This window comes from Protomyctophum parallelum (genome assembly GCF_964188405.1).
Source record: "Protomyctophum parallelum genome assembly, chromosome: 16".
In the NCBI taxonomy this organism is placed as follows: Eukaryota; Metazoa; Chordata; class Actinopteri; order Myctophiformes; family Myctophidae; genus Protomyctophum; species Protomyctophum parallelum.
Genome location: NC_139711.1, coordinates 39,836,596 through 39,908,684, shown reverse-complemented (window position 1 = coordinate 39,908,684; position 72,089 = coordinate 39,836,596). Strand labels below are relative to the sequence as shown.

The 72,089-nt window shown below is 41.5% G+C and overlaps 4 protein-coding genes across 4 annotated transcripts; 3 read left to right on the top strand and 1 right to left on the bottom strand.

The window, feature by feature from the left end:
* Positions 1–28,816: 28,816 nt before the first annotated feature.
* Positions 28,817–40,111, bottom strand: sil1 (SIL1 nucleotide exchange factor). Its single transcript, XM_083785470.1, has 12 exons — positions 39,923–40,111; positions 38,644–38,768; positions 38,130–38,268; positions 37,237–37,342; positions 37,043–37,148; positions 36,047–36,133; positions 35,740–35,835; positions 35,244–35,365; positions 34,474–34,570; positions 33,487–33,651; positions 30,494–30,658; positions 28,817–29,025 (listed from the first exon to the last, which is right to left on the bottom strand). The coding sequence occupies exons 2-12, from the start codon at positions 38,743–38,745 to the stop codon at positions 28,822–28,824; spliced, it is 1,389 nt and encodes a 462-aa protein (XP_083641596.1). The 5' UTR covers positions 38,746–38,768; positions 39,923–40,111; the 3' UTR covers positions 28,817–28,821.
* A 284-nt stretch (positions 40,112–40,395) lies between these two features.
* LOC310873590 (dolichyl-diphosphooligosaccharide--protein glycosyltransferase subunit MAGT1-like) lies at positions 40,396–55,120 on the top strand. The gene is made up of 10 exons (XM_083786094.1): positions 40,396–40,525; positions 45,186–45,355; positions 46,807–46,924; positions 47,417–47,557; positions 48,204–48,344; positions 49,562–49,651; positions 50,196–50,259; positions 51,126–51,200; positions 51,434–51,524; positions 51,911–55,120. Exons 1-10 carry the CDS (start codon positions 40,436–40,438, stop codon positions 51,924–51,926), a joined length of 996 nt encoding a protein of 331 aa, XP_083642220.1. The 5' UTR covers positions 40,396–40,435; the 3' UTR covers positions 51,927–55,120.
* Positions 55,121–57,685: 2,565 nt separating this feature from the next.
* LOC310873788 (chemerin-like receptor 1) lies at positions 57,686–58,681 on the top strand (the record flags this gene model as incomplete). The annotated part of the gene is made up of 1 exon (XM_083786340.1): positions 57,686–58,681. One exon carries the CDS (start codon positions 57,686–57,688, stop codon positions 58,679–58,681), a length of 996 nt encoding a protein of 331 aa, XP_083642466.1.
* Positions 58,682–62,835: 4,154 nt separating this feature from the next.
* On the top strand, positions 62,836–63,831 carry LOC310873787 (chemerin-like receptor 1; the record flags this gene model as incomplete). Its single annotated transcript, XM_083786339.1, has 1 exon — positions 62,836–63,831. One exon carries the CDS (start codon positions 62,836–62,838, stop codon positions 63,829–63,831), a length of 996 nt encoding a protein of 331 aa, XP_083642465.1.
* Positions 63,832–72,089: the final 8,258 nt, after the last annotated feature.

Sequence of the window (72,089 nt, the reverse complement as noted above, 5' to 3'; positions counted from 1 at the left end):
TTCAACCATCTGTGCACGTCGACGTCGAAAGCACACACCTGGCCGGCTCGAGTGTCATAGTGTCCGCCCCAGATGTAGATGATGTTCCCTACCAGCACAGCCGTGCTGCCTAGGTACAAGGGAAAGAAGGGAATGTCATGGATGACGCTGCAAGTGCCTTGGGTCTCCACCGGAGACAGCTCACTCCAGCTCGAGGACACCGTGTCGAAGATGTACACATCAATGACCTCGTCGAAGTTTTCATGGACTCCGAAGCAGTAGAGCCGCTGTCCCACGGCCACCGCGGCTAGACCGCATCTCTCTGGTCCTCCCAGACGCGTCCAGCACAGCATCCCTCACAGCGGATCTTATGTCGAACCGGAAACTTTTAGGACTGCTATACCGTGATATTCTGTCGGCAGAAGATGTGTCCTGTTTGGTACATGGAAAATATAGACAGATTTGTTGCGTTCCTCAAAACAGGCTGCAAGCTGCATGTCTCTTTATTCACAGAATCTTATTTTAATTTACTTTCTTTTTCTCACATCAACCGTTTACAAAATACATCTGCATGTGCTCCAAAACTCACATTGTTAATACTGCTACTTTAATCAGTCTGTCTTATCAGTTCATTTTTTTAATAAAGAACACATAACTGAATTAATCAAAATATCACAACTCGATTCAATAAACATTTGTACAATCACACAAAACCCTGTGCTAAACTGTCGTGTTAAAGGGACAGTTCACAATTTAACTTAATTTGTATGAAATACCATTAATATAGTGGTTGCAACTGTATTAATTGATTGTCCGAGTCCCGTGGTCGGAGTTCTGCTCTGGTTTTGGTGAATATTAAGTAGTTCCGGTTATTTTGTGGGGGGCATTAAAAGTAAATTAATCCACAAAACTTGAGTCATTTCTAAGATAATAGTGACATTTCGTTCAACTTAGTAGTGATATGGACACAATCACACACACAAAAAACATAGTTCTGTGTGATAGAGGGGTAAAAAAAAAAATGAACGAAAGTTGCTACTACATGGTAGAAATAGGTCAACAATAGCTACAATTAAATTACATTCGTTTTGTGAGTGTAGTGTTGTAGATTCACATATAAGTATTGAAACACACCGGACACAGGGCTGCCTTGTCGACGAGGATGGGATCCTGAATCAACTCAGTCACCACATATCATATCAAGTCATGTAATCACCACATATGACCCACCTGTGTATAACATCCTGGTACCCTATGCAATACAAGTGGCTGGACACTAATTTGAGTTAATTTAGAACAGCCACCACGGGACTCGGGCAATCAACCACTATATTATTGGCAAGTATTTCATACAGCTGCCTAAATTAAAAAAATCGGAACTAACTGAACTATAGTCTAGTCAAAGAGCTTGCGTTTTCACAGAAAATAAACAAGGCCATTTTAGAATCAGTCATACATTCAATGCAAACTACAAGTCTCAAACTAAACCAAAATCCAAAACAACATTTCTGTATATTCTTAGACCAAACAAAAGAAGAAAGGTTATGAGTCCTTTGAAATAAGTTGTGATGCTTTTGTACATGTTACTTATGTTACTTACTAACCTGTTTTGTAGAGGGAAAATATACACAGGACTTCTTCAAAGCAGGCGCTGCTGCAAGCTGGTATCTGAAGGACGGAAGCCTCCGTGGTCCAAAAGCACACAAGACACAACCTTTTATGCCCACCCAATAGGCGAAACTCCCCCTGGTGGCTTGACTAAGTAACTACTATTACTACTTTTTTAACACAAAACACATCTGGAATTCTGGATTTGGCCTCTCTCAATGCAAATAAAATAAATAACAAAAACAACAATTGTGCACATATGTTACAGATTGATATAGAATAGAGATGCAAGACTACGTCACTCCAAATGATTAAGCGGGAGACTCGTGTTTATATTGTGCAAATTCAGGTGTGTTTCCAAATAATCCCTTGTGTGCCAGTACAATGGGGATTTATTAATACAATATTGTGCCACAGGCTACAAATAAAACATGTACAATAAATAGTATTTTAGCAATTTTTTTAGGCTTAAGTGTTACTTTCAATAGCTAATTCTGATTTAAGCTTGTCCATTGAACTTTAGGCCCTCTTAGGCAATTTAAATTATGCAGGTTTAGTCTAGTCTTTTTAGTCAACTAAAAATGAACACTGCCATAAAAGACTCAAAACTAAAATATAATTGCCCACTCTTCTTCAACAAAGATGGCAAAAGCAAACATTATTTGTTCTGTACTTATACAATAGTATGGTACAAAACACTGAAGTCCTTCAACCAGAAACTTAACCTCAGTTAAACTATGTCTAAACCTAACCTTATTCCTAACCTTAACCTCAGTAAAACTATGTCTAAACGCTAAACCTAACCTTAACCTCAGTCAAACTATGTCTAAACATGACCTTATTCCTAACCTTAACCTCAGTAAAACGATGTCTAAACCTAACCTTATTCCTAACCTTAACCTCAGTAAAACCTCACTAGTTACTTTGTAGATTTGGATTATTAATACAAAACATACATTAACCAATTCAGCCCTATTGACATTTTGGCCATTTGAAAATAGTTTGTAGATCAGCTATTTTCAAAAGATTCTTATACATTTGAAAACTTTAAATGAGAGATTCTGCCTCAAGAGTACTTTTAAGGACATTTTTATGCCAATCGAGTTCTACATTGCAGTATTGATACTTTTCCTTAAGTAACCGCTTTGAGTACTTTTCCCACCACTGCGTGTTACCACCTGGGTTATGGAGTGAGTGAAATAGGCTCTGTCTCTTTATCCCCTCTGTCTTTTACTCTCCCTCTCCTTACAATCTCACCCCGTGACCCTCCTCTCTCTGTCTCTACCTCTCCACTCCTCTAATCTCACCCTGTGACCCTCCTCTCTCTGTCTCTACCTCTCCACTCCTCAACCTGCCTTCTTGCCCAATTCCTTCCTCTTCTCTCTCCTCTGTGTGTTCCTCTGGTACTGGTTTTGACAGCAGATTTAGTTTTAGTCGCAGTCTTTTGAATAAAATCACATGTTAAGTAATGTGTTGGATTTTAGACAGGAAAGGAAAGTAGATGGACCATTTATTGAAACAAATGAGATACAGTTCAACTTTGCGTTAAAGGCTCCACGGAGTCCACACTCTGGGAGATATCTCTGAATTTTGTCGAAGCAGCATGCTAAGCAAATTCAGAGAGCATTATAAAATAATAAAACCCCTCGTGGGTATACAAGAACAGGTACATATCAAGACAGTTAGAGATCAACTTGAAACATACAACTTAAATGTATTTTAATACCATGAATGCAGACTCACGTGTCCCTGTATAAACTAACGCTGTGCTTCATTTAGTCCATTGCGGAAATAGCTGCGTGCCAAACTTTCCAATCATTTGTCAACTTTCTCCTGTTCTTTTTTTCACATCCCTCGTCATGGCTACCAGTTCCAACCTGAGTTCGTGTGGGAGTTCTGACCAGTCTGCACCGTGCTGAACAACTGAACCCATACACAGCGTCTTTAGACTAGGACAGTCCAGACTCAGGTGAGTCAGGTCTAAGACGTACAGATCGTCAGTATGCGTAATGATACGATCTCCCACCATGCAACACCACTTTGTCCACTTGTTACCCGACTGGGCCGAGCATTCCCCCTTGGGTTCAACCTTCTTCCAGGAGATGGTCTTTGGATTGAACTTCCACATTTCATCTGTGAGTTGAGAGTATTTATGGCCACCAAATATGTACAGCTCCCCGTGGCGGGCGAAGGCTGCGTGAACCTTGTGAACAGGTATATAAGGAGTATAAGGCGTGCTTAGCCAGCAGTCGGTCTCTGTGTCAAACACTCTGACGGTGTTGTGGTTGAACCCCGAATAGAAGCCCCCGAATACAAACATCTTTGTCCCCATGATGGTGGCAGAGTGATACATCGAAATGGGTGGTGGAGCTCCTCCGGGGACGATCTTAGTCCAGATCATCGTGGTGGTGTCCAACTTGTGGATGTCGTTAAAACATATTATGGGGTGGTGCCGACTGGACTCTCCTCCGTGGACATACATGAACTTCCCCAGGACGCAGGCCGAGTGATCGGCCCTCATCACTGGAAAGGACCCGGAAGCCTTGCGCTTCAACCATCTGTGCACGTCGACGTCGAAAGCACACACCTGGCCGGCTCGAGTGTCATAGTGTCCGCCCCAGATGTAGATGATGTTCCCTACCAGCACAGCCGTGCTGCCTAGGTACAAGGGAAAGAAGGGAATGTCATGGATGACGCTGCAAGTGCCTTGGGTCTCCACCGGAGACAGCTCACTCCAGCTCGAGGACACCGTGTCGAAGATGTACACATCGATGACCTCGTCGTAGTTTTCATGGACTCCGAAGCAGTAGAGCCGCTGTCCCACGGCCACCGCGGCTAGACCGCATCTCTCTGGTCCTCCCAGACGCGTCCAGCACAGCATCCCTCACAGCGGATCTTATGTCGAACCGTAAACTTTTAGGACTGCTATACCGTGATATTCTGACGGCAGAAGATGTGTCCTGTTTGGTACAGGGAAAATATAGACAGATTTGTTGCGTTCCTCAAAACAGGCTGCAAGCTGCATGTCTCTTTATTCACAGAATCTTATTTTAATTTACTTTTCTTCTCACATCAACCGTTTACAAAATACATCTGCATGTGCTCCAAAACTCACATTGTTAATACTGCTACTTTAATCAGTCTCAGTCTTATCAGTTAATTTTTTTAATAAAGAACACATAACTGAATTAATCAAAATATCACAACTCAATTCAATAAACATTTGTACAATCACACAAAACCCTGTGCTAAACTGTCGTGTTAAACGGACAGTTCACAATTTTTTATCTTAATTTGTATGAAATACCATTAATGTAGTGGTTGCAAGTGTATTAATTGATTGTCCGAGTCCCGTGGTCGGAGTTCTGCTCTGGATTTGGTGAATATTAAGTAGTTCCGGTCATTTTGTGGGGGGCATTAAAAGTAAATTAATCCACAAAACTTGAGTCATTTCTAAGATAATAGTGAAATTTCGTTCAACTTAGTAGTGATATGGACACAATCACACACACAAAAAACATAGTTCTGTGTGATAGAGGGGTAAAAAAATGAACGAAAGTTGCTACTACATGGTAGAAATAGGTCAACAATAGCTACAAATTACATTAGTTTTGTGAGTTAATGTGTGGCCTCCAGTGCCCCCCAGAAAATGACCGGAACTAATTATTTCACCAAAACCAGAGCAGAACACCCACCACGGGACTCGGGCAATCAACCACTATATTATTGGCAAGTATTTCATACAGCTAAGTTCAAAAATTCGGAACTATCTGAACTAGTCTAATCAAAGAGCTTGCGTTTTCACAGAAAATAAACAAGGCCATTTTAGAATCAGTCATACATTCAATGCAAACTCCAAGTCTCAAACTAAACCAAAATCCAACATTTCTGTATATTCTTAGACCAAACAAAAGAACAAAGGTTATGAGTCCTTTGAAATAAGTTCTGATGCTTTTGTACATGTTGTTACTTACTAACCTGTTTTGAAGAGGGAAAATATACAGTACACAGGAGATTTACGTTCTGTTCTTCAAAGCAGGCGCTGCTGCAAGCTGCTGGTATCTGAAGGACGGAAGCCTCCGTGGTCCAAAAGCACAACCTTTTATGCCCACCCAATAGGCGAAACTCCCCCTGGTGGCTTGACTAAGTAACTACTATTACTACTTTTTTAACACAAAACACATCTGGAATTCTGGATTTGGCCTCTCTCAATGCAAATAAAATAAATACCAAAAACAACAATTGTGCACATATGTTACAGATTGATATAGAATAGAGATGCAAGACTACGTCACTCCAAATGATTAAGCGGGAGACTCGTGTTTATATTGTGCAAATTCAGGTGTGTTTCCAAATAATCCCTCGTGTGCCAGTACAATGGGGATTTATTAATACAAAAATATTGTGCCACAGGCTACAAATAAAACATGTACAATAAATAGTATTTTATATAGTAATTATAATAGTATTTTAGCTCACCACCGGAGCGGTGGTCACCTCACCACCGAAAATCCAGACTATGAATAGGCCTTTAGGCAATTTAAATGATTTAGGTTTAGTCTAGTCTTAGTCAACTAAAAATGAACACTGCCATAAAAGACTAAAAACTAAAATATAATTGCCCAGACTCTTCTTCAACAAAGATGGCAAAAGCAAACATTATTTGTTCTGTACTTATACATACAATAGTATGGTACAAAACACTGAAGTCCTTCAACCAGAAACTTAACCTCAGTTAAACTATGTCTAAACATGACCTTATTCCTAACCTTAACCTCTGTCAAACTATGTCTAAACCTAACCTTATTCCTAACCTTAACCTCAGTAAAACGATGAGACTAACCTAACCTTATTCCTAAATGTAACCTCAGTCAAACTAAGTCTAAAGTCTGGCGGCGAGGAATCTCCACTGGGATTGACTCACTGGGATTGACTCACATAGCTGATCTACAAGCTCAAAATGTTCAGCTTGTAGATCAGCTATTTTCAAAAGATTCTTATACATTTTAAAACTTTAATGAGACATTCTGCCTAAAGAGTACTTTCTACTTTTGGTACTTTAAGTAGCCTACATTTTGATGCCAATACTTTAGTACTTTTACTCAATTACATTATGAATTCAGGACTTTTACTTGTAATGGAGTAGTTCTACATTGCAGTATTAATACCTTTACTTAACTCTCCCTCTCTTCACAATCTCACCCCGTGACCCCCTCCTCTCTGTCTCTACCTGTCGACTCCTCTCTGCCTTCTTGCCCAATTCCTTCCTCTTCTCTGATTTGGACAGCAAATTTAGATTTAGTTTTAGTCGTAGTGTTTTGAATAAAACCACATGTTAAGTCATCTGAAATGTGTTGGACAGGAAACAAAAGTCACATTCTTCTGTTTATCATGACTCAAGATTATGCTGATGGGCCGGGGGCTCATGAGGGAATCGGAAGGTTCCTGCTTCGATCGGCTATTTTCCAAGAATAAAATGACTTGTCTTTTAGTTCTACTGGATCTCATTTTAGTCTATAGTTTTTTGTTGTTAACGGAAATGTCAGTAGGCCTAGTCTTGCAGTGCGTTTTAACAGAACGACAGCGAGCGACACTTGAATTTCATTGACTATCGCCCACTATCGCCGGGCGGCGTCGCCCGAAAGATTAATTATTTTCATTTTTTCGGCCGACGATCCTCCACCCACTTTTCGACCATTGCACTTCTGGAAAATTCGTCTGGCTGTCGCCTAAAACTGTTAGTTTTAGTCATCGTATCTTAGTATTTATTTCCTTTTCATTTAGTTTTTGTCAGTGAAAAAAGGTAGTCGACGAACATTTTTCGGCAGTTTTAGTCCATAAAATCAACACTGCAATTAAGACACTGAACCCTTTCAGTATCTGCTCCCGGTGAGCATGGGTTCGGTGCTTTGCATGGTTTCCTCCACCGTCATCAGTGTGTGGATGTAAAGCGCTTTGGACAAAGGCGCTATATTATAAATGCACCATTTACTGGCACTACGTGTGAAAGTGTTTCATAACAAGGAGAAGAATGTAAATGCTAATGGTGACACTGGGATTGGGATTGACCTTTCGTCACAAATGGTGCATGTCCATATATGGTATATTGGTATCGGGGCACACCCATGCAGAGTCTCTCCATGCTTGGCTGCCATTGCTAATAGCCCTCCACTCTTGGCTGCTGTAAACATAGAACGTTATCCAAACATTGCCTTATTAAGACACACAGTATGCACAAAGAGAGAGAGAGAGAGAGAGGACATGGACAGAGAGAAGAGGCATATAGGCTATATGTTAGAGACCAGGAGGGAGTAGAGATTGTGATACATTTTTCTTTTTTTCAACTCTGTTTGATCCTTTCTTGTAGTATGACCACTATACTGTGGAAGTCAGATCGAGACACAGAGGGAGTGTGTGTGTGTGTGTGTGTGTGTGTGTGTGTGTGTGTGTGTGTGTGTGTGTGTGTGTGTGTGTGTGTGTGTGTGTGTGTGTGTGTGTGTGTGTGTGTGTGTGTGTGTGCACGCTTTCCGCAGAAGATTTAAAATTCAAGTCCTCCCACGAGTCCCACCTGTCTGGCAGTTTATCATCGTTACAGCTCTCTTCTCTCTGTCCACACATAAATACACAGACAAGCACAGCACACATACCGCAGACATGTGCGCACAGTGCGCACACACATGCATTTACACACACGCACACCCACAGACATACACACGCACTCACACAAACACAGGCACTCACGCAGACACGCACACGGTACACCCAGACTATACTGTAGTGTACACACAAAGCATACACACATTTATTTCATAAAGTCACAGTGAGTCTAACCCTCATGAGTAGTGTTGAGAGAACAGTGCTCTTAATTTCCTCCCAGACTCTGTACTGGTGGGATATGAACTGTGGCTACATAAAAACATCATTCTAACACTCTCTGTACACTTAAAAAAACCTCCTCCTGGTATAATGATCATGTTGTTGGCGGGGGGAATCACAGCACTCCATTTTTAAGTATACATACTATTAGGCTATGTAGAAATACTCTGTTACAAGTCCGGAATTTACTTGAGTAAAAGTACAAATTAACTATTGGTATCAAAATGTAGCCTACTTAAAGTACCAAAAGTAAAAGTACTCATTATGCAGAATGTCCCGTTTCAAGTTTTCAATTGTATAAAAAAATATTTTTAAAATATCAGATCTACAAGCTCACAATGCGTCGCATTGTGTTATGATCGATGTATGATCGAACCTTATGTTTGAATGAAAAGTGAAAATAGACGATCTACAAGCTCCCAATGCCGTGTTAAGCGCTAAGCGACACGTTGGGAGCTTTTAGATCTGCTATTTTCACTAGTTTGGGTCGGACAAACATCTCATTTCTGTTTTGTGCCTCAAATCATGAACGCCTTGTGCAATTTCCGTGAAATAATTTTGCCCAATCATTCCTACAAGGCTGAGGAATACATCCCTGCCTTTTCACATCCAGCAGGTAGCTTTTAGCAAAACACATTTTGGGAACAAAATGCCTCAAACCATGAATTTGAACGTCCAATTGCCATTAAAGGCGTAAGAAGAAATGGCACCCTTTTCACATTGGCCTATTATAGTGCCACCAGGAGGCCATGATAATCTACCTGATCTGGCGGCAGTGGTGGAAACTAACAAAGTACATTTACTTAAGTAGTGGAGAGTAACTAAGTAGGCCTACATTTGCTTAAGTACAATTTTGAGGTATTTGTACTTTACTGTAGTATTTCCAATTTCCAGTACTTTTACCTCTACTCCACTACATCTCAGATCCAAATATTACATTTACTCGATTTATTTGAGAACTGGTCCAAACATAAAATGAGACTGGATCTCTTATCCACTAGTCCCTACCTAACCTTTTAGTCTAGTTTTTATTTGTTGGCAAAATTGTCATTATTTAGTGTTAGTAGCTTATAGTTTTCATTTAGTTTTAACTTAGTTTTCCTCAGTGAAAAAAAGGTAGTCGACAGACATTTCTCATCATAGTTTTAGTTGATGAAATCAACACTGCTGGAGCCAGAGCGGCAAGACGGGATGATGTATTCGGAAACCCCTGGAATGATGTGGTCAGCGCTCCGACTGACCAGAGCATTGGTTCATTTAGTCTGCTCACGTCATCTAAAGTCGAAAATCCGCCACAGAACATTGTGCAGTGGTGGAATGTAACTAAGTAAATTTACTTAAATACTGTACTTAAGTACAAATTTTGAGTTGGCCGGTGCAAGTTCCAATACTTTTACTTCTACTCCACTGTGACTACAACTCTGGAACTCTCTCCTTACTGGCCTACCGGCATGTGCACTTAAGCCTCTCCAATTGATCCAGAATGCCGCAGCACGCTTAGTCTTCAACCAGCCAAAATTCTCACATGTTTCCCCCCTTCTCCGATCCCTCCATTGGCTCCCGGTTGCTGCCCGCAACAAGAGTACAAAACTCTGATGCTGGCCTTCAAAACAAACAAAGGTATGGCAGGCACCCCCATATCTTCAAAGTCTGATCGGACCCTACAAACCCCACCCGCTCGCTCAGATCAGCCAAGTTAGGCTGGCAAAACCTTCACTAAAACAGACTGCCCATGCCTACAGACAGTACAGACACAACCCAACACTGCCCCATGCCTACAGACAGTACAGACACAGCCCAACACTGCCCCATGCCTACAGACACAACCCAACACTGCCCCATGCCTACAGACAGTACAGACACAACCCAACACTGCCCCATGCCTACAGACAGTACAGACACAGCCCAACACCGCCCCATGCCTACAGACACAACCCAACACTGCCCCATGCCTACAGACACAACCCAACACTGCCCCATGCCTACAGACACAACCCAACACTGCCCCCATGCCTACACACACAAATACTGAGTGTTGAAATGAACACTCAGTGTTTATTTACAGTATACGCAATGTTAATTTACAGTAGTTCATTCAGTTAAATTAACACTAATTTATCTGGTCGCTTTGTTTACTTTCTACCCCCCCCCCCCCCCTCTCTCTCTCTCTCTCTCTCTCTCTCTCTCTCTCTCCCACTCTGTCATAAATTTCTTTGTTTTCCAGCCCAAGAACCGGTCCATATGGGGCATTGAGGAGAGGCCTTAGTGTGTGTGTGCGTGCGTGCATGCATGCATGCATACGTGCACATGTGCTCAGGAGGGAGAGGGGGAGGGGGAGAGGGAGAGAGTGAGAGTGAGAGAGAGACGAGAAAGAGAGAGAAGGAAGATGGTAATTATTTGGAGTAACAGAGCATTACTTGACTGTTAAGACACACACACACGCGCGCGTGCAGGAATGGGGGTAATACATTCCACATGGAGTTTCAGGGGGCTGTCCTGTCGGCTGCCTGCGCAGAAAAACTCCAAATTTAGAAGAAATATGAAAATCGTCAAACGCTTCTTCTTTTTTTCTTCTTGCCCTGTCCCCTCCTCCTCTCCTCCTCTCCTCACCTCTCCTCTCCTCCCCTCCTACTCTCCTCACCTTCTCTCCTCTCCTCCTCTCCTCTCCTATCCTGCCTCCTTTGTGCCTCCATCGCCTCCTCCCCCATTTCCTCTCCTCACCCCCACATCTCTCCTCACTCCATACCCCCCTCCTCCTCCCCTTCTCTCTTCCACCCTCTCTATCTTTCATTTCTTCATCCGTCTCTCTCTCTCTCTCTCTCTCTCTCTCTCGCTCTCTCTCTCTCTCTCTCTCTCTCTCTCTCTCTCTCCCCTCCTCTTCGTCTCTCTCTCTTTTTTCCCAGACAGATTCCTACAGGTCACTGGCACGGGTCATGGGAGTCCTCTGATGACAGCCAATCACACCCCCGGCTGGCTCGGGGGGTTGTGTGTGTGTGTGTGTGTGTGTGTGTGTGTGTGTGTGTGTGTGTGTGTGTGTGTGTGTGTGTGTGGGGGGGGGGGGGGGGGGGGGGGGGGATTTCACGGTGTTATAGCCACACCCCCTACATCCATATTAGGTAAGAGAGGAATCCTCGGATTCATAGGCCAGCTGCCTCATAAGACAGAAAGAGAGAGAGAGATAGAGAGAGTGAGTGAGAGAGAGAGAGAGAGAGAGACCTGACGGCTGTCTCCCATTCGGAGGATGTCTTCTCAACCTGTGGAAACACTGTCTGCGCGCCAACCGGACTGTTAGCTGCTTGTTTAGTTCTGTGGCCTTTTAGCTGCTGTTTAGACGCTTTAAAAGCTGTTAGTGGACAATCACAATACACCAGAAAACATATGCCGTTTTATCTTCATAGAACTTCATTTCGAAACAGTGGCATAGCTCTGAGGATGCATTCTACTTGAGCCGTAATATATTGGAAATGGCTGGATAGCAGGACTGCATGCCTGAGTCACGTGGGGCCATGGGATGCCCCAGCGAAACACCAAGTCACCTGGAGAATGGAGATGACAGCCATGTGGGCCAGCAAGCGTGCCAACCAGGTAGCCAGCCATCCTGTGGGCCAGCAAGCGTGCCAACCAGGTAGCCAGCCATCCTGTGGGCCAGCGAGCATGCCAACCAGGTAGCCAGCCATCCTGTGGGCCAGCAAGCGTGCCAACCAGGTAGCCAGCCATCCTGTGGGCCAGCAAGCGTGCCAACCAGGTAGCCAGCCATCCTGTGGGCCAGCGAGCATGCCAACCAGGTAGCCAGCCATCCTGTGGGCCAGCGAGCATGCCAACCAGGTAGCCAGCCATCCTGTGGGCCAGCGAGGATGCCAACCAGGTAGCCAGCCATCCTGTGGGCCAGCGAGCGTGCCAACCAGGTAGCCAGCCATCCTGTGGGCCAGCATGCAAGCGTGCCAACCAGGTAGCCAGCCATCCTGTGGCCCGGCGAGCATGCCAACCAGGTAGCCAGCCATCCTGTGGGCCAGTGAGGATGCCAACCAGGTAGCCAGCCATCCTGTGGCCCGGCATGCAAGCGTGCCAAACCAGGTAGCCAGCCAGCCTCAGCATGCAAACTGAGGACCAGCCAGCCAGCCTGCCAGCCAGTCAGTCGGTAAGTAAATGGGCACAAGTCAGTATAACCTGTATCATTAAACCTTGTTGACCGGGGTCGCCCAGGGCTCTATGCTTGGCCCTCTCCTTTTTTTCTCCTTCATTGGGGATGGACATTAGACAAATATATAGCCCTATATTCTGATAGCAGTCATTGCTTGTTTCAGTAACGGGGGGTATCCCTGTCTCTCCGGCTCTTTAATACACAGAAAATGCATCTTCAAGTCGGGATACCCTTTTTATCCAATCAGGACCTCATATGGGATATGGATATATACAGGATCAATAAATGAAATTGCAGGCGATGACACGAACCAAATGAGCAGACCAAACTGGAATTCATGGAACGCTAAAATTGAAGCTGATAAATGGGGAATACTCTCTCAACCCACACAAACATTTATTTGTTTAAGAGCTGTAAAGAGAGCTGTTTGTTACCAAACAAACACTCTATATAACAATGATTGCGGTATTACTCATTATTATCAGAGTATATACAGCCTTAACCTGTGATGCTGAATATCCTTCGGGACAATAGAGACTTATTATTCACACAAAACCAACTTTTTTGTTTTAGCCCAAAACTATGACTTACAACTGAGTGTAAGACTGGCCCCTGATGGCTCCATCCGTGTTCTATGATGGCAGAACAACATGTATGTCTTTTCCTGAATGCTGCTCCACGTATAGACGTGTGTAGCTCATGTGTGTGTTTGTTTGTGTGCATGTGTGTGTGTGTGTGTGTGTGTGTGTGTGTGTGTGTGTGTGTGTGTGTGTGTTGTGTGCACTCGAGTCCACAGTGGATGACGTCCTGCCATGCAGTGGTGCCGAGGAGACGAGAGGGGACAGGGACACGCATACGTAAGCACACATGCAAGCACACACACACACACACACACACACACACACACACACACACACGATAGGTGCAATCGATGGGTGTTTGTTTGTTTTATTGCCTGCTTAAAGTCCTCAATATTAACGTATGCATTGGTAACTGAGAGTGTACAAATGTGTATACGCCCTCAGATTTAAATTAAACACAGACAGACAGACAGACAGACAGACAGACAGCTGGGTTTGGGGCTGAGTGGGCAACAGACAGTGACAGATGGGATGTGAGGGGGGTGACAGGGCAGAGGTCAAGGGTCAAGGCCATGTCAGAGTGACGGCGTCGCAGCGGCAGGCAGGACAACAGCGGGGTCAGTGTTAGGAGGCTAATGTCACACACAATCAGTAAAAGACTGTTTTAACTAGCCACGTAAGTCCCCTAACCTCATATCAGTCTTAACCGGCAACGTAAGTCCCCTAACCTCATATCAGTCTTAGCCGGCCATGTAAGTCCCCTAACCTCATATCAGTCTTAACCGGCAACGTAAGTCCCCTAACCTCATATCAGTCTTAGCCGGCCATGTAAGTCCCCTAACCTCATATCAGTCTTAGCCGGCCATGTAAGTCCCCTAACCTCATATCAGTCTTAGCCGGCCATGTAAGTCCCCTAACCTCATATCAGTCTTAACCGGCCATGTAAGTCCCCTAACCTCATATCAGTCTTAACCGGCCACGTAAGTCCCCTAACCTCATATCGGTCTTAGCCGGCTATGTAAGTCCCCTAACCTCATATCAGTCTTAACCGGCCATGTAAGTCCCCTAACCTCATATCAGTCTTAGCCGGCCATGTAAGTCCCCTAACCTCATATCAGTCTTAGCCGGCCATGTAAGTCCCCTAACCTCATATCAGTCTTAGCCGGCCATGTAAGTCCCCTAACCTCATATCAGTCTTAACCGGCCATGTAAGTCCCCTAACCTCATATCAGTCTTAACCGGCCACGTAAGTCCCCTAACCTCATATCGGTCTTAGCCGGCCATGTAAGTCCCCTAACCTCATATCAGTCTTAGCCGGCCATGTAAGTCCCCTAACCTCATATCAGTCTTAGCCGGCCATGTAAGTCCCCTAACCTCATATCAGTCTTAGCCGGCCATGTAAGTCCCCTAACCTCATATCAGTCTTAACCGGCCATGTAAGTCCCCTAACCTCATATCAGTCTTAACCGGCCATGTAAGTCAGTTTCACTTCATTGTTTCCTAATCACAGCCAGTAGGCTCCCAGTATACTGTACATGCAGTAGGTCGATAAGATCGTCTTGATAAGTACCCTACTGGTGATTATCAGTTGATATCATTTGAAGCGGGTGACAGGCGCAGGACGTGTCTACACCTGCATGGAGAACGGAAAGTTGCGTGGACACCTTCTCTCCAGTTGAAACTTGAAAGGACGCGGTCTGTACTTTGCTGACCGAGAGCCATAGATGATTGTCAAAGCTGCGTGGTTTATGTTCGTGGTTCTCAAACATTTTCAACTCAAGGACCCCCAAACTGATATGCACTTGGCCGTGGACTCACAAGAGAAGATTGATGTTTTATGTATTCAAACGCTATACATTTTATTTTATTGTTATTATTATTATTATTTAATCGCTGATCTACAAGCTCACAACGCTTTCCCATTGCGACCCATTGTGAGCTTGTGGATCCACTATTTTCGAATAGCCTAATTTACGAAATTGTAAGTCGTTCTACCACTCGCTCAAGAGGGAATCCCTGAGTGTATAGTATGTATGCGCTTCAGGCAGTACTACTTGTCAATCAGTGGGTGTCCTACCTGAAGCCAGAGTCTACATTTTTGTTTAATATTCATTAGTTTCAGATATAGCTTTTAGGGCAGAGAAACAGTGATTGTTTGTCATAAATCGACTGCAAGTTAATTTCTAATGTCTGTTGGAGCTAACTGTGGCAGTACGTTGTGGGGAGGTGCACGTTCTATGTATATTGTGTGGTATAATGGTTAACCGCATGTGTAAAGCAACTAATTTAGTCAAGTACTGTACTTTTACTTTAGTGAGTATTTCCAATTATTTTACTTCTATACTCTCAGAGGCAAATGTTGTACTTTTACTCCACTACAATTATTTGAAAACATTTAGTTATAGCCTACTAACTTATTACTTACTTTGTAGATTACAATTGTTATTACAAAACAACCACTTCAGCCCTATACTTCTATAGCCTGTGTTCCAGGCTGATTCGTTAAGTTCAGAGGATTTGTATTGTCTTAACTTAACTTAACTTAACGCAGTTAATCAGGCTGGAACACTTCGGCTACTACACTTCGGCCATTTGAAAATAGCCGAGCTACAAGCTCACAATGTGTCTTGCAATGCCTTCTTTAGGGCAACGTTATAGTTTATCCATGTGCAACTCTCAGAGTCAAATAAACACGTTTTGCTGTCTCTAGCGATGCTCTGTTGGCATGCAATTGTTTAAGTCATGGGTTTGTGGACGGTACAGAGGCCAGTGGAGAGGACGAGGAGATGTATATTTGTTTAGAGAAGAGGAGTCAAAAGTCTGTGGGCTGCTGTACTAGCAAGACTTTCACACAACCTCTCTGTGACCTGACACACACACACACACACACACACACACACACACACACACACACACACACACACACACACACACACACACACAGGCTCACTAACACTGCTCCCCCAGGGCCCGAGGGACCACCGTTCCCAGGGTCCCCTTCGCGTAAACGCAGAGAGAGGAGAGAGACGGAGGGGAGGTCTCAGTTCCCATGTCATATATAGAACACACACACACACACACACACACACACACACACACACACACACACACACAGACAGCTGGCTTTTTCTGGGAGGCTAATCTAGCGCGTCTTCGGTTTTTGCTCAGTAGACGTGTGCACACTGCCCGCACGATTCCGAATGAACCCTAGTATTCTTGAGTTGAGATGCATTGTGAGCTTGTAGATCGGCTATTTTCAGTGAAGATAATTGGTGTTGAGGGGGAAAAACATACACGCACACTCATGCATTCCTTCTCCTAGTTCCCAATATGATGTCACTTCCTGCGTTTGAAACAGTGTTTCACACTAAGGACTAAGGATCAATATTAAGGTCTTTCCACAACCTTTAGTTATTATAGCGTACATGTGCTTCATTCACATCTCAGGTGCGTGTGTGCGTGCGTGCGTGCGTTATGAGTCTTTCTGATCATTGTTGTAGTGTAGTCTTTTCTGGTAATGTGTAGTTCTTGTATGTTGGAAATGTGTAGTTTTTGTTGATTATGTGTAGTTTTTGTTGTAATGAGAGCTGAGTTGACAGATTCACATTCAGATTGAGATTTACACATCGTTGTCACACTTCACAGTGTAGGAGTGAAACAGTTACTCTTCAAACTAATCGAGTTAATCGATTATTTAAAGAAAACATCAATGGAAACAATCAATAGTTTCAGCCCTACAAAATCCTTATTATAAAAGCTTCCATCATATGTCAACAGCAGTGTTGATTTAATGCTGCTGGACACATACATACTACTGTATTGTAGTTTCATCATGATCAGTTCCATCATCTCTTAAAAACCTTAATAAACATTAAATGGCATATTTTAGTTGACTAAATCTACAGTTGATTTTGTCAACTAAAATGTGTTTTGGCGGGCCTTGATGGTGTCGTGATGGCTGATTTTGCACTTGGTTGCATGCTGAAAATAGCCTGTAGATCTGCTGTTTTCAGAGCGCAACCAAACATAAAATGTTTATAACATTTTAGTCTAGTTTGTATTTGTTGACGAAATTGTCAATATATTTAGTCTTCATTTTAGTCATCATAGCTTATTATCGTCGATGAAAAAAGCCAGTCGACAAACATTTTTCGTCATAGTTTTAGTCAACAAAATCAACGTTGTATCATTGCTGTCGGGCAGTAACCGGTTTCCACCCTACAGAGACGATATTGACAGGGTGGTAACTAGCTGCAATTTGTCATTGTCAGCCCATACATCCAACAGAAAAGTCCTGTCTGATTGTATTAAATGACGTCAAACTCACCAACATTGCAGCTGTACGAAAAGCTTGAATGTTCCTCTTTCTATCTGCAAAGTGTTTGTTTCATCCACCGTAGACATGTTATGAGCTACTTTCTGTCAAGAAATCCCTTGTCAGAGTTTGGAAGCGCTCGCTTTCAGTAAAGCAACGTCCTGCTGCCTCCTGCATTATGTGCAAATTCAAAATTTCGAAAGAGGATATTTTATGCTTTTCGTACAGCAATGTCGGTGAGTTTGACTTTGTTTAATACAATCAGATAGGACTTTTCTGTTTGGATGAATTAGCAAATTGCGGCTATAGTTGCCACCCTGCCATAAACTCATGCGGCTTGTTGTTGGTAATCAGTAATAAATTGCAATAAGAGAAGGAGAGGTTGAAAGAAAGAACGAGAGTTTCTTGTGTGTCACTGACGGAGATAGGAAAGACAAAGCCTCCCTTGACCATATTAGGAAATGTTTGGCTCTCCAGGAGAGATGGCTCGACTGTTATCGTTGCCTGTCTAAACGCACGCACGCACGCACACACACACACACACACAAACACACACACACACACACACACACACACACACACACACACACACACACACACACACACACACACACACACACACACACACACACCTCTCCCCCACCTTCCAACCCCCCCCCCCCCCCCCCCCCCCCCCCCCCCCCCCCCCTCTCTCTCTCTCTCTCTCTCCATACATGCCACAGTGTGCTATTCCTGAACTTCATCTAAAGATCTTTGAGCAGGTGCTTGCACTGAAGTGATCTGCACCTCTCTACAGTGTAGCGCTCATTAGAAAGTTACAAACCTATCATTTCAATGTAGGCTAAACGTTTTCATAATTCATCTAGCTATCTATCTCAAAGCCATAATAATTATGAAATGTGTTTCCTTTTTTTTTGTATTTGTCAGTGGCGTGCACAGACATTTAGAGGGGCAGGTGCTCAAGTGAAAAAAAAGGGCACCTTGTGCAGCGCATTTTGGGGCGGAAACCCATTTTGGTGCTTTAGCTATTGAAAAATAGCAGATCTACAAGCTTGTAGGTCTGCTATTTTTCTTTAATCGAAGAACCACTGACATAGAAACATAGCTTTAGATTGTGGGGGCCTAAATAATATAGTAGAAGCGTTTTTTTTTTTTTTTCAAGATTTGATCAATGTCACCGCATGGTCCACACACTACAAATTAAGAAAATAAAATAAGAAAACCTTTATTTATTTATTTTAAGAGAAAAATTGCCAAAAGGGCAGGGGGTGCTCTAGCACCCCGTAGTGTCTATCTGTGCACGCCACTGGTATTTGTACTGTGTCAAGGATCATGTGACCGTTCCCCACACAGTTACATTTTGATATTATTATCAATTATCAGTGAGAATTGTACTGCCTATAGTAGGCTACAAAGCTAGTTTGTGTAAATGCTGAATGCTTTACAATACCTTTTACATTTTCAGGCATTTCTTATAGCATTTAGCAGTGGCGTGTTGGGGTCAACTTTCATCCACGTATGGAAAACGTAGGCTACTTTATACATTTATTGAGAGAGACATTAATGCTAACATCCTCCAACTGTCAAACATTAGTCTAGCTGTCAGAGCAACAACTGCTGCCTTTCTGTCTCCATTGGAAGTTCAAAGTACACACATGGCCTGGATTCCTATATACAGTAGTTGCCTGTCTAAGACAAGTAGGCCTACTCTCTCTCTAACTCTCTCCCCCCCCCCCTTTTTATAATTTATTTAACATCTGTATGCCTGGTGGAAGATGAAGGCTCCTGCTGCTCATGCGTGTGAAAGTGAAGACCTATACTGGTGTGTTTAGTTTGCTGTCAGGATGTTTTGGCTATTAGCACACACACATCCTGGGAGAGGTCAGCCGTATTTGTGAATCCTCCGCCACCCCCATTGGTCAGAAACCTCCCCATGGGTCATGCTCCCATTGGTCAGAAACCTCCCCATGGGTCATGCTCCCATTGGTCAGAAACCTCCCCATGGGTCATGCTCCCATTGGTCAGAAACCTCCCCATGGGTCATGCTACCATTGGTCAGAAACCTCCCCATGGGTCATCCTCCACAGCCCACGCAGGACTTTCCCCAGCTAGCATGGAAGAACATGATGCGAGCATACGGTGGTGGGAAAAGTACTCAAAGTTTTTACTTAAGTAAAAGTATCAATATTTCAATAATATAGTAGGCTACTGCTCTGTTACAAGTACAAGTCCGGAATTCCACAAAAGTGGCATCAAAATGTACTTAAAGTAGTAAAAGTATATTACATCATTATATTATATCATTATGCTTTGTAATAATAATCTACAAATAACTAGTCACTAAAGTTTTCAAATAATTGTAGTAGTCCAGGAGTAAAAGTACTATATTTGCCTCTGAAACTAAAAATGCATCACTGTGGACGTATCCTCAGTGATGTATCCTCCTACGGTCATCAGGGTTTCGGGTCTCGCAACATCATACCCCTCACTCAGGTGACCCAGCCGGGGGTGATCAAGTCCCGACTTACATCCCAGTAGCTACCCTCGATCAATCCCATGAGGGAAAGACCAGGGCCACACAATCCGTTGCTCCGGAACTATACTCTGCCGGAACTTGTGCAATCTTTATTTTTTTAGAAGAATTTTGAAAGTGTGAGCTCAGATGGATTGTAAAGGATGGGCAGAGAATTAGCATTGTGCTTCAGCCCTTTATCGGTCATTGAGTTTGTATTGCCTGTGAGTCGGTTGGATATGTACATTTATGATGGTGATTTTCTTGTTGCAAGTCCAATAAATAATCCATTAATTCAGAACTACTTATTTGGAGCTGGGCATTTGTAGAATTAGCCTCATGCACACATGGGCTAATAGTGCTTTGGCTTTTTTCTTCAGGTTTAGTTCATCTATCTGGACAAATCCTTGCATGCTCTAAGTGTTCAATTGACCCTGAGGATTTTACTGTGTAAGTGTGGTTTAAGAGAGAAAGACATCTTAAGGCTTATGGTTCTTAAATCATTTTTATCCCTTCTCTGTCTCTCTCTCTCTCTCTCTCTCTCTCTCTCTCTCTCTCTCTCTCTCTCTCTCTCTCTCTCTCTCTCTCTCTCTCTCTCTCTCTCCTTTGCCTTTTATGTCTCTCTGTCGCTGCTTTGACTAGAAAAGGGAATGTATGTATACTTGGCTGGCCAGAAGTATCCCAGTTGAAGGAGACAGAGAGAGCAGGGGGAGGGTTTGTATGTGTATCAGCACTGCAGCTTGCAGTGACTAACTATCTTTCAGAAAGATCGCAGAGCTGAGACAGGGAATGTTTATACAAAGCAGCTTATTTTCCATGATCCCCAACATAAAAAAAAAAGAAAAACCTGGCTGATGCCTTATATGGAGAGTCTGAGACGGGCTCCAAGAACCCAGACCTTCAGGATTCCTGGTTAAGGAGCCTGAGATACTCACTCACACACTCTCTCTCTCTCTCTCTCTCTCTCTCTCTCTCGCTCTCAATTGGCATTGTTGGCATGACATGTGTTGCCAATAACTTGCCAAAAGCACAATTGCAAATATGAGACAATGTTAGAAGAATTGAAATGAATAATAATAATAATAATAACAACATTAGTTAATTCATAATATACATTCTTTATTAATATCTCATATCAGTCTTAACCGGCCACGTAAGTCACCTAACCTCATATCAGTCTTAACCGGCCACGTAAGTCCCCTAACCTGAGTCTTAACCGGCCACATAAGTCCCCTAACCTCATATCGGTCTTAACTGGTCACATAAGTCCCCTAACCTGAGTCTTAACCGGCCACGTAAGTCCCCTAACCTCATATCAGTCTTAACCGGCCACGTAAGTCCCCTAACCTCATATCAGTCTTAACCGGTCACGTAAGTCCCCTAACCTCATATCAGTCTTAACCGGTCACGTAAGTCCCCTAACCTCATATCAGTCTTAACCGGTCACGTAAGTCCCCTAACCTCATATCAGTCTTAACCGGCCACGTAAGTCTCCTAACCTCATATCAGTCTTAACCGGTCACGTAAGTCCCCTAACCTCATATCAGTCTTATTTAACCAGCCACGTAAGTCCCCTAACCTCATATCAGTCTTAACCGGCCACGTAAGTCCCCTAACCTCATATCAGTCTTAACCGGCCACGTAAGTCCCCTAACCTGAGTCTTAACCGGCCACGTAAGTCCCCTAACCTCATATCAGTCTTAACCGGCCACGTAAGTCCCCTAACCTCATATCAGTCTTAACCGGCCACGTAAGGCCCCTTACCTCATATCAGTCTTAACCGGCCACGTAAGTCCCCTAATCTCATATGAGTCTTAACTGGCCATGTAAGTCCCCTAACCTCATATAAGTCTTAACTGGCCACGTAAGTCCCCTAACCTCATATCAGTCTTAACTGGCCACGTAAGTCCCCTAACCTCATATCAGTCTTAACCGGCCATGTAAGTCCCCTAACCTCATATCAGTCTTAACCGGCCACGTAAGTCAGTTTCACTCCTGTGTTTCCTAATGGCTGGCAGCCAGTAGGCTCCAGTATACGTGCAGTAGGTCGATTGCATGGTGAGAGAGAGAGGTGATTCCACTGTCGGGTGAAACCTTATACAAAATAATAAATACATTTATTCCGATAGATCCGGTGTAGTTATTATTGAGTCACAAGCTCTTAATGCATTGCATTGGTTAAATATGTAAAAGCACATTGTGAGTCTTGTGACGGAACGACTAATACTATATATATATATATATATGTCATGTATGTGTTCCCAGAGAGAGAGAGAGAGAGAGAGAGAGAGAGAGAGAGCCCCATGAGGGCCCCTGGGCCGGTGATTATTTTGCAGCCCCCATTGCGCGCGTGCGCACAAAAGTTTCGTTTCGTTTTTTTTTCATCTTTTTGACCTAAATGTAACAAAATCAATGGCCATTTTCAGGGCCTCAAACCCAGTACCGCGTGGTCCATTTTCCCTGAAGGGCCCCTGGCCAATTTGGCCCTGGTGTGCACATGTGGGTGTAGGAGGAGGAGGAGGAGAGGGAGTGAGAGACAGACGGACAGGAAGTTCACATTATTTAGGTCTACTGGGGTCAAGTCATTTCCTGTTTTCCCTCCCCACCAAATGCCCCAATGTTTACAGCCCCTACATTCCTGTAACACACACACACACACACACACACACACACACACACACACACACACACACACACACACACACACACACACACACACACACACACACACACACACACACACACACGCACACACACGCCTACTTTAGTATTTCCATTTCTCAATACATAATGTTAATTCTTCTCTTCTACAATAGTTTGCCAGCTTTCGAAACTTGTTACTTGTAGGCCTACAAAACATACATTAAGTGATAGATTATGTCATTTTAGGTTTGAACATAAAAAGCATAATTGTATACGAGCAGTCAGAGATAGCTCGAGCTTGCAGATCTGCTAATTTTTTTTATTGTGAAACTTTGTGCAAGTTTCTGAATATATTTAAAGCGAACATTTTAAGCTAAAATCTTTGTTTCTGAAGGTCCCTGGGGATGGCAGATCAGTGGCCAAATACATTATAATTTTGGGAGGTCCTTGACATGAAGGAGGATTGTTAGGATTTAGGAATCGGCCTCAGGTCTTCATGGCAAAAAAACAAAAGTAATTCAGTTTGTTTAATTTTGCTTTAATTGTATTGCAGGTTTGCGGTGCTGCCGAGCCATGATTGATGATCAGCAGGTACGTATGTTTGTTCACATAGGTGCTGGGCTGCCGTCATACGAGTGTGACTGTGTGTATGGTTCTGGTCCATGGCCCATGGTGCAGTGCTGCATCTCTGGTCAGATGGTAGTCTGAGATGAAGCACTGTAGCTCGGGACGGGGGACATCAGCACTCAGCAGCAGGTTCTACGTTGTACTGCGAGTTTGGTCATTTTATCGTCTACTCAGGCATAATGTGACCCCAGACCGTTTTAAAGTTGATCGATTCAGTATTTAGATATTTGATATTCATTTTAGGCTGCCCTGGCTGTGGCTGCACCCTTCCTATACAAACCCAGTGCAGCCTTCCTATACATTACAAACCCATTGTAAATGCAGAGTTGTCGCCCACGATATCGCTAATGCTATCAATGGATCGGTCGCTAGTGCTAATATGGTTTATGCTGCGTAAATGGTGCGCTGTGACTGGCCAGTCGCTGTGATTGACAGCCTACACCTAAACCTAACCCTAACCTTAACCTCAGTAAAACTACACCTAAACCTAACCCTAACCTTAACCTCAGTAAAACTATACCTAAACCTAACCTCAGTAGAACTATACCTAAACCTAACCCTAACCCTAACCTCAGTAAAACTATACCTAAACCTAACCCTAACCTTAACCTCAGTAAAACTATACCTAAACCTAACCCTAACCCTAACCTCAGTAAAACTATACCTAAACCTAACCCTAACCTTAACCTCAGTAAAACTATACCTAAACCTAACCCTAACCTCAGTAAAACTATACCTAAACCTAACCCTAACCTTAACCTCAGTAAAACTATACCTAAACCTAACCTCAGTAAACTATACGTAAACCTAACCTTAGTAAAACTAACGCAGTGGCTGGGGGGCGTTTCCAATAACCCGAACCCGCAGCATAAACCATATTAGCGTCGCTAGTATACGGCAGTGACATAGCAGAACATTAGCAGAACATGTATGACTAACACTTCCGGTTCAAACGTGACAACAAGAGCTCTTCTTATCTGCTTATTTCGTCCATATCTCTGACACTGGCCACCTACCGCCCCGTATGGTAACCGGCGTTCAAGGTGATAAGCCTGAGTAGACGATGATATTTTTTTTAAGTGAAATATAAATACATCCTATCTCTTCTCCCCTCCTTTCGTCTCCTCTCCTCTGCTCTTCCATACATCCTATCTCCTCTCCTCTCCCCTCCTCTCATCTCCTATCCTCTGCTCTTCCCTACATCCTATCTCCTCTCCTCTCATCTCCTATCCTCTGCTCTTCCCTATACATCCTATCTCTTCTCCAACTCTCCTCTGCTCTCCTCTGCCCTTCCCTACATCCTCTCTTCTCCTCTCCTCTTCTCTTCCCTAATCCTCTCCTCTCCTCTCCTCTCCTCTCCTCTCCTCTCCTCTCCTCTCCTCTCCTCTCCTCTCCTCTCCTCTCCTCTCCTCTCCTCTCCTCTCCTCTCCTCTCCTCTCCTCTCCTCTCCTCTCCTCTCCTCTCCTCTCCTCTCCTCTCTATCCTATGCCTCCTCACTCCTCCTCTCTCCTCCTCTCTCCCGGGGTCCAGTTTTCCCAGGAATCCCTTAACCAATCACAAAGGGGGATTCCTGGAAATACTGTTCTTGGGGGCGGGGCTTAACAGCTACTTCAAGACTCCATTATGTTGTTGAGTTTTCTGTATGCACAACTATACATGTTATGTGAAGGTATCACAGGGGGTGAGATAAAGAGACCCTCCCCCCCTCCAATTCATTCATTTTATATTGCCATTTTATTTTCTAAGCAAAACGTTGTAGCTGGGACATTGGTTTGAGAACCACATGGGCACAATACCTATATGTCATTAACAGGACACTTATGTCATAGAGTCGCTTAAATTACAACACGTCCCAATACTGGTACTCTATAATGTGAAATATGTTTTTAATCTCATTTTCATGTCTGTTGTCTATCTATTATCCACATATACACATTCGACATACGCCAATGTGACCCATTGCCAAATGGGTCAGCGACCACGACTGTGACTCAGACATAACACATAGTAGCCGAAACGGCTGTTGTGGGCTTTATAGATATTATATTTTAATAGTAAAATTATATGTAATAGTAAATATGTTTAATGGATTACAATTGTGACTTTGGTGAATTGAGTACAGGACCCCAATGGAATCAATATGGACTTTTTATACCCCCTTTCTTGGATAAATCCTTTTAGCATACCTTGTATTGTAGGCTATACTGTACTTCCCTAAGCTTGTCCATGCAAACTGTTAAAGTATTCAATCAATCAATCAATCATGTCTCTTTGAATGTGCCTCGTTTCAATAACTGATTTTAAGTGTTATTTATTTGTTGCTGTTGTTTGATCCGTTTTTATTTTATTTGAATTATGTTGACTGTTAAACTAAGTATGAATGAATAAAATCAAAGGAGAGATCCAACTTTACATGTTTTATGTATTTATGTTTTTAAAGTGCAACTAGAATTAAACTCTATATAAAAAAAACTTGAGTCTCTTTTCCTCATTATTTTATTATTACGTTATGTGATTAAAGGGCAAGACCACTTTGGGTTGTGTACCTTGACATAATGTAACTAATGTTACATAATGTAACTGCAGGCAGTGATTAGAAATTGATCTTTCAAAATATGCTCCTCATTGATGTGTATGCTGAAACAGCTCTCAACTCTGAAAGTCACTCTTTTAGCACATAATAAATAAACACAAACAAAGTTGTTTTTTTCTTTGTAAGTATTAAAAAACATGTGTTTGTGCTAAAAACGTGACTTTGAGAGGCTGAGAGCTGTTCAACAAAGTGGTCTTGCCCTTTAACTTACATATAAAGCCAACGTGCATTGGTCTCACACACACACACACACACACACGCACGCACACACACACACACACACACACACACACACACACACACACACACACACACACACACACACACACACACACACACACACACACACACACACACACACACACACACACACGGCCACACGCACACACACACACACACGGCCACACGCACACACACACACACACACACACACACACACACACACACACGCACGCACACACACACACACACACACACACACACACACACACACACACACACACACACACACACACACACACACACACACACACACACACACACACACACACACACACACACGGCCACACGGCACACGGCCACACGCCCTATCCTAGATGCTCTTGCAGAGCCCCGCTCCAGAATGTAAAGTTGTAGATTAATTTTTTGTCAGTGAGTCAGTCATTTAAAACCAATACATTCCTTCTGGTGGTTTGATTGCTGAAACATGATTTGAGACTAGTTTGTGGGAGGGGCTAGCTGGCTAAAACGTGCATGCAATGCATGATGGGTACATGAATCTAATTCCAAAAATAAACGTTTACTAGTCAAAATGTACCATAATTTCTCCCAAATCTCATCAAGTTATGTTTCAATGATGTCGCATATTGAAATTAACACAGTATATCTTTTTGGATAAACGTTATATTTTATAGTAACTAACCATCGATGAGACTGGTATGTGTGTGCATGGCTACTCCACGTCGCCCGTGTACAACTCATACTTACCTGGCAGGGGAGACACCATGATCATGAAGGTGGTTCACCCAGGTTGAGGCTTGGCCATTGCACTCCGGCCGAGCTGATATACTTGCGAATTCCTCAAATGTGGGAATCTCGACTGCATAATTTGTGGTAGTGGGGGACTGCGTTCGCGCTCTCCCCTGATTAACTGTTAAAAGGAAAAACCAAAGTATATACTCTGTGTGCCTTGATGTTGTGGCAGAATAACAGGTAATAATTATATCAATGACTTTTACTTCACCACGATGATGATATTGATAATGTTCGTACGCATTGGTTGATGTTGCAGATGTCATTTTTACGCTCTCTGGAGTTAAATTATTGTTAAAGACCTGTATTACGTAATTTACCAAGAAGTCTACAGATAATTAGAGAATGTAGAAACATTGTTATTTTGATCAACATTTGCCTGTAATGCATGGCATTGTGGACTGACTGGACAGAGTCTTATCCAACAATAACAAAACATTCTTTAGTTTTGGATCTGCGAGACAAATCTCATCAAATGGTGGTCCGTGGCTCAAATGCAGAATAAATATTTAAATGGTCCTTAAAATCACTGGCTGGCCTACAGTATTTTATATACGTTTGACGGAACGCTGCGCCCTCTTGTGGAGAATGGCTTGAACTGCAGTTATCTTTGGACAGCAAACATGTTTAGCTCAACATGACACTTTGTATTGTCTTGGTGTAATGCTATTGTTTTCTGTACTACGTGTTGTTGTGGGTGCATGACATGTTGAATAGACCTGTGATGATGAATATCCTTCGGGACAATAAAGAGTATTATCATTAATGGTCGCAAGGAGTTGCATTGGTGTGGACTGGCCTTAACTATATTGGCGAGATATCTTCAATAGTTGCTCTGTTAGAAATTGATAATGCCAAATACAAATAATCTACGCATTTACTTTTTACAGTGACAGTCAAAGTCACACTTTTATCACATAAACATATGAAAACAAAACAAAACTAAAAACATACATTTGTTGTTGATACCAGTATTTGAAGATCCAGATCCGTGTCTCTAGTTAATTTGGCCTACGGCTTTTTCTTCCTCCAGTAAAATGTAGAGGAAGTTATTTTATTTTAAGAAAATGTCATAGCAGGTTGAGAATAATAATAACTGCCAGAATCTACTTAGTTTTCATTTCTTTCTTTGCTAAAAGGTGTGATTGATAGCCGTTTCACCGTGCAATCCAAGTCAATGTAGAGATGATCAATTTCTAATCAACAGGGAAACTCTATTGAAGATATCTCACCAATATCTGGAGTTAACTCAAGGCAAGGTAACTATTAATTTGAACCATAGTGGTCATTTTGCTTTAACCCATTCTGAACGGGCACCCATTTTGGTGTCAGCATCATGTTATGCTTTAGCTATTGAAAAATAGCAGATCTACAAGCTCATATCGCGCCACCGAGTGGCGCGATACGAGCTTGTAGGTCTGCTATTTTTGAAAAATCGAAGAGCGACTGACATTTCTAGAATCTGATCTCGGGTCAGAATTGGTTAATCAGACCAGTGTGTGTCCAGTGGAAACCTCGTATGAATCTGATCTCAGGTCAGAATGGGTTAAACCTGATGTATAGTTCAAGAACATAGATCTACAGGCAGACAACATGTCACACAATGCAACACATTGTGATTTTGTAGATGTGCCATTTCAGGTGCGTGGACATTTATGAATCAAAGTGGCAATTTCTTTCATCGTGCAGCCCTACTCAGCACGCAGAATTGAGTCTGAGAACATTTCCAGCAGGTCCAACATTTTGTGCAGAACTTTAATGTGTCATTGGTACTTGGTAGTGACACCAGTTAACCTCAACCAGATCAACAACATCAAATGTTCACAACCCACGTCCTCGAGGGTGAGTCGATTCATTTCCACGATGGTTTTGATGAGAATCATATATAGGCACATAGCAGTCAGTCAGGCATGTTTAAAGCCACTTTAATTTGAATTCCAGTGTGTCGAGCAGATCGAGTATCTCGCCAAAGTAGCCGTTCTCTTCTCCCAGATTCCTCTCCGTGTGGACCAGCTCCTGGTACTGGCCCCTCAGGACGCCCAGCGTGAACGACAGAGTTCCGTCGGAGCGATACCGAGACAAACACACCGGAGCCATCGCCAACAATGTCCGCAAAGTCTGCAATAGGACAGACAGGGCATACAATGAATCCACTAAGACCAGAGACCGATTCAAAGTCTGCAATAGGACAGGGCATATACAATGAATCCACTAAGACCGGAGACCGATTCTACAAGTGTCTTTTAAAAGGTTTTCTGAAAAAACACATGTTGCTATATCGGTATTTCATGTCCGCCGACCCCCATCTCAAAATATTTCGTTCCAAGGACCCCCCCAGAAGCAAAGATTTGAGTTACAAATGTTCGTTTAAAAATATATATACTGTATATTCAAAGATTTGCTCAATTCTTTCACACACACACATTCCCCTCGATTATCCAATGAATAAAAAAAAGTAATGATAGATAGAACTAGAACTGCACTCTGTCGAGTGCATACTTGCTTGTTGCACACTAGTAGGCCATAAATGGCCAACTAGTGCGCAAGCAGAGCGCGCAAGTCCTTTCGACCGCTGTAAACTGTCAAATCTCAGTATCTCTGTGAAGGAACGTTTGAAATGATTAATGTTTAGATGTAACTATTTGCTACCTACCTACTTTATGCATATAAACACCTAGTATTATTAAGTATGGTTCAAGTTTCTATCTATATAAGAAATACTGTTTTATCGTTGTAGATATATTCTGGATCCCTTTTTAGTTTTTCAGAGACAAATAAATCATTGATATGTGTTGATATCCCCCAGCTGTTCCGCCATTTGATGCTTACGCAGAAAAACATCAAATCTGTGCCTGGTTTGCTGGGACCAAATGACCACAAATGACCATATTTCTTACGTCATCATTAAGAGCTAGTCATACACATACACACCACGTACTCTGGTCCCAGCAGATCAGGCACAATTTGCTATTTTATTTTTACTGATTATGTATATAGTATACGTATGACTAGCTCTAAATGATGACGTAAGAAATATATATAGTATATATATAGTATATAGGCATATACTATATACGTATACATATATACTCTATACTGTATAAAGTGTGTAGTTGTAAGTTGATTAGCGGTATACTGTGGTTACTTTGCGCCAAAAACCGTGACAGCTGTTCCGCCATTTGATGCTTACGCAGAAAAACATCAAATCTGTGCCTGTGTTGCTGGACCAAATGACCACAAATGACCATATTTCTTACGTCATCATTAAGAGCTAGTCATACACATACACACCACGTACTCTGGTCCCAGCAGATCAGGCACAATTTGCTATTTTATTTTTTACTGATTATGTATATAGTATACGTATGACTAGCTCTAAATGATGACGTAAGAGATATGGTCATTTGTGGTCATTTGGTCCAGCAACACAGGCACAGATTTGATGTTTTTCTGCGTAAGCATCGAATGGCGGAACAGCTGTCACGACGAAGGAGACCGGGCGAAAACATTACTTGCGCGCTCTGCTTGCGCAAGTAATAACCACCAAGACAATATAATAGCATCCATATATTTATTTCGCACGCACCTTCTCTCTCCAGTCGTGCTCAGAGGAGTCCAGCAGCTCTGGCACCAGAGTGCACCATCCTCCCTCTAGAAGCTGAGGCTGCAGGGGCACCCTGGAGTACTGACGCAGGCGCTCCTCGTGGGCCTCGTCCGGGATGGGCTCCATGCCGGGCTGCAGAACCACCTCCTGCATGGAAAGGACGGTACAACGGTTCATTACTACTCCATCTATTTAAGTTCAAATCTGGAGTAAAATCTTTTTAAGTGAAAAAAATTAAGGTTTTATGAGCCAATGAACATTGCAGTTTTATGAAAATTCTTCTTCTGCTCCTAAATACATACATGCAGTATCACATGTTTATGGAACTTTACAGCATGGTAGAGGGTCATGCCATATAGCACTGAAACCAGTCTCACTCCAATTGGCCAAAGGGGGGGCGCTAGCAATAGTTTGAAAATAACAGGCATAACTCGTGTCTCATTTGGCCAAAAGCCATGGCACTTGTTTCCACATGTACCTTGACTCATCTGTGACTTTGACCAGTAAGCTCTGCCATCAGATTTTCCACCATTTTGGGCAGTTTGAAAAATGCAAACAAAAATGCACTAACACTGGGTGACCTAAAGTGGCACTGTTGAGCTGCCTAAAAGGGCTAATTGCTTGGTCCCGTCTTTTTTGTTATTAAACCCCTCTGACGTGTCACATCTTTGAGGGGCACTAGCCGCTCCTATGCCCAGCTTTCTGGGTTTGTGTGAACACAAACATTGGCTTGTGACTTGATTGGCTGATCACGGAATGTGATGTACTGTATGATGATAAGAGTGCCCCTCACTTCACACATGTGTGATTATTCTTTTAATGCTAATTTTGGTCATGAGTGGTATGGCCGATTTGATACTGTAGCCTAGGGGATATTTCTCATGTTTTTTTAACATGCTTAAAATACATCTTGCAGGAAGAGAGAGATTTAAAACTTGAAACCAACTAGGGGACTAACTAATAGGTCATTTGAACAGTGATGCCTGCCAGTCACAATGTGGGAGAGGGTCTCAATTTTGTGGGATGCCTGAAAGGTTTTGGAAATGAGGGAAGGGGACGTCTGGTCACCCTACGCCCTGCGGTCTTCAGGGCAGCGTCTTTGGATGGGTGGAAGGTCGTCATTTTGGGGGTCATGGCGATGGCGGATGCGCTCTAGCTCCGTCATTACATCCGCTTCTCGCCTCAGGAAGCACACCAGGTGGTGGAAGGAGACGCAGGGCTCGCCTGTGTCTTGGAGCTTCAGGTTGTGCTCAGCCCATAGTTTCTGCGTCCAGCGGGGTAGCTTCAGGAGGATGTCACGGGTGACCGGGTTGAAGGTTACGCATACGGACCGGTCGCGTCCCAGTTCTTCCAGCTTGGCGTCGAGATTGTCGACGGCCTGCGCGAGGATGTGGCAGTCCTCGCCCGTTCGCACTGGCGGCAGGCCGATTACTTTGCCGGTAAGTGCTGCGATAACGACAGCGGGGCTGTTATAGCGGTCTTGGAGCCTCCTCATCGCCTTTCTGTACCCACCTCTCGGGTCTGGGTCCCAAAGGCAGTACTGTATGACGTTCCTGGCCTCTCCCGCCGTGTAGTGGTTGAGGTATTGCGTCCTTTCGGAGTCTGTTACCATGGTCTCGTCCCCAAAGTGGCTTTCGAAGATCCGCACAAAACAGGGGAAGTACAGAAGATCCGTCCCGTCGAAGGTCTCCAACACGATAGGGCGTCGCGAACGGGCTATCGCAGAGAGGCCATCGGCGATTGCTTTGAGGAATGCTTGATGGGTGTTCCGATGACCGACCCCACCATCCTCAATGCTCGTGTCAAAGGGTACTTCGCTGGCCATGTTTCTGTTTCTGTGGGCTCTCTTCACAGCGTCTTTTCTTTAAATAGCTGGCTGGAGACCAGAGATGACCACACCTATTTTTATTAAGCTAATTGGCTTAAGCCGTTGTCTGTCAACGCAGTTCTCCCGCATCGTGGAAAACAACATCATCGATTAGCCCTATTCTAGTCCTATTTTTGGAGGGGCGCTCTTATCATCGTACATCATCATGGATCATCTCATACTGGCCAATCAGAATGCCTGTTGCCTGTGATTGGTTAGCTTTACATATGACGTAAACATTTCAAACGGGTGAAGACAACTGAAATGACAACTGAATGCATGTGATGTCCCTTATTGGCTAAGCGCCTGTGATTGGTTGGCCGATTTGCTCGTTTACATATGACGTAAGTTTTCCCTTCAATGTCAATGGCGTTTAATGTTTTGATGTTTAATTTACGTCATATTTAGTGGACATTTGACCTAATTTCTCCGTTCATTATCAATGGCAAATCTTGAGACGTGTGGGGACAAAAGCTGTTTGAAATCACACTCATGTAAAGTGAGGGGCGCTCTTATCATCATACATCATCATACATTATCATACATCACATTACGCGCTCAGCCAATACAAATCATCACATTCTGTGGTACAAACACAGCGCACACAAAGCTGTGCATTGCCCCTAAAAAATATATATATATATAACTTGTGGCCTATTGCTTCATGGGTTCGGGGCCTTAACCCATTCTGACCTGAGATCAGATTCTAAAAATGTCTTCTACATCCTGACAGTTTTCTGAAAAAGCTATGTTTCTATGTCGTTCTTCGATTAAAATAAATAAATAGCAGACCTACAAGCTCGTAGCGCGCCACTCGGTGGCCACTCGCTATGAGCTTGTAGATCTGCTATTTTTCAATAGCTAAAGCATAACATAATGCTAACACCAAAAGGGGTTCCCGCCCAAAATGGGTCTGTTTGGCGTTTTTTAAGGCATGCATATTAGACACACCAAGGGACCGACATGCGGTGCTTGCGGTTAGGGTTTGATGTAGGTTGTCGGTCTAATGACAGTCGGACCAATAGTATGTCTAAACTAAAGTGGTTTGGGCTTTAGCCTTTCACTGATGAGTTGAATGATGTAAATGCATATTTGGCTGGGTTTTTACCCTCTCACTGATCATGTCGTAGAGCAGCGTGATGATACGAACACGGAGACCTTCGCCCCCTTCGCCTCTGAACAGCTCCGATAGGACCTGCAGCCCCCCATGTGACAGGAAGTGGTTCTGAGCTTGCGGGAAGTGACGTAACAGGGACCCCACTGCAAACAGAACCTGAGTGCAGAGACAGGACATATTATTATTATTAATATATATAGCTGATCTACAAGCTTGACGATTTTCTTTTCTTTTTAAAATTATTTGTTTTAAATATAGATTAAACTAGAAAAAGTGCCCTTCTGGGCACAGGTCTCCACCAGGATAGGAATGTAGGACATTGCAGCTTGCCTTCATCTGGTGGTTGGATAAAAGGGCAACAAAAGTAAATTAGAGGTAAAAACACTTTTCGGCCAGTTATAGCGCCACCTTGAGGCTGAGTTGAAATTGTTCATGTGGCCTTTCTTCCTCGGCCTAGTGGGAATGTGCGTGCACAATTTCACGGAAATCACGCGATGTGTTCATGATTTGCAGCATTTTGTTTGAAACTGAGCTGAACTTTGGAAGCCAATCTTAACCAATCAGGATGGAGTCTGAGAAATCTGAAAGACCCGTTTCGTTGAATGGCTCTAGAGAGACTGTGTACCAATTTGCGCGATGTTTGGACAAAATCTGTAGGTGTACTGTGCAAAAACTTGTTTTGCACAAAGCGGCCTCCTGGTGGAACAGAACAGGCCGTTCTGGAAATTGTGGGGCAGAGGTTCATCGTTGGCATCCAGGGAGTGCGTGTGCAAAATTTGGCATCGACCGGGTTAATGGTGCCGGAGATTAGCTGCTCACGGACACACACACGGACGGACACACGGACGGACACAGTGCAAAACATACTCTCCCCCCATGCCTTCGGCCTGGTGGAGACAATCAATGAGTTTGATTAACTCTTGCACTCCTGCTAATAACTTTCTTTCTAATTATTTTTAACACTATGAGTGTCTGTACCTTCTTTTTAACACTATGGGGTCTTGGAGTGGCCAGCAATGTCAGCAACCTCTGGAGGGTGCCGTTCTCTGCCGCCTCCACCTGGACTACTGGGTTACTGCAGGACAAAGGAACAATATTATTGTTATGCCATGATTAGTGTCTCCAGACAACCAGAGATCTTCGCCCACTGAAGAGTGTACAAATGGAACCAATAGACCGGTAAGGGTCAAATGGAAGTTGTTGTGATTTGGCACAAAAATAATTGAATCTGTTCCGATTGCATTAAACGACGTTACACTCACTTTATGCATGTGCATACCCTTTTATCGATTATTATTTTATTTATTTTATTATTAGTGATCTTTCTATCAATTAATCAATCAATTCTATCAATTAAATTAATCGTGAAGCATGTTTCTTTTTTACACCATTTCACAACACATCACAAGGCGAAAACTTGTGTGGTTGTTGATCAGCAATTCTGCTACTTTTGCGCAACACTTGAAGTAGGTAACGAATAGGATCAAGGGATTGGTGGGTGGCAGTTGCTCAGGGCTAGAGTGGCCGGTAGAGTGGTCAGATGGGAACGTGAGGTTGCCAGTTCGATCCCAGGCTCCCCCAGAGTTAGTGTCAAAGCGTTCTTGAGCAAGACTCTGAACCCCAAATTGCTCCCGGTGTACCTTGCATTGTTCAGTGTGTGAATGGGTGAATGTAATGTACAATCTATATGAAGCGCCTTGGATAAAAAGCGCTATATTAATGCATTCATTGGCGGTGGTTCTTCCTACCTGGACAGAGCAGATCCCAGAACAAACGCAGAACCTTCTTGTAGCTGGTAGTTAGAACTGTTCAGACAATCTAACATGATCTGAAGACCTCCCATGGAGAACAACGTCTGGGCATTATCCACCTAACACACACACACACACACACACACACACACACACACACACACACACACACACACACACACACACACACACACACACACACACACACACACACACACACACACACACACACACACACACACACACACACACACACACACACACACACACACACACACACACACACACACAACCCAGTGAACCCAGGGTACATGATTCACTGATGATGATGCGTCTAGGTTGGAAGAACTATTAGTTAAAATGATAAAAAATGCTTAAGATTACAGCCCTATCATTATTACCAGAATATAGAGCTTGTGTGTGTGTGGGTGTGTGTGTGTGCGTGCGTTTGTGTGTGTGTGTGTGTGTGTGTGTTTGTGTGTATGAAGTGTACCTGATGCACCAGGTATTCCAGTTCCAGCAGGATTTTCAGTTGTCTCTCTGTGGTGATGTTGGTGCTGCGAAACTGGGCTAGCAGGCGGCTCAGAATCTGCATTAACACGGACACACACGCACGCACGCTCACATTAAAAAATTAACTATAGCGCCTCTCCAATACATGGCTCTTTGGAAGATTATGTCATATCGCAGCCAAGTATCATGGGATTTTTAATGTATGTTTAGAGCGAAGTCCAGCGAAGTCTATTTCACTAAAATATTATTTAAAAGAAGAAGCAATACTTTGTAGACTTTTGGCTGACCTGAGCATCAGTCTCCACAAGCATGTCCAGGTCGGCCATGTCTCTCTTCAGCTCCTCCATGGGGCGGAACTGAGACCTCACCGTGTCCTACAGTACAAACACAGAGTCGCAGCCAGTCTGCTATTTTTGAAAATTCGAAGAACGACCGACATAGAAACATAGATTCTTCAGAAAAATGTCAGGATGTAGAAGACATTTTTAGAATCTGATCTCAGGTCAAAATGGGTTAAGGTTCCATTTGGTTCAAATGGAAATGTCTAGTGTGGGGTGTCGCTAGGCAACCAGCCGCCAGGTGAGCATAGTAGTAGCCCAGACAGCCAGTGGGGAGGAGGCAGAACGCAGCCAAGGAGAACACGCCTACTCGGCCTCGTCATCTCCGGCCAGACGTACTACCCCGCCTACCTATTGGCTCAAGGCCAGGTGTACGCGCCTGCGCCACCTTCCAGGGAAGGTTAAAAGGGAAGGACTGTCTGCTTCTGCGCTCATTCCCCACTGACTGTTGACAGGGACAGTTCGGGCATGCTCGGCGGTAAGCGATATCTCGCCCATCCTCTCGCACCAGGCATATCTACATTAATATGAGCGTGATACTAAAAGCCTATTTCTCCTCCTGTATAGGTCACCCGCTGCCCCGGACGAATCGATAACGACGAGAGTTCCACTTCCCCTGGGAGAATATTGACCAGGGAAAGAAGCACCTGTCAAACCCGGGGACAGAGTGTGATCTGTATATTAGGGCGCACTAAGCCCGTTAGGGAAAAGGACCCTAACTAACCTAACTAACTAACTAGCCTATCCTGCCCGTGTGACGGGCGCCAGAGAAGAGGCGGAGTTCTGTTGTTTAAAGACATTTTTGAGTTGCATCTAATGCCGCACGCCTAAAAGCGCACTTATCCCAATAAACGGCCTTGGTGGCCCAATCTGATCAGTGCCTTGTGTGTTGGTGTCCGCTCAGTGCTCACACTAGAATCAATGTTATAGAGCAGGTGTTGTTACCTCATTGTTGTCTGAGTTCTCTGCATGCAGCGCTTCCATCTTCTGCAGAGCTTCCTTCAGCTCAGCAGTGCTGAACGAACGATTCTGGCCTTCCTCCACGTTCTGCCTGGACAGTATTTATAACTACATTGCAGCATTGATCCTTTTACTTAAGTAAACTGGTGGAAACAGTGTTTCAGATAAGATAATCCTACCTGAGTTTGCGTGCAGAGTTTTTCCTCTGCTCCTCTCCCTGTCGCACCTCTCTCTGGCCTGTCTGAAGGTTTAGCCGGACGTGGGAACCTCGTGGCACTGCCTCCCCTAGATATTCATTCATTCATAGTGTACCAAACAGACGGTTAACACGGGAACCTTGTGGCACTGCCCCCCTAGATATTCATTCATTCATTCATTCATAGTGTACCAAACAGACAGTTAACATGGGAACCTTGTGGCACTGCCTCCCCTAGATATTCATAGTGTCAAACACACAGTTACAGACACAAACAATAGCCTGGCCCAGCCTGTGTGGTTTCTGGTCTAGAGGGGCGGGCGCAAACAGGCAGTGGATCCTATTGGTTCACCGATCTGAGCGCCCGCCCCCGATTGAATATCAATCATATCAGGCGACCAGGAAACTTAATGACCAGGTAAGAGGATATCAACACAGTGGAAACAGGAAGGGTAGTAGTAAGGCCGTAGAACAGACGACTTGGGACACCGGTCATTTAGGAGAGAGAACCCACTTTAACTGGCTTTTAGTTCATTAATGTTAAACATGAATTAAAAATATTATTTATTTATCATTTATTATAAATATATACATAGTGTTTGTAGGGAGGTGGCCCTTCAAGATTGTTCGAAAAATAGTGGGTCCAGAGGCTCGAAAAAGGTTGAGAAGCACTGATGCCATTGCCGCGCCAGTCGAAACTCTATACGGCTTGTGCAAGGACGCGCTGCGATTGGCCAGTAGCCACTTTGAGTGGCAGTCGTGGGAAAACGCTCTCCCCAGAACATGATTTACTATTGTCTGTCTATCGGGTCACAACTAGTGTGGTTATAACTAAGCACAACAAGCCGTGTAGAATTTAAAATGTGGCGCCATTACCTGGTTTGAGGGTCTGCCACTCGCTGGTAGGTTGGACCACCTTGAGGTCTGATTCTTCCTCTTCTGTTGCGGTTGTTGCATCCTCTCCGCTGTCTCCACCTCCGTCTCCGCCCTCCACCACAGTCAAGGCGGAGTCAGGCTTCACAGGAAGGAAGGAAGGAACACACAGGAAAACGTTACACATCCTTTCTTTGCACAATGGCATTTCAGCACGTCACCCAATTTGCATATTATCACTCAGAACAATGTCCAATCAGGGAATAAATCAATAAATTCCGTACCAATACATTTCTTCACCAAGGTGTCTAGTAACACATCTCACAAAAATTTAAACTCAGTTTCCCTAGGAGAATGTGTGACAGCTGCTGAAAGTTGGGGTGCCATTAATAACCTATATGCAGGCAACATTTAAGTAGCATGTGACGGTTCAAACTAGGCAGTTTTCATGATTCTGCCTGAATCCATTGGAAGCTTTAGTTTTGCATGAAAAACACTACTTGACCGACTGTCTCACCTTTTGGCGGACGGTGGTGGCGGACAGACGACAACAAAGCAGCAACATGAAGGCACATATCAACCCATCAAACAATCCTCTCGTACTACAATTGGCTCTCATCGTTGTAGTAGTGCCTGAATTGACTGAAACATTGAAATGACATCTGATTGATTGATTGATTGATTGAAAATGTTATTAACAGTTTGTAGAATGGGTACAGTTCAAGGAAAGTACAGGTCAATACAAAATCTGCTAAGAGGATAAAACCAGAAAAAGCACTAAGACTTGTTTACATAAGGGTCCTCATTTTTCAATTCATCAAAACATTTAAAGACATACACATATACACTTCTCTAATCTCTATGGAAACAAAAGAAAGAAAGAAGAACAGATCAGCACACATATACAACAATATAACACATAACACTAACGTCTTTCTCCTGATCAGCAGGTTCAAATTGAATCTGACTATAGAGGTTCAAATTTAACCTTTGATCAGGCACGAGAAAGAAGTTTAACGTGTGTTATTCAATATTAATATAGGCTATACATTAGCCCCTTTCGGGACCCTACGTAAAACTTTTTTGATATTTTGTTTAGTTTTACGTTGGGTCCCTGCTCGCTAGTGTATTTTCGTATGGAAATTCCTAAATGCGGATGTGGAGATTCTCTCTAAAACGCCTCCCCGCGGCATGTGACGCCATTATTTTCCTTGAGTTATTCTGAATTCGGTAACTTTAAGTAGCTATACATCCCGGTGCGAATATCTCCTGTGGCGCGGAAGCCGTTAAGTATTTTTAATCTTTGTTTGACCGATTTGGTCGCTTTATTTCTTCTTGTTTGTTTACCGTTTATTGTACCGCCTCCCGGTGTGCGGTTGGCTTGTGAGGCTACGTCCCTGCCTCTGATCTGCTGTGTCATAGCTATAGCGCCACTAGCTAGCCAGATAGGCGGTACAATGAGGTGTCAATAAACAAGAAGAATCCAAGCTTCCAAATCGGGCAAACATATATTAAAAATACTTAACGGCTTCCGCGCCACAGGAGATATTCGCAAAGGTATGTATGTGTACTTATACTTTACATATTCAGAAAGCCTCATACTGAAGAATATCGTCAAACAGCGCGGGGAGGCGTTTTAACATGTAAACACGAGCCAGTAAATGTTTTAATCAGGTGGCATGGACGACGAGGAACAGGACCCAATGCACTGGGTCGAACAAATGTCAGAAACTTCAGTAGCATTTGGGTTCTGCTTGGAGGGCTAGCTATACATATAAATATTCTTTCTCACTCACCTGTTTCAGTGACCTCTCTTCAACGTTACAAAAGGGTAAATGCCACTAATAATATAATAAAAATAACAACAAAGTCTTATTTTTCTCTTCTCAAACAACAGATAATAAGACATTAGTGCCGTATGTGTTATATTTATATTAAACACAACAGATGTGGCGTTAACCGTTAACAGTAGAAACTCTTCCGCACACACCACATGTCAATTGTCATTTCCACACAGCCTGCTCATTGGCTGAAAGAGCAGCGACAGCCAGCTGCCGACTGCTCATTGGATGAAATGCCACCAATAGGAAAGTGACAGGAGTCTCGTTGCGGCAGTAGCGTAAAGCAAAGCCTGATCGTACGACGGTCGCTCGCGCGGAAAAAAAATAGCAGATCTACAAGCTCACAACGCGTGGCGTTCGCCACGCGTTGTGAGCTTGTAGATCGGCTATTTTAAGGCACTCGCGACCGCCGTACGACGGAGCATAAATCATCTAGGCTTGTGTGTGTGACGGCGGTGGTTGGAAAAGATGTTCCACAAACTTTTATTTGCTTTATTTCTGCTGTTTGTTATCAATGGCGCCCCTCCTTCTGACGCACAGAAGAAGGTGCATAAAGAGGTAGATATTAAAATAACGATTTATTTATTTGTGTTGTTATTATTGTTATTCATAGCAATTCAAGTGCAGTTTACGTTGTGGCTTGTGTGGTCATTGATGCTAAGCTAAACTAAACATTAACCGACATAGGATGTTGGCTAACGTTACGTGATTATGATAATAATAAAGTCTTCATTCTCGACAACGTTCACTTTGCAATGATGCATTGGGTAGCATTTAATAATGAATATAAGGGTGAATGTTATGTGGGCAAAGGATAAGTTAATCTAACTTCCTATCCATTTCTGTTTTTTTTAAGTCATCAGATCAAGGAAGTAACGTTTAGTGAGAATTATCTGGGCTTTGCAGCCTTTGCTCATTTGGAATAGTTGATGGTGATAGATATTAAAAAATGGGATCCATCTTTTATAATGAAAGCAAGGACTGTATAATTTGTAAAGACATACTGTAAATCTATAACTTCAAATAACCCAGCTGGGAGACCAATTAAATACCGTGCTGTACCTTAAAAATGAGTGATTAGCCCTTTAAATGACAATCACTGTACCAAAAATAGAAACATACCTTAAAAAATGATTTGGAGGCAGGATGAAATAAGTTTCAAAGAGAGCTTAAGGTTTAACAATTATTTTAGTCGGTATAAAGTAAATTTACATAGAGAATGTGCTACATGGTTCAGAATATATTTACATCAATATAATTTAGAATAATCAATTGTTGATTCCAAAAAGAACCCGAAGCTGAACTCAACTGAAAACTTCACAGCATTTGTTCCAGGCTAAATACTGCAGATCCCGTCAGATTTGTTGATATAATGTTCATTGGCTGGAGATGTTTTATGTCCGCAATGTCAGATGACAAAACCAGTGTTGGCTGTCCCTCATTAGTCCAACGCCTAGATGATGAGGATGGCGTCATCTTCCTTGGTTCAGTCATTGATGCCCATTGAGGCCTGGAGAGCGGCAGCGCCTAGGCAGGCGTTGCGAGGCAACCTGTAGATAACTTCTTTCCCTGTACCAAGTTACTAGGCCAACTGGCCAAGGTCAAACTAGACTGATAACACAGCAGCTGCATGTTGAGTTAAAAACAGCGCCTACAGTATTGAAAGTTTGTATAGCTGGAGGCAGACCCCATGGAGACTGAATAAGGAACATGGTGACTGAATAAGGAGTCAACAAGATATTAAATGGGACCGATGAAAACATATTTTGACCATAAACATGGATGACATGACATGACATTATGATGATAAGGAGAACAACAGGCAGTAGGTTAAGAGTAAAATGATGAATAAGGTGACAATATCAATGACCCGGCCTGGCTCATAGTTCAGGAGAAGGAGAATATGACCACTGGACATTAGTTTGTATACAAATAAGACCCTTTTTATCTATCAGATGGCCATGCACTCACTGTAATATACATACATGTACAATATAATACACACAATGACAAGTATATTGGGATCAAGGGGTCATTTTTGGAGATTGATTGACATTTTCATTTCACAGTATGTAGAATGGGTAGGAAGAAAGCACACGTTTTGATTCATTGAAGTATTTATTAACAGATTGGAGAATTACAGACGGTACATTTCAAGCACAACAAAACTGTTAACTGTGGACGACATAACACCATAAAGCATTGTTTACAATAGGGTCCACCATGTTCAATTCATAACATTTAGAGACATACAAATATACACTTCTATATAGTCAAAAACAGGAAATCATCAGGAGGTAAAAAGGGGAAAAACATACAGTGAGGGGAAAAGGGGTGGGTGGGGGATTAAGATTTTACTGGGGCCAGTTTCGAATTGCAGCTGTCAGTAGGTGCCCTTTGAGAGCGGTTTTGAAGGAGTCAAGGGATTTGCATGTCTTAATGACTGTTGGTAGGGCGTTCCACATTTTGGTGTCATAGGAGCGAAAATAATAGTCCCGGCTTGTTTGTGCCGAATCTGGGTTGCACATGGTTTGTTGAACTCCCTCTGGTGTTATGGGTGTGGACTTCGTTGACATTAGTATTTAGACAGGTACATGGGTATCTTGGTGGTGTAATATTATATATCTTCGTGTGATAATATCTTTGTGTGATAATATTGTCACCCACTTTAACTGAGAAGCCGTCTGCCTTGCTGAGATTACTATTTGATCCAAAGAAAATGGATTCATGTGCCAGAGGTGCAGATTCTACCGAGCGTTATTGGAGAGTTGCATCCTATTCATTTAGTTTTCAATACTTGTTTACAACAGGGTCCTCCATTTTCAATTCATCTGATTTGATCAGTATTCAGCTCGCATTTGCACAGATGTGTTTAAGTACACGGTCAGAATAGATCCGTCATCAAGGGATTATACAGATTTCATGATAGTATTATAGTGCAAGGTTTGGTAGTACTATGAGCCTAATCCTACATCAGGGGTGTCCATACTTTCGCACCATATTATTAAAGTCACATACAAATGCATTGCATTTCAACAAGCCGTGAACAAAACACAAATAACTTATTTAACATTACCAAATGTAATCGGATGTACTGTACAAGCCTACAAGGTGGTTTCTGTTTAGCAATAGCTACCAACCAACACACAGGAGTAAAAGGTGTTCAATAGCATTGATCTATATTAAAATCATCGTACATCATCATGACGTAAAATAGACACTATGCCTATTTGCTCAGACACTATGACGTAAAACTCTCCATTCATTGTCGATGGGAATTTAATGTTTGTTTAAAACCCATTCTGGGCGGAAACCCCTTTTGGTGTTTTAACTTAGCATTATGTTATACTTTAGCTATTGAAAAATAGCAGATCTACAAGCTCATAGCACACCACCGAGTGGCGCGCTACGAGCTTGTAGGCAGGGCTCGACGCTTAGCATTTTTCCAAGTAGCTCGTGTGCTCCTAAGTTGAAATATCTAGTAGCACACAAATTATTTTAGGAGCACGATGAAAAATTATGTGTTTTTGATATATACAGCTTTTATCCCCACACATCTCAAAATGAGCCATTGACAATCAACAGAGAAATTACGTCAAAATTCTGCTAAATATGACATAAATTAAACATTAAACGCCATTGAAGGAAAAATGTATGTCATATGTAAACGAGCAAATCAGCTAACCAATCACAGGCAACAGGCATTCTGATTGGCCAGTATGAGATGATTTCTGATGATATATGATGACAAGAGCGCCCCTCACTTCACATGGGTGTGATTTTTCTTTAATGAAGTGATATGAGGTAGGGGCGGGAAATAATGTCAAAATATATAACTATCTTTTCAGCAATTATCACAAAATAGTGATATTCATCATGATATCATTGTGTTTGTTTTCATATAATCTATACAATCAATTTGTTTTATGCTAATACTTTGTAGATAGATAGATAGTAGCTGTTGCTCATGGATGGATAGACAGGCTATCCGTTTTTATCCTGCTGTTCTATCATGTTAGTGTGACATTCAGTGCAGAGGCTGCTCGATGGTGAATTAGTATTGTAACATTCTCCTTGGCTTTGACTGCTTCAGTTCAGACAGTAAATCAGTAGTCTACTGTAGCTGATATGTCCGATGTTCTAAACTATAGTCTGCTATGCAGAAGGAGGTCGGACAAACTAAACCTCGGTGAGTCGGCGTGGTGGAAGGAGGTGGTGGGGAGACAGATCTTTGCCTTTTTTTTGTTGCTCATTATGCAGGTCACACAATGACCACTGACTGACTGATATGAATACCGGTAATCCAGCCAGTTCGGTCATTCGTATTATCATTTACGCTGCGCACACGCTTTTGTAAGCAAACGCTAAGCAAGGGTTGTTTTTGATGAACATCAATCCGTCCTCTCCATGTGTGTGTGCGCACGGCTGCACACTGTTTCACCTGTGTTAACCAAACACAGGTGAAACAGTGTGCAGCCGTCAAGTTAAGCACAATTAAGTTACGTTTGAACTTCGAACATTACAAACAAACTTTGCAAATAACGTGTCGGGGTCCAAGCAATTCCTTCTGAATCTGTGCTATCGTGCTAATGCTATCCCGCTGCGTTTGTCTTCTTTTCTGTCTACCGCTGCTGACAGCAAGCAGTGACAGGGGAAAGAGCAGCGACACAGGGAGGGGCGGGGCGGTGGGAGCAAAGGGGACAGATCTTTAAATGAACGCCGCATTGAGCTCGACACGTTGTTAGCTTGAAGATCTGCTCTTTTTGGCGAACGACACCGCCGTACTACAGAATATAAATTTAGGTATAGAACTGCGACTATAGAAAGTGCACTTGCTGTATCAGAGCCTTGTCTTGATCACGATTGAACGGTCAAATTCTGTAGTCGCACCGGTGCTACAAATTGAAATTTACAACTCGCACAGTGCTATTTTTTGTAGCATATGCGAGTACCTAGTCGCACTGTCGAGTCCTGCTTGTAGGTCTGCTATTTTTGAAAAATCGTGAAAATGCGGCACACATCTTTGAATATATATTCTTTCAGAGCGAACGTGCTTTTTTATTTCAATTTTAAGACAAACTGTGGCCGGTAACTAAAAGCTGGATGTAGGAGGGGCTAGCGCCCCTCAAAAATGGAGTTAGGTGGTTTCTTCCGGACAGCAATGAATATATAGCTCGACCTTTTCTAATGTTTGTCTCTTGTTTGTTGTCACCCTCAGTCTTTGCTGTCGGAGAAGGTGGGTCAGATGATGGAGTGGGCGTCCAAACGTTCCGTCATCAGGATGAACGGAGAGAAGTTCCGTCGCTTCGTTAAGGCGCCGCCCAGAAACTACTCGATGGTCATCATGTTCACGGCACTGCAGCCACAGAGGCAGTGTGGCGTCTGCAAGTACGTAATACCACCGAAGTTTGGCCTGAAAGTAATTTGACAGTATAACTGTTGGGGCTGCTCGATTATGGCAGAAAACATAGTCCTGATTATCTTTGGTCAATTTCTAATTTACTCATTCTCTTTGGAGCCAAAAAAAAGTGGGTTTTCCTTTTTTAATTGTGTAAATAACTAAATAAATTGGTTATATATATATATATTTGCCTTGTGGCAACAAACAAAATGGAAGAAATACAGTAGGGCTATTATAATTTAGTCATTTAGCAGACGCTCTTAATCCAGAGCGATTTACAGTAAAGCAAGAACAACACATGGTAATTCATCAATCAAATACATAGAAATAAATAGTTATCAATGTTCATAACATAAGCAAGCTATCCAATCCAATCCACTTTATTTATATAGCAATAAGATATACTGCGGTGCAAGATCGTTCAGTGATTTAAAGACAAACAATAAAATCTGGAAATCAACTCTAAAACGGACGGGGAGCCAGTGAAGGGAGGCCAGAACAGGTGTAATATGGTCACGCCTCCGGGTTCCAGTTAGGAGAATTTTGGACCAGTTGTAGACGTGCCATGGAAGACTGGTTTAAACCAACATACAGTGCATTGCAGTAGTCTAAACGAGTGGAGATAAAAGCGTGAATGACACGTTCAAAATCGTTAAAAGAAAGCACAGACTTTGGCAAGCAGCCTCAGGTGATCAAAGCTGGAACTAACCACAGCGTTTACCTGTTTGTCCAGTTTTAGTGCATTATCCAATTTGACCCCAAGGTTAGAGACAACAGGTTTGGCATAAGGCTGCAGGGGACCAAGGTCGGTGGGTTACAACACCGGGGCCACTAGGCCCCAACGACTTTCATTTACACTGAGGAAGTTGAGAGCCATCCAGTCCTTAATGTCATTGAGACAGTTAAGAAGGGGTGTCAGGGAGTCGTTGCTTCCTTTTTTTTAGTGGCTAGCACCCTAACATCCTTCTAACAGTAGAATATCTGTACCATTTAATGGGATTTCTATCTCTGAGACCCCAATTTACATTGTAAAATCAATGTTAATTTAACTCTTGGAGTGTACAAATGGAACCAAATGGACCCGTTAGTGTCCATTTGGTTCCATTTGTACACTCAGAGTTACAGACCCATAAGGGTCCATTTGATTCCAAATGATGATTTAGCTGGGTCCCCCCTGGAACTCCCTCATGTACCCCTGGGGGTCCCCGGACCCCACTTTGGGAACGACTGGTCTACATAATATGCTATCTAAATTACATAAGTTTAGCCTTTGCATACGCCTGTAAGGTTGCCGGGGCTAGTGCAAGTGCTACGGGCTAAGATGATATTCAATGAATGTTCAAGTCATCTGACTATAATGCCAGAGACCACATCACAAACACGATGAGTACTAAGGTTTGGTATTGTAGTACCATTAAGTCTATTCTTTATATTTCAGACAAGCTGATGAAGAGTTTCAGGTGCTGGCGAATTCCTGGCGTTACTCCTCTGCCTTCACCAACAAAGTCTTCTTTGCGACGGTGGACTTTGACGAGGGCTCTGACGTCTTTCAGATGGTGAGCTTCTGATTTTATTGTTCCATCAGTTTCCGATGCCTTGGAAATATTTTTGATGATGAAGATAATTGGCTAATCACAATTATTTGAGATAATCGCAATTATTTTTGGCGTAATCATCATAACCGTCGAAATAAAACATTTAAAAGCCGAAATAGCAGTTCTACAAGCTTACAATGCGTCACGTTTATTTTGTGTAACATTATTAAATATGTCAGACTTGTCAGTAATTTCTTAGTATATTTAATCCATTTTGGGCGGGAACCCTTTTTGGTGTTTTAAGCATTATGTTATAATTTAGCTATTGAAAAATAGCAGAAGTAGGTCTGCTATTTTTGAAAAATCGTGAAAATGTGGCGCAAATCCTGACAGAAAACTGTCAGGATTTAGACTTCAGATTTCTGATTACGAGGCCTTATATAGGCAATCTGAAAATTAAAAAATATTCATTATGTTACATGTAATGTAATGCAATCAATCTTTCTCTTCCAGCTGAACATGAACTCTGCCCCAACATTCCTGCATTTCCCAGCCAAGGGGAAACCTCGCAGAGCGGATACCTTTGAGCTGCAGCTCAGGGGCTTTGCAGCTGAGCAGCTGGCCAGATGGGTGGCAGACAGGATGGACATACACGTAAGTACGAAGCAGGGGGGCAGTGAAGCCAATAGTGTCTGAAGCCAGTAGGAAATCCTGACTTCCTGAAAGTTCATATAATGGCCTGTTGTGGCGCTGTCATTGGGCCCAAAAAAACCCATAGCTCCATAGAGGTCCATGTATTTGGGCCCCACTTGAGTCCTAGACTGTATTACCTTAATAAACATGGTCATGAATACTTTCTGCTTCCAGTCACTAGTTTAAAGTCTCATTTCTCATGTCATAATATTCTTTTTGGAAAATTATGGTCCCATTTATTAAAATAATTACCATAAAGTCGAGTATGTTCTGAGGGGCGTGGCTACTGTTGCAGTCTATGAACGGGACCACCCCCCGCTCAAGTCAAAATAAAAACCAACGAAGAAGAAGGGGGGGGAAGTCCCGCCTCGTTGTCTGGGCCAGCCAATGGCTGGGCTCAAACTGATCTAGAAAGATTTACTGACAGGCTTCATCTTACGTCCATGTCAGACCCGGAGAACGCTTTGTCCATATTTATTTACAGTCTATGGTACAAAGCAAGCGTAATCGATCCTCATTTTGTCCATGTCATAGACAAAAAGTTTCAAGAAATGTCAACATTTTACAACTAGTGAAAATAACTGTGTGTGTGTGTGTGTGTGTGTAGATCCGTGTGATTCGTCCTCCCAACTACGCGGGACCCCTTCTCTTGGGCTTCCTCTTGGCTGTGATTGGTGGACTGGCCTATCTTCGACGTCACAACCTAGAGTTCCTTTTCAACAAGAATGTCTGGGCCTTCGCTGCACTGGTAATACACACACACACACACTCACTCACACAACACACTTTTTTAGTATTCAAATAATCGAGAAGCACAAATGTAAGCGTTAATTTGGCGCACAGCAGTGTCTTTCAAAAACAGCGAAAAGACCCGTGACATGCCTAAGCACATTTTGAAAAGAGGGAAGCACGCACAACTCCACTGTCTCTTGGAACATTTTACAGGGTGCACGGTCAGGAAACACTTTAGAAGAAGGAGAATACCAGCACTCACGGAGTCCTTTAAGGCACTTTATTGTTTCATCTTTACAAGGGAAAGGCAAGCTGCAAGCAGCACCACAACGAACGCGTTTCGGCCAAGGGCCTTCGTCAGCGTTGAAAATGTTGTAAACAAGGCAAAGTGTCACATTTATACTGTCCGACAGTGCGACATCCTCCCCTGTCGATGCAAACAACAACCAGGTAACCCATTAAATGCCTAAGCACACCCTCTGAGACCTGTATATAATCTCAATTTGTAACAGAACCATGTCAACCTAAATCTAAATACTACTTCTGTGCTGTCCAAGTGAACGCATTGTTTGTGCCTACATGTGTGCCTTCGTTCCGTGTCAGCTGCCTTGACAGAAAGAATGCTTCTCTTTTTTGCCTCCGTTAAAGATGTGAATCGTTGGACAGCACGACTAAATAAATCTGCCAGGCAACTTTTATAGAGCACATTTTATTGAAAATAAAGTCAAACTCAAATGTGCATCACAGATGACAGATCACACCCATAAATATCCAGTAATGAGTCTGACGTTTGCCTTATTTGACTGCACTGGACCCATTTCACCAGTAGATGGCAGTCACATGCACTGTGTTAAATTAAATAAATTTCACACAATTTTATAGGTTTCAGTGGTTATGCCCATCAGCATAGGTATATAAACCCTATTGCGTTCCGTTACAGTTGTTGCCTCAAAAGTGTCCTTCACTGAATATCCGGTACACACGTTTTTATAGAATGTATTTGATTTTTATTTTATTTATTCATGAAATCCTGAAAAAAATATTGAATTTAGTTTTTAATTCATGACTTTTGCCTTCTTTTTTTTAAAATAATAATTAAAAACCAAATGTAGGAAACAAAAAATAAAGGGACGCATGCAAAAATGTGTCCGCGACCCACAAATGGGTCCAGAGACCCACTGTTTGGAAACCAGTGCCTTATTTGGAAGAGTGTGTGTGTGTGTCACATTGCAGTGCTTCTGCCTAATCATGACCTCGGGGCAGATGTGGAACCACATCAGGGGACCACCCTATGCACACAAGAACCCCAACACTGGACAAGTGGTAAGCTGCTGCTAGGTGGCTGTACAGGCCTACATGATCGTCTAATCGCAATTACTGTAGTTTGTCATCGTTTCCATGTTGAAAAATGTTCATACATTAACCCATTTAGGCCTGACATCGAAATTTAAATATGTATGTCATGTCAAGGACCCCAAATATTATATGTAATATGCCGCCGACCCCCATCTGAAAATATGTTGTTCCAGGGACCCCCCAGAAGCAAAGATTTGAGTTAAATACTGAAACTGTGAAAGAATATATATTCAAAGATTTGAGGCACATTTTCACGATTTTTCAAAAATAGCACGGCACTCGGTGCCTGTAGATCTGCTATTTTTCAATTGCTAAAGTATAACATAATGCTTAAAATACCAAAAGGGGTTCCCACCCAAAATGGGTAATTAAAAAAAAGCTGAAATAGCAGATCTACAAGTTTACAACGTGTCACAAAGTATTGATACTTTGAATGTGAAAGAATGTGAGTATTCTTTTTCCCACCACTGATAGAAAAGAGCGATGTTTATTTGATCCTTTGTGTTTTCAGAGTTACATCCATGGCAGCAGTCAGGCTCAGTTCGTAGCAGAGACACACATCGTTCTGGTCTTCAGTATCCTTCACCACTACCTTAATCTTATTTAAGTCTTTGTTGTCTCCGCCAGGCCGAGGACTCATGTTTTCGCATGTTTTCAAATCGGACACTTGGTGGCGTTATAACAGCCCGAATCACGTTTTGGCTTATATAACTCCTGTAGGTCGTACAATCACAATACCGGTTGTTGCACGTGCCGTAGCACTTGCACTAGCCTCGACGACCGTAGGCATATGCAAAAGTTAATTTATGTAATTTAGTTGTTTATGTAGACATAGCACTCTATAGTCTATACTAGTGTATACTCATAGCTTCAGATATTCTACGGTTAGTCGGATGCTAGGTTCTTAGCTTACTTATGATCCTTGATGACAACTTCTAGGTGTGCTCACGCTTTTCCGACACACCAAAGGTCCGAAGCGCGGGGACATGCGATGGTCCGACATGCGCTGCTCCTGTGCCTGCGGTTATGGTTAGGTTAGGGATTGAGGTTTCGGATCAATAGTTATGTCGGAACTAAAGCCTGTACCCGTATTTGATGTATTACCATGTGTTGTTCTCGCTTACTGTAAATCTCTCTAGATTAAATGCTAAATACCTAAATTGTCAGTAAAGTACGTATGTAATTCACAACCGGCTACAACCAGCTCTTTTTCCGCACCTAAAAGAAGACAATCATTCATTCATCTTGTAGCTATAGTCGATGGTATGTGACTGAGGGGACTGAGGGTCTGCCTCCAGCTGGAGAAAAACAGCATTTATTTTTATTTCATATGACATGAAAAAACTAATTCCAATGACTTAGTGTTTGTCAAGGTGGGTCACAAGTGTTCATGGAAATGACTCTGACTTTATAAGGTTTGACCTTTGACCCTGGGTGTCAGATGCTGCCGTTACCATGGGAATAGTGCTGCTGTGTGAGGCTGCCACCTCCGACCTGGATATCGGGAAGAGGAAGAGTATGTCAACCAACACACACACACACATCTTTTAACAATATAATTAAAATATGTATATATTCTTGTATTAGTTTAAAGTGATTAAATACAGATTCTAGGCAAAACATTGCAACCTAGTTTGTGTTGTAAATGCCATCGCCACATAATATGGCGATGGTGTGATTTGTATCCTGAAACATGTATTGTCGAGTTTCCTAAGTGTGTGTGTGTGTGTGTGTGTGTGTGTGCATCAGTAATGTGTGTTGCAGGTATTGGTCTGGTGATGCTTTTCTTCAGTTGGCTCTTGTCCATTTTCAGAGCAAAGTACCACGGATACCCCTACAGGTATGAGTCTAATGTGGAGTTTGATGCCGAATGGGCTTCTTTTGGATAGAAGGGGCGTTACCTAAAATTAATACTTATAATATTGAATAAAGCAACTTAAAAAGGGTAGCCTAGTTATAGCTTAATAACTAGGCTAAGTTTGAACTTAGTGTCAGGTGGTGCAACTGGAGCCGCCCTGGGTACTGTACAGTAGGTGTAACAATGACCCCGGAAGTGTTATGAATCTTTCGTTGTGCTCGAAGCATAAATTGGTCTTGTATGTATTTGTATGTATGATGAATTATGAGACACAATATCGGACATATCTTATTTAATTGGTTATATCTAGGATTGGATGAAGTCGTGCTGTGGTTTTTCCATTGAGCGTTTTGTTTTGTGTGTCGAAGCTTCCTGATGAGTTAGACTCGTCCAGCAGCCATGCAGCCGTCGTCCCGGTCTGAGGAAAGTGTCGACATCTCTACGGGTGGTTCTCCCCAAGTGCCTTCACGACCTACGATGCTCTCCTCAACGTCTGAACCAACGGTAGCTCGGCGCTCGGCCCATTTCCCCAACAAGCTCCAATGGCCCCTTTTCGACTCCGACGACCAAGTGGGCCGCGTCGTGTCACCACAACGTGTACAACAACAGGTTCTGGGTTCTGTTTCCATGCGGTACGGCTCCGTTTCACTTGAGGTTCTCCTCCCCTAATTTGGGGTCTGCTGCTCAGGAGGTAACCAGGCCAGAACTTAAAATTGTTTCTAAAATTGCAGATCTACAAGCTCGTACCTTTCTGCAATTATTAGTTTCTTTTTTTAATTATTTTTATCCGTTTTCTTTTATAAGAGCCCGCCTTCAAGGGGGGGCTGTGGTTATATTAGAAATGTAAACGTCACAGAACTTCACTGTTTCGTGGTCATGGAAGGTTCTGGGTTATGTTTTGTAGTCAAAAAGAGCCAATGATTGATTGATTGATTGCACCATGAAGCAACAGCAAGAAGCATAACTGCATCTATGCCAGATCACTTTGAATTCAGCAGGTATAGAGAAGTGCCAATTTATTTCCTGTTAGCTTATTAGCAATTATTTATTGCTAATATTGGGGGGGGGGGTTCAATTTCAGTTTTGTCAACATAGGAGATCATTTTGTTTACTTGCGGGTGATTGGTATTTCTGTACACACTGGGGCCCGTCGTTTGACGTTGGTAAATGTGTGCATTATTCAGCTGATAAGTGTCCGCAGGTCCTCAAACCTTCTTAAATTGTCTTAAATTCACATTAATGTATGAATGAATGCTGAGAGTATTGTGAGACGACGGTGTCGCCATGGATTTAAATTTGGCGTAAATGTTCATTAACACAGCATCTGTACATACTGCTGCTGTGTCGAACTTGTTAAACTACATCAACTGCGAATAAATGTTAATGTTATTGCCCTTAAAACTGATTTAGAGTGGTGCGTTAATGCTGATACTGATGCCGTCAATTTAGTTTTAGTCTTTTTCTGAAACGAATAAAAATATATATCCCTCCCCGCTTTTTTTCTTCAAATGAATTCGAATTGATTTAGCACTTTTTGACAGACAAAATATCATGTTTTTAAAACGCAACACCCCTGCTTTCACTCTTTCTCCAGTACTCGCTGAAGTGGCATTTCTTAGAACCTCATTGTTGGCACTTCATAAAACCTTCTCCCTTTCTCCATCAGTAATAATGACTCATGGTTGAAAGGTAATGACTCTGTGCTCTGTATGGCCCACTTTGCACCTGCTATTCCTGTACATTACTGTTTCTCAGCGTCTGGTCCGGGGATCACCAGTGGTCCAAATGTACTCTTTGACGGCTCTGTCACTCTCAGAGATATAGTAAACACTGAGGATTTTACAGTGTAACTAGGGGGCCCCGGGATTTAAAGGTAATCATATCTAACTGGTGGTGCAGCTGTGCCATATTATGGTCTGATCTGGTGTGGACTGCAGAGTGATTTGAATAGTCCAGGGCTAGATGTTCTACCATGCTAGTTTAAGCACGGGTAGAGCCTACCTGTTGTATAATTGTCCATATTGCCCAATCCTGGGCATATATTATTCTCATTTAAGATTTCTATTTCAGTTCTTTTGCCCTATTTGCATCCTTAAAAAGACTGAGTTCAATATGTTTTGACTTAAGTTGCAATCTTGTGTTGATCGTCATACTTTTTCTTTTTGGCTACACTTCCTGGTTATATATCTGTACTTCCTGTTCATATTCAAGGAAGCTCTTAGAAGGAAGTGAAGTGGTCACGTGACTGGGCTGCGCCATGACACTTTCATGGACACTTTCACGGGAGCCAAACTACACCCGGAAGTTCGGCAGAATGCACTGGAGTCGATGAGAGCTCAGTGACCAGCTCATGAACAAACATTATTTATGAATGACTGAGACCTTTTGTAAAGTGATCGCTTCTGGAAAATAAAATAATATATATAACACGTTATTTTAGGCTGTCTTATTTTTTGATGTGCATACTACTTAATGTGATTTATTTTTTCAAAGAGCAGAGAGCAGCCCAGGCAGAAAACTTACTATGTGCTCTTCTATAAATACCTCAATAAAAATAAATAGTTATTAGGTCGAAAAACAACCACTCGGAAAAAACGTGTGATATCACTTATGTCTTCTGTCATATTCCTGAACCAATTATATGACAAAGCTCGCAATTGTTCATGTATAATGTTTGTTATGAGCTGGTCCAGCCGGCTCCATTCACTGTATTCACATGTATTCATTGCACTACTGGTGTGAGTTTGGCTCCCGTGAAAGTGTCCATGAAAGTGTCATGGCGCAGCCCAGTCACGTGACCACTTCACTTCCTTCTAAGAGCTTCCTTGGTTCATATTATGTGAGTTAGACGTTTGAACTCCATGCCACAAACAAAATGCATCTTCGACCAGGTGTAACCTAGAAGTGTGCATACTTGAACGGCTACAGCGCCCTCTGGTGGGGGGGGGGTTATTTCCCTCAAGTCCTGTCTGTCATATTATCATTCTAAACGGGTTTCAAAACCAGCAGGACATAAGCTATAGTAGTTCATCGCCTCTTGTCGGGTGTCCCAAACTGTTGCTTTTCAGGGTTCAAATTTTTAAAATGGCAAAAGTAGCAGATCTACGAGCTTGTATATCGGCTACTTTTTGCGTGACGCTGTAGTGTGATTAAGTAGGACATTCATTTGTATGGAGCCGTTTTTTCTGTATATCGTCGCTGTCGTCTGGAAATTAACCTTGAACGGTATGTCCAAATCCGTTACTTTTCAGGAAATGGAAAAAAGAACCTGGACCTTATTTAGTAACAAGCTCTTAATACTGTTCATTGGTTTCATATTTGCAGCTCAACTAAAACCTATTGAGAGGGGAGGGAGGCATTTTACCGTCTGTGTGTGCAGTTGACCTGTCCTCTAGTGAACGAGGGCAGGTGTTAATACCCAGGTGTAACGAGGGCCACATTCTCATGCTCTGTGTGTATATATGTGAGTTTGTGCACAAAGTGTTGGTATGCATATTATTTTGTATATTCATGTGCAGAGAGAGATGAATATGTGGTCTCAGGTGAATCTTTTCTGACATTAAAGTGCCTTAAACTGCCTGAAGTGTTTTGTGTGGTACTTGTAATTCTCTGACGGGCGGCGATGCCAAACGTGAACATAAATTCAATCTATGTCAAACATTTCAGGCTATTTGCTATTTTTGAATTAGCCCACCAACGAGACAGACAAACATATAAATGGTGCCATTGTCTAAGTAACATGAGCATTTATGAAGATAAGGTTTCCATCTTGCATCTTAAACTAAGCAGTCTTGACTTGTCTAGATAATTAGAAAGCAAAGGTCATGTGGGTTAACTATCACTATGGTGACCTGAGTCACTCAGGCTGAGTAATGTCAGGAATTTGCTGTGTCCAGGTGGTTTCTTTGTTCATGTCTCTGAGGAAGACGACTTTTACTCTTGTTAAAATGCTATGGCCACAGTTTAAATGTATCGGCTCTGATTGCAAGTTAAAATAACTGTTGCTATGATTTTGCCTTCAGGTGAAGGTGACGTGTGTTTGTTTTGTCTTTTATTTTACCACCCTAACATTATGTAAACGTGGCTGCTCTGCCAAGCCTTGGGGGATCTTCTTCAATGTGGCACTGTATTGTGTATGTTAATTTATGCAAGTATGTTAAAGGTAGGGTATGTGATTTTTGGGGTTAAAATAAGTGAAAATATGAATAAATCAAAAATACATTGCATGGACAAATGTCCGGGCCCCTCCTATGTCTCACCAGGTCCACTCCTGCTCTCACTAGGTCCAGCACCTGTGCGTTGCACCATGACTCCCAGCACCATGCACTTCATTCAGGAGTGGTGGATTCTCGAGCCGCAATGGTTCTGCAGGCTCCACCTGGCCCATGGTGGTGCCGCTCTGTGTGTTTTGGGGCTAAGACACCCATGAGGTATAGTAACCAAACAGCAATCTCTCTTCAAACCACTCCTTGTCTTGGACACTTGAAATAACAGTAGAAATATTGTAAACCTGCAGAGTGTGATTTCGATGGCGTTGTGGTGGTGGGATTGGTGAGCATTCTGTGCTAAACCTCACACGGCAACTATTTTTATCTCTCTCGAAGATAAAAAAAAGTGACGATCATCACTAAGAGGTTTTATTTGTCACCAACTTATGGCACAAGCAGTGAAATGTTGTTGCGACGTCCCCCCCCCCCCACCCAAATGGGGGGCAAAGATTTCATCAGAGTATCAACAGCCTAGATACCACAACTTCCTCTTCTAAAAAATGACTTCTTGAATTGGCAATGTATGTTACGATGAGATGACCCATTGCTGTGGTGTCATGCTTTATGGGGTAAAAAGTACTATACCTACACATATTGAGTTTAATTCAGAGTGAAGTGTTTGACGAAACTATTGAATGCAGCAAGAATTAGTGTCTCATTTTCTTCTCGCTCATCAGGCCACAAACATTGACTGTAAAAAAAGATAGTGGACTTTTACTATTGGATATAATACCCAGTAGGTGGACTTGTGTGAGGTGAGTGAACTTACTTGACATTATTTCTCCAACAAATGTTCAAACTAAGTAGTATGAAGTTTTGTTTAGTTTTATGCTCTCAGGCCTTCCCTATGCACTTCTTGATTGCACTCTTTCTTCTTTTCCCCATTATGTCATCTCATTAAGAGCCTCATTAACCTTTTTTTGCTGTGTTCTAAAACAAACGGATAATTATATTTTGAAAATGAGAGAACATTTAAAGTTTGACTCGGATTCTGACCAAAAATTAAGTATCGATTCTTTTTTTTATCATTTTTATTAGATCAATTAATTATTACACCCCTCAATCCACATATAGTATGTGCACCATTTATTTTCAGTACTATACATTCTACAAACAGGACTACACACAACCGGTTAAATTACTGTTTATTGCAAGTTTTGTGATAAAGTTACGGACTGAGTACATCCATCAAGTTATCTTTGTCAAGGTCCAACTTGTTCTATAACAGGTATTTGTATTTAAGTTTATTTTTGTATCAGTTTGGATGAGACTGAGACCTGGAGTTAAGATGGCTGTCCATAGAAAGGAGCAGCTGCTTCAGAGGTGCTTATAAGGAGCTGATGGAGTAGTTTAATCATTCACCGCATTCAAGCATAATCTCTTCCTTAAATTTGACAGATAAATTCAGTTTTACAGTTTACAAAAATCCAAAAAGTACAAAAGATATTAGGTGACTTCAATCCTACTGCATACCATAACAGATCTGTTCTCAGCATGTGGTCTTGTATGAGGTGAGTGTAAACCTAATTGCACATTATTTTTCTTATCTTATCTCAGATACAGCGAGTACAGTATATTGACAGTTTAAAGGAATTTCCTTGTCTTGGTATGCTCTCATGCTTTCTGCTACACGCCTATCTACTCTTGATTGTACTTTCAGACTTTCCATTTTATGTTCTCATTAACTTTTTTTGCTTAATACCCTTGTTTCTGAGTTGTAAAGCAGTATTATATGTGATAAGATCAAGCAAGCAAGTATGAACCTTTAGTACCTTTAGTAGTAAAAACTACCAATGTATTTACACTCCTAAATGCAGCATGGCCAAAATAAACGTAACTTGTATCAATGTATTTCCTTTACTTTAGGAGAGCACCATGACATCCATGCCATCACCGACTCCGTTTCCTACGCTTGATACTACCATTGATTATGATGATTACAAGTCCCTCGAAAATTACTCCACAATCCAAACACCACCATTGTGCAGTGAGCAAGCAGAGTGTGTCATCCTGGTTGTGGTAAATGTGATCATCGTCCTGCTAGGGCTTTTGGGGAATGGCCTGGTCATCTGGGTTATCGGCTTCAGGATGAAGAAGAGGACAGTCCCAGCAACGTGGTACCTCAGCCTGGCCCTCTCCGACTTCATCTTCTGTGCAACGCTGCCTTTCAACATCAATCTACAAGCAACAGGATCTTGGAACTTTGGACTATTCATGTGCAAGTTCACCTCCTTTATTTTGTTTCTCAACATGTTCAGCAGCATCTTCCTGATGCTAATCATCAGTGTTGACCGTTGTGTGTCTGTTGTGCATCCGTTTTGGGCCCGAAACAATCGCACGGTGAAACGGGCAGCAGTCGCCGTTGTGATTGCCTGGCTCTTCTCTATGCTGCTGAGCATTCCCTCGTTAGTGGTTCGTGACACAATAGAAGATGATCAGGTTATTCACTGCTACAACAATTTTGAAATGTCAGTCTTCAGCTCTACAAGTGTCCCTGTCTTTCGCTTTGTTCTAGGCTTTGTGTTTCCTCTGGTGATCATCACTGTGTGTTATTCTATTATCATTGTAAGGATGAAGAACAACAGCATGGCCAGGTCTGCCATGCCCTTCAAAATCATGACTGCCCTGATAGTCACATTTGTCATCTGTTGGTTTCCCTACCACATTTCGGTTTTACTAGAGATTAACCACTTTCACAATGCATTTTTGGCAATGATATCAGTGACTCTTGTACACGCAAACAGTTGCCTGAACCCGTTTCTCTATGCATTCATGGGCAAAGAAATTAAGCGGAACTTGTGGAGTGCTTTTATTTTGAAAATGGAAAATGCTTTCAGTGAAGAGAGACCCTCTGAGTTGTCAAACCTATAAAACAGCTCTTCAAAAGAGCCTTCAAGGTCCTTGATACGAAATCTCATTCATAATCACTGTGTCATACTACATGGATTCTTTCTCCAGGGAGAATTCATCAAAAGGAAAAAGACAGTTGCATTGGCATTGGGAGTTTGGGACTATATCAACCTCAAGAGGGGACTGTAAGGTGCAGCTTCGACACACCTCTTTCAGCCAGAATGTCAGTGCTGGCATGTTTGCTAGTCTGGTAGGAAAGAGGGGGGTCCCATGCACCCGAAATATATATTTTTCTAACCTACATTTTTGGTTTGATGTTTGTTTTAAAAACACCATTGACAATTAAGGGCAAATTTACGTCATATTGTCCCTCATTATGTCATATTGTCTCTTTATTGTTAATAATGGCATTTAATGTTTGTGTTGGCACCGTTTGTGTCACCTAATCAACATGAGTTGGACTTTAATATACCAGTAATACGCCTTAAAGGTGATAAAGTGACCGCTAGGGCAGAGACACTAATGGAATAACGTCAAGAATGGGTAAAGTTTTGGCCCAGGCTGTAGCGTAACGGTCTGGGCACCGGACTGGTGATCCAGTCGCGGTGTGCCGCGGGTTCGACTCCCGAACCCGACACGGCCTTTACCGCATGTCATCCCCCCATCTCTCTCCCGTTTCCTGTCAGCCTACTATCTGTCCCTTAAAAAAATATCTTAAAAAAAAAAAAAAAATGGGTAAAGTTTTTCAGTAATTCATTAATATCAATTAAACTCTACTCTCTCAGCGATATTATCTGGGAGTTGTCTTTGTGTCATTACTGTAAATAAACTCTCAGAATTGTGGAATATTTGGACGGCAGTAACATTAGCGTTTTCTCTCAGTCAGTTGATTCTTTATATCCATATGAGTGAAACCACCGAGATCAGGGAAATGGCTGGGAATGTCCTTGGCAGTCAAAAGGGCCAAAGCGATCTTTATAATCGTAATACTTAGGCACAAACCAACTATTAACCAACAATATTGATGTAACTAAGAGATTTGATGATTTAGCTATATTTTATATAGGCCTACAGAGGTGTGTGTGTGTGTGTGTGTGTGTGTGGTGTTAATTACGTTGCGTCACTGCTCGCGTTGTGTCCAAGGTTATAATAGTTTTGGTTTTTTCATTATAGTTTAGTTTTAGTTAGTTTTGACATATTTTTTTCGAATTCAGTTAGTTTTAGTTAGTTTTTAGAGCGGGTTTGCTAGTTTTAGTTTAGTTTTTATTTTGTGAAAATGCTTAGTTTTAGTTTAGTTTTAGTTTAGTTTTAGTTTAGTTTTAGTTTTTGCTGCCTTACGGTGCTGAAAAGTGCCGTAAAAACGGCTCGGGAAATAAGGAAAAGTACCGAATTAATTTAAAAGGTTTATATTCTAGATGTCCGTAAGGCATATAAATATTGTTAAAAAAACGATAACGAATGCCATTTTGTCTATCATTTCAGTTCGTTTTAGTTAGTTTTGTGAACACACAATACAGTTTTAGTTTAGTTATCGTTTTTTAATTTATTTTAGTTTCAGTTTAGTTTCAGTTAACTAAAATGTTTTTTTAATTCTAGTTTTCGTTTTTTCGTTAGTTATAGTTAACTATAATAACCTTGGTTGTGTCACTGCTTGCGTTGTGCGTTACAGAGTCACTGCTCGTTTACATAGTCGCAACGCTACGCGGTCGCAATTAGCGCCCCTCACTTCACACGTGTGTGATTTTTATAATCCTTAAGGTGTCTATGAAGTTTGATGTTCCCAGAGCTTTCTTTCTCTTGTATTCATGACACTTGCCACTGGAAATACATGATGTATATGTGTGGGCAGGGATATGTATTCTGGCAGGTATTTCTGGTTCTGTGGTGGAGTTCATTCATTCTGATTGTGACACTCGCTGCCTTTGGTGTGGACTCTACGTTCCTCTGCACCGAAGCTAGAGCGCACTGAAAAATCATTACCATTCTGACAAGTAAAGAACATAACTTGATATCCCTCATCCTGAATATTCCTTCCTCCTGCACGTAGATGATCTAAGAACAACATAATTTGCCCTCCCCGCCCTGAGCTAAATTGAACCAGACAAGTAGATCTGGCCTTCACCCCCTGATCATGAACAGTGGCTTTAGTTTAGTTTGCGAGGAAAGTAAATAAAAAAAAACCTGACACGAGCATCATAGATGGAATACCTATAATGTTTTCTCTTTTGAATAACGAAGTCAGGTGTTCCTGGTATTTTATTTGTGGTGTTATTTAACATGCCATTATAATTGCACATTGAAAGCAGGGAATCATAGCTTCAAATGGACATATTGGTTGTTCAGTTTGACCCACCATTTCTGGAGATATGGCTTATAGAGTAATGTCTTGCAGAGAAACAGCGAGTTGAGAAAACAGGCTTGAAAGGTTCACTTCTGTGGACTCTAACATTACGCCACGGCGTCAGCTAATGGGGATCCATTCAATAAACAATAAACACCTCAGAGTATCAACAGCCTAGATACCACCACAACAAAATGACGACTTGATTTGGCAATGTATGTTACGATGAGATGACCCATTGCTGTGGTGTCATGCTTTATTGGGTAAAACTATACCTACACATATAAGTGTTTGACGAAACTATTGAATGCAGCAAGAATTAGTGTCTCATTTTCTTCTCGCTCATCAGGCCACAAACATTGACTGTAAAAAAAGATAGGGGACTTTTACTATTGGATTATAATACCCAGTAGGTGGACTTGTGTGAGGTGAGTGAACTTACTTGACATTATTTCTCCAAAAAATGTTCAAACTAAGTAGTATGAAGTTTTGTTTTGTTTTATGCTCTCAGGCCTTCCCTATGCACTTCTGGATTGCACTCTTTCTTCTTTTCCCCATTATGTCATCTCATTAAGCCTCATTAACCTTTTTTCGCTGTGTTCTAAAACAAACCGATAATTATATTTTGAAAATGAGAGAACATTTAAAATTTGACTCGGATTCTGACCAAAAATTAAGTATCGATTCTTTTTTTAATCATTTTTAATAGATCAATTAATTATTACACCCCTCAATCCACATATAGTATGTGCACCATTTATTTTCAGTACTATACATTCTACAAACAGGACTACACACAACCGGTTAAATTACTGTTTATTGGCCCAGGCGGTGGCGTAACCGTCTGGGCACCCGACTGGTAATCCAGTCGCAGTGTGCCGCGGGTTCGACTCCCGAGCCCGACACGGCCTTTACTGCATGTCTTCCCCCATCTCTCTCCCGTTTCCTGTCAGCCTACTGTCTGTCCCTTAAAAAAAACAATAAAAGGCGTAAGCCGCAAAAAAAAATCTTAAAAAAAAAAAAAAATTACTGTTTATTGCAAGTTTTGTGATAAAGTTACGGACAGAGTACATCCATCAAGTTATCTTTGTCAAGGTCCAAATTGTTCTATAACAGGTCATTAATTTGTATTTAAGTTTATTTTTGTATCAGTTTGGATGAGACTGAGACCTGGAGTTAAGATGGCTGTCCATAGAAAGGAGCAGCTGCTTCAGAGGTGCTTATAAGGAGCTGCTGATGGAGTAGTTTCATCATTCACCGCATTCAAGCATAATCTCTTCCTTAAATTTGACAGATAAATTCAGTTTACAAAAATCCTTGAGTAATTTTGAGAAGTACAAAAGATATTAGGTGACTTCAATCCTACTGCATACCATAACAGATCTGTTCTCAGCATGTGGTCTTGTATGAGGTGAGTGTAAACCTAATTGCACATTATTTTTCTTATCTTATCTCTGATACAGCGAGTACAGTATATTGACAGTTTGAAGGAATTTCCATGTCTTGGTATGCTCTCATGCTTTCTGCTACACGCCCATCTACTCTTGATTGTACTTTCAGACTTTCCATTTTATGTTATCTCATTAACCTTTTTTGCTTAATACCCTTGTTTCTGAGTTGTAAAGCAGTATTATATGTGATAAGATCAAGCAAGCAAGTATGAAGAGTTTAGCAGCGTCTATTAGATTTAACATGTTTTTAACAGATATTTCAATTATTACTACCTTTAGTAGTAAAAACTACCAAAGTATTTACACTCCTAAATGCACAATGCAGTATGGCCAAAATAAACGTAACTTGTATCAATGTATTTCCTTTACTTTAGGAGAGCACCATGACATCCATGCCATCACCAACTCCGTTTCCTACGCTTGATTATGATGATTATTTACTCCATTACACAATCCAACCATCACCTTTGTGCATTGAGCAAGCAGAGTGTGTCATCCTGGTTGTGGTAAATGTGATCATCGTCCTGCTAGGGCTGTTGGGGAATGGCCTGGTCATCTGGGTTATCGGCTTCAGGATGAAGAAGAGGACAGTCCCAGAAACGTGGTACCTCAGCCTGGCCCTCTCCGACTTCATCTTCTGTGCAACGCTGCCTTTCAACATCAATCTACAAGCAACAGGATCTTGGAACTTTGGACTATTCATGTGCAAGTTCACCTCCTTTATTTTGTTTCTCAACATGTTCAGCAGCGTCTTCCTGATGCTAATCATCAGTGTTGACCGTTGTGTGTCTGTTGTGCATCCGTTTTGGGCCCGAAACAATCGCACGGTGAAACGGGCAGCAGTCGCCGTTGTGATTGCCTGGCTCTTCTCTATGCTGCTGAGCATTCCCTCGTTAGTGGTTTGTGACACAATAGAAGATGATCAGGTTATTCACTGCTACAACAATTTTGAAATGTCAGTCTTCAGCTCTACAAGTGTCCCTGTCTTTCGCTTTGTTCTAGGCTTTGTGTTTCCTCTGGTGATCATCACTGTGTGTTATTCTATTATCATTGTAAGGATGAAGAACAACAGCATGGCCAGGTCTGCCATGCCCTTCAAAATCATGACTGCCCTGATAGTCACATTTGTCATCTGTTGGTTTCCCTACCACATCTCGGTTTTACTAGAGATTAACCACTTTCACAATGCATTTTTGGCAATGATATCAGTGACTCTTGTAAACGTAAACAGTTGCCTGAACCCGTTTCTCTATGCATTCATGGGCAAAGAAATTAAGCGGAACTTGTGGAGTGCTTTTATTTTGAAAATGGAAAATGCTTTCAGTGAAGAGAGGCCTGTTGGCAGAGCTGCCATTACAGCGATAGGAGGAGAGATATAGCCTGGGAGCTAGTCGGACATAATAAGAAATCAAGAGACGAGTAGGCAGCAATTACATCCACTCCTTCAGCATGTCAACAACATCTGAAGCCAGCCGTTTATTCAGCAGTTATATACAGACATGTTGATAGGTATTTCCTGCTGAGCATCTGGCGCTTCAGAATAAGAGCAGGTATATTTAAGACAATAAGATCACATGTTAACACCCCCACTTGATCGTATATTGGTAAACAATAAAATACAACCTTAAAACTTGTATGTTAAACCTTGTATCTTATTTTACACTATTATCTTCACATAAATCACTTTGTTCAAAATAAATACAAATCCTTTTCAATACCAATAAAATGTTTCAATAAATATGTGCAAAATGTAAGCATCTCTTTTACATCTGTCATCACATCACTGGTTGCAATCATCAACTTCAAATACCCATGTCATTTCTCAAATACATGTTACTTTCAAATACTCATTAATAAATAGCAATACATAAATCACATAATCAGATAGCATATCACCCAAACACAAATGAACACTTATTTTTCCTTCTTTTCTTTTGTTTTACTGTGTTGTGACAATAATGCTTCATCACCCTGTTTTTGTTTTCACCCCCCACTGCATTCTTGCCCTCTGGCAATATAGTCAGGGTAAATTTTTCATTTTCTCTCATCACTCCATAACAACTAGAACTGCACTCTGTCGAGTGCATACTTGCTTGTTGCACACTAGTAGGCCATAAATGGCCAACTAGTGCGCAAGCAGAGCGCGCATGTAATCTTTTCGCCCGCTGTAAACTGCCAAATTTCAGTATCTCTGTGAAGGAACGTTTGAAATGATTAATGTTTAGATGTAATTATTTGCTACCTACTATACATGTAATCATTTAGTATTAAGTATGATTCTAGTTTCTATCTATATAAGAAATACTGTTTTATTGTTGTAGATATATTCTGGATCCATTTTTTGTTTTTCAGAGACAAATAAATCATTTATATGTGTTGAAAAAAAAGGTATATAAACTGAATTAAAATATGTTATACAGTATACTTTTTCTGTAAACGGTGGAATCTCAATATCTCTGTGAAGGAACATTTGAAATGTGTAATTATTAGGTGTAACTATTTACTACCTATCTAATTTATGTATGTAAACGCCTATAAAAAAAAGTATATAAACTGAATTAAAAATGTAATTTTAATTTTAAATCTATTTCATGTTAGACTATAGTGATATTAATACTAAATCATGGTCAGAGTAATATGTGTCTCTAACTTCAATTTCTATAATAATACTTTCACATTTGTTAAAATATACATGATCTAAAATATTTCCGTAATCTGTAGTTGGATTTGTATTTAATTGTTTAAAGCCTAATTTTGACATGTAGGTCTTTATACTTCTTTCTATCTCAGTATTATGGTCTTCATTGAAATCTCCTATTATCAAAATTGCAGAAGTCGGAGATGATATGTACTGTATCATGTATTCGAGAAATGTGTTTAATTTTGAAAGGTCTGTTTTAGGTGATCTGTACATAAGAATGATATATAGATTTTTATCTTTTACATGTATACATATATGTTCTACTTTCTCTAATATCCTGCTTTCAGTTGGAATTCTTTCAATGGAAATATCTTCTTTTATAGCAAACATAACTCCCCCACCTATATCTTTTTCTCTGTCATTCCTCATTGTATTGTAATTCGTGTTCGTTTTTAATTTAAAAGTAATGTTATTATTTTTCTTTAAGTGTGTTTCAGTAAAAGCTATTAGATCCAACATTTCGAGTTGGGAATCTGAGTTTATATCTTCTAAATGTGGTAGATAACCTCTGACGTTCAATAATCCAATATTTAATGAATGTTTTAATGGTAATTGAGTTATTTTACGTATATTAGGATTTTCAAGAGGTGATTGTCGTAATCGTATCATTTCTCTCTCTACATTCTTATCTACTTTGATCTTCGTAGGATTAAAGTCAAGTATATATAGATCTTTTATCCTTTTTACTCTGCTGAATGCTACATAGGCTTGTCCCGGGTTAAAATGTGAGCCCTTCATAGATACGACAATCTCTTGTATAGTTAAACCTTGGACCTTATGAATAGTTAATCCCCAAGCTAATGTCAACGGGAATTGAAATCTATTTGTTGATCCTGTTTTTCTGCCTCCATGGAAAATGATAGCTTCATGTCTGTAAATTGGAACTGCTTCTGGATATTTTTTATAGGTACTATTAGCCTTCGCATTAAGACCAACATATTTGTCTTGGAATTTAACGAGTATTACTGTAACATACGTGCTGTTTTTCCCAAAGTCAATATACTCAACAAATCCTCTGATACCGTTGACTAATCCATCAGATACCATTACATTAGTAGTCAACATCACTTGTGCACCAATTGCTATACTGAGTGTAGTTGGTAAACCTCCTGTTTGTGATAGTTTCCTATTTGTGCAATCCAGATCAAATAGTCGTGTGTCTTTATCTTTTCTACTATCTTCTGCCTTTATATGATAAATAGTAATATTCAATTTTTCAAGTTTGTAGTTATTGTGTTCATCGACAGATTTATTCTCTGCAAACACATGAAGTGCATCTTCTGGGTAATTATCAGCATTAGCATTTATTTCTCTTGATTGTAACTGTTGGATATCCTCATCTGTTATTTTTCCTTCTCTGACTCGATTCAACATTACAGCAAAGTTCAAATCATCTTTCTGGCGCATTACTTCATTAAGTTCCAACAATTTAAATGAATCCCATCCATTACCACATATATTTGCAATTGCATTACTTGTACCTTGAAAGATGTATTTTTGCATTACTGGTGGTAATTGGAATAGATCTCCAACAGCTAAAATAGATACATTGCCAAATGGTTCTTGTACCTTTGAGCCATTTTCCATAACATTTGTGCCTTTAATTTGACTCAATCGTTTATGTACTTGGAGAAAAATGTCTGCACCAATCATAGAAATTTCATCTATAATTAATAATTGCAGATTTTGTAAGGAATTTTCTAGTAATGCTACCTTTTCTTGATTCAGTGGTAAGAAAGAATTTCCAAATCTCGATGATTTTAAAGATAAAGCTGAATGGAGTGTCACACCTCTAATATTGAAAGCTGCTATTCCCGTTGATGCCGTAATCATAGAAATAGTGTCATCAGGTTGTATGAAGTTGGCTGTTTTGAATAATCTCATGCAGTCGTAATGGATCAGTTTAATAAGATGACTCTTTCCTACCCCACCTGATCCACTAAGGAAGATGTGATATGGGACAGTTTTCTTTCCTTCCTTTAAATCAATAACTGTATTTTTACACCATTGACGATGGAAATCCATTAATTGTTTTTGTTTCTGGTTCAATGATCTCATCATTTTACAATATTCTTGATGAGATAATATATCTCTCCTAACTTCTTGTTTGAAAAGATCCCTTGTGTAGTGTCTTTGTTTGCTAGATACAAGTTCTGTGTTAGCATCCAGGTCCTCTTGACTTATTTCTCGTTCCGTCTCTTCATCCTCTTTTCGTATAAGTATTTCTTCGTGTTCCGTACAAGGAGCGATATTTTCCCAAGCATGTTCCGGTGGACCATTAGTTTCAAGGTTCCTTATAGCTGCATCTATTGCTTCTGGATTTATACTGTATTTCTTCTCATTTTTGAAAATGACATCAATCTTGGCATTATAATGATTTTCATAATTAATGTATTTACTTATTAGATCATCCTCTTCATTTCGCCAGGGTAAATACAACATTAACTCAGCACGGAAGTGTTTTTCCTTTTCCGTTTCTTTATTGTATTTATGAAATCGAATGACAGCTTCTTTACATCTTTTGTACATAATACCGAGTCCATGTTTTAGAACTATGAACTTATTTCTTTGGTTTTCTTCCTTTTTTTCAATTTCTACGTCTTCTATTGAGTCATCGTCATTCGTTTGTCTATTGTAATTAGCAACAAATTCTGCTAAACAAATATCTTCTAATATATCTGGCCTTGCAGCGTACCTTTCGATAATATTAGAATAAAAGATATCCTGTTCATCATCTTGCATCTCTTGAATAATTTTCAATGGCTTCATCATTGATACCCGAGAATTCTTAGGGTTTGTGTTTATAAATATTACCTTAGTGCTCATTTTCTTTAAAGGTATTGACAGTATTCTGTATGCTGCTTCTTGTGCTGAAACTTCTCTATGGTTGAGGAATACTGATTTTATTTTATTTATTTGATCTTTGAATTCCATGTCTCTGCTTTCATTTGATACAATTTTTAATAGTTGTCCCATGTTCTTGTCGGTTTTCATCATGTATGAGGCTACATACATTACACAAGCGTATGGGTCTGTAATGTATTGTATATCCATGTTAGCTTTCCAGGCCATAAGAATGTCGGGATTGTAGTTATTGATCCATATTTCACTTGGTCTTCTTTTTAGTATAACCGTATTTCCTCTCTTTGAAACGGCTAGAGCTGTTTTGTATTCGTCCTCTGTAAGTTCTAGTAATGTTAACATTTCATTCAACTGCATATGCTCTGGTTGTTGGTCTTCATGTATAAATGTCATTACTTTTTTTAATATAGTACGTGCTCGGTTTAAATCCTCATCCGAATCTGTTTCCCTTGCAATTATAATTAAGGGACTTGGTGGTTTTGGAAAATTAAATCTACAATTTCCTTTATTCTTACATGCACATGAATGAACGTGTGTTTGTAATGTTTCTACTAATTTACTTAACTCTGGTTTTTCATTTTCATCCGGTAAACTACAGCTTATGATTTCATCTATAAATCTCTTCACTTTTTCCTCGTCATCTACGTCTAGTTTCGGAGCATCTTTGATCCATAAAATACTATGAGCATGAGGTGAACCTCTTGCTTGAAATTCGATTCTGAAAACAAAGTCGATAACTTCTCCTAGTGGTCCTAATTTAGATTTTATAAAATCTCGTATAAAGGTTTCTAATCTATAATTAAATTGTCTTGCAGCAGTCACAGGATTTCTTCTTAACCATTTGCTCCTATCCTCAAAACTCATATTCATTATTTCTTCAGTGGTGAGATTGATTTCATGTTGTTGACTGTCCGTCAGTGATGAAATAACATTGGTTTACTTCAATCAAATTAAAATATTTGTCACATTCTTGAGTAAATCCTGTTACCTTAATTGTTGCTGTACTGTCTGTAATCCAAAAGAAGAAGTATATTCCGTTAGTAAATTTACGTTGTTCACTTTTAGTAACTACCTTTCCACAGATTTTCCATCTTTCACGACTTCCAAATGATAATGAACTTAATGCTGAGATTTTAATTACGGGGTCCTTCTTCATCCTTTTATTTGAAGGTATATCTGTAGATAGTTCCATTGTTTTTCTGCATGTTTCGGTGTGGAGGTGTCCTATTGATCTAGATCTGTGTTTACAACAGGCTTCCGTGTGAAATTGTCAAATGATCTGGAGTGTTGATATGCCCGAGTCTGTCTGCGTCTTCCTCGGAGAGTCCTGGTTTCAATATCTTCCTTCTTTCACTGTGCATAGGATAGCTGAGAGTCTTTGGCTGAGAGTCACCCCAGCTAACTGGTACACCTGAGAGTCTTTCACCCTTTCTAGCCTTCCCCCGTGGACGTGTCAAATGATCTGGATTGTTGATATGTCAGTTTCGGTGTGGAGGTGTCCTATTGATCTAGATCTGTGTTTACAACAGGCTTCCGTGTGAAATTGTCAAATGATCTGGAGTGTTGATATGCCCGAGTCTGTCTGCGTCTTCCTCGGAGAGTCCTGGTTTCAATATCTTCCTTCTTTCACTGTGCATAGGATAGCTGAGAGTCTTTGGCTGAGAGTCACCCCAGCTAACTGGTACACCTGAGAGTCTTTCACCCTTTCTAGCCTTCCCCCGTGTCAAATGATCTGGATTGTTGATATGGCCAAGTCTGTCTGCGTCTTTCTCGGAGAGTGTTAAATGACTGAGCTTCTTGCGATATTATAACTTAGTTTTTGCATATATAATTATATACTTAGATATATATTTAATTTTGCAAACCACACTAATATTAATAATTATGGTAACATTTTTGACACGTTGTGACTTTTATACATTCCAGAATCATAATGTTGTATTACATACGTCATTACTGAGAGCAGTTATACAATATCTATATACGTATATAGGCATATACTATATACGTATATCTATATACTCTATACTCTATACTGTATAAAGTGTGTAGTTGTAAGTTGATTAGCGGTATTCTGTGATCGGCCTGGTCCAAAAACCGTGACAGCAAAAAAACCGTTCCGCCATTTCAGGACCCCCCCAGAAAAACATCAAATCTGTGCCCGTATTGCTGGACCAATGATGACGAAATGACCATATTTCTTACGTCATCATTTAGAGCTAGTCATACACATACGTGTATGACTAGCTCTAAATGATGACGTAAGAAATACGTGTATGACCAGCTCTAAATGATGACGTAAGAGATATGGTCATTTCGTCATCATTGGTCCAGCAATACGGGCACAGATTTGATGTTTTTCTGGGGGGGTCCTGAAATGGCGGAACGGCTGTCACGACAAATGGACCAGGCCGATCACATTACTTGCGCGCTCTGCTTGCGCAAGTAATAATCAAAGGTTACATTTTCCTGGTAATCAGATTTAGCTTGACACTCGTAATCCTTTAAATATTGAGGTGGTCTCCTCTCTCTTTTTGGATAAATTGTACTCTGGCTACATTCACCTGCCTGAATGTCAACCAGATCACTCATCTCTGTACTCTGGCTACATTCACCTGCCTGAATATCAACCAGATCACTCATCTCTGACTCTGCATCTTGTTTTTGTGTCTCTTTTGGGATTACACTAGTCTTCCCAACTTCAGGCAGATGGTTTACAGCCCTTCTCAGCCCTTCTGTTTGAGTCTGACTCGCAATGACACTCTTTTGAATGAATTTTACCAATCTGTGTTTAGCTACAAGTACTTTCCCTGTGTTAGGATAAAACACCAAATAAGCTGGGCTGTATTTGTCATAGCCTACAAAGATACCTTCTTCACATCGTGAATCCAACTTTTTCTTGTCTTGCTTGTATGCATAGCATGGTGACCCAAATGTTCTCATTCTCGAGAGGTTTGGCTTCTTTCCTGTCAACATATAATATGGGGTCTGTCCTACACGCTTGTTGAAACACCTGTTTCGAATAACAGCAGCAGTCATTACTGCATATGTCCACAATTCTTTTGGTAAACTGCTTTCAATCAGCATGCATTTGGCCATTTCAAATAGTGTTCTCCTATTTATTTCAGCTGTCCCATTCTGAGTTGAGATCTCATGTCTGATGGCATTTTTGCTTAGCAATGCTTGAAATAGACCAGAAGCATACTCGGTACAATTATCTGATCGAATACACTTAATTTTCCCATAAGGTGAAACATCAGCAATGTATTTATCTGTAGCTTTGACTGTGTCACTCTTAGATTTCAAGAAATAAACAAAAATTGCTCCTGAATAGTCATCAGTAAATGCTAGAGTATATTTGAATCCATCTTTAGCCGTTGGATCGATTGGTCCAAATAAATCAGTGTGTACAAGTTCTAGTGCAGCTTTAGCCCTTTGGTCTGGCTCTCTGTTTCGGCTCTGAGCAAATTTACCTTTTGTGCACACTTCACATGATAATTTGGAAATATCAACCTTGCCCTTAATTTCCATGCCCTCAGTTACATTCTGCAATTTCAACACATCTTCGTAGTTGCAATGTCCTAGAATTTCATGCCACGTTTTGAGATCATAACACCCATGACATTCATCAACAGTGTTTAAGTAAAACAGCCTGTCATGTACCTTAATGTCGAATGTCGTACCATCTTTTTGGGTGAGCTTGTTCTGTCTCTCTTTGAAGAAGACTGTGGCTCCGTTGGATATCGCTGCGTTGACTGAGAAAATGTCTTGGGGAAAGGATGGAACATACAGCGCCCCCTTCAGCATCGTTTCCACCTCTCGACCCTTGTCATCTCTCAGGTAAACTATTGCAGCACCTCTCTTCAGCGCTATGCCAGAGGCCCTCACTCCATCAGCCATCTCCAGAACATGCTTCCGTGGCTCGAAACTCTCGTCGAAGTTTCGGAACTTCTTCACGTCGGTCACAATGTGTGACGTAGCCCCGGTGTCGACCATCAGCCCAATGCTCAGAGCAATGCCCTGACATAGTCTCTGCTTCGGTCTCCCGGTGCCGTCCAAGTCGCAGTTCACCTG

Bases quoted from the DNA above. Each gene is read 5' to 3' on its own strand.
- LOC310873590 (XM_083786094.1), top strand. From the start codon at position 40,436: ATGTTCCACAAACTTTTATTTGCTTTATTTCTGCTGTTTGTTATCAAT. The intron at 40,526-45,185 runs GTAGATATTAAA...TGTCACCCTCAG, and splicing joins AGAAGAAGGTGCATAAAGAG to TCTTTGCTGTCGGAGAAGGT. The intron at 46,925-47,416 runs GTGAGCTTCTGA...TTTCTCTTCCAG, and splicing joins GCTCTGACGTCTTTCAGATG to CTGAACATGAACTCTGCCCC.
- sil1 (XM_083785470.1), bottom strand. From the start codon at position 38,745: ATGAGAGCCAATTGTAGTACGAGAGGATTGTTTGATGGGTTGATATGT. The intron at 33,652-34,473 runs GTACAGACACTC...CTCTGCACTCAG, and splicing joins CCCATAGTGTTAAAAAGAAG to GTTCTGTTTGCAGTGGGGTC. The intron at 29,026-30,493 runs GTGCGTGCGAAA...GTCCTATTGCAG, and splicing joins AGCACGACTGGAGAGAGAAG to ACTTTGCGGACATTGTTGGC.